Below are 72,089 nucleotides of genomic sequence, written 5' to 3'. Positions count from 1 at the left end.
GCAACAAATATCTCTGTTTTATAATACTATTCAGCGGCGTATAGCAGATATGTCCGTAAATGTAAAAGAACACATTTTGAATTAAATCAAGCTTTCACTATTGTTTGCTTTTCAAGTTGATGAATCAACAGACGTGAGTTCGTGTTCGCAGTGCTTTTTCTCTGTAAAATATATTCATTCAGATCATAGCAAAGAAGAGTTGCTATTTGGTAAAATAGCATGGAGAAAATAAATACGTTTTTTGAAACTGGATGATTAAAATGGGTTTAAACGGCTGTGGGGTATGTACGGATGGTGCGCAATCGATGTTTAGGTCAAAATCGGGCTTTCAGAAAACAATAAAAGATTTAGCTTCCTAACCAAGGGTTATTTTCTGCATTCTTCACCGGGACGTCCTCGCCAGCAAAACTCTTCCGCCCATAAAGAACTGCGCAAAGACATTAATAAAGATCACGAGGTTTTTCTTTTCTACACTGGCAGTCAAACGAAATGTATTAAATCGTGTTTTTGAATTGAAAGACAAAATCAAATTGTTCTTGTAAGTGCAAAAGATATAAGACCTTTTGATATACTTTAACGACAAAGAATGGTTGGAGGGAGCAGAGTTTCTGCCATGTTTCACTCCAACCCCCCTCCCAGAAGAAAGTCTACCGCCCCCCCCCCCCCGAAAAAATTGAATTTATATAGGAAATATATATATACTTTTAACAGAAAATTTTTGTCCGCCCCTTCACCAAAAATTTCAGGTGCCCCCCCCCCCCCCCCCCGAGAAAGAAAATCTAAAAATCTAGAAGAAACACTGGGAGAGAGTGTCATACATAAGCTTAACCTGAAGCTTCTGGGAAAATGAACCAATAGAAAATAATATTTTAGTGCTTATTTCCTTCCTAATTACGACTTTTTAATTCTATGGGGGTCGCGGGTCACTTTCTTTTTATAAAAGGGGGTCGCCACTCGAAAAAGGTTGGGAACCACTGGTTTAGACGATCTACTATAAACGTAAGAGTACTTGCATTTTTTGAATTGCTCTAATCTCCCAGGAATCCATCATTCATGGTTTTTATAGTAATGCTGAAGTAATTCATGTCAATAGTAGCATTGGTTTCATCATTTTTTTTTCAGACTTTTCGAAATTAAGTACATTGCTCTCCGTGTCTTCAACGAAAGCAAAAACATTTTTTTTTGAAACAATCTACTTCTTCAAGCAATGCATAGGCTGGGTTTTCCTTTCCTTGCAGTTTTACATTCATCTCGTTTAGTTTCTTGTTGATATCCACCGTGACGTGGAATGCTTCAATTCGGGATGGACAATTTAATAGGAAGTACATTGAAATAGGGAGTAATTACATATTCTAATAGAATAGAGGTTGTTTATTGCTTATTTTTATTATCATATCGTTCTTTACCGAGTGTTGAAGACTAATATTTTTATGAGTTATAAAAATAAAATAATTATTAATGTGTGCATGGAGCTTAAGAGCCGCATCTTGACATCAAAAGAGCCGCATGCCGCTCGCGAGCCGCAGGTATCCAACCCCTGTTCTAGAAGAAACAATGGAACAAACTGACCTGTCACGTGTGACTGTCAGCTGACCAAGCGTTAGGAGTTGGTCAGTCTAACGTGTAGGACATAGTCGCATATCAGAAAATATTTGGATATTGAATACAGTTAGGAATAATTGTATGTATGCCTATATATGAATAAACTGAAATGTTATTTGAACTTGTCATTGTGTCGTTGTGTTGTAAACTGGAGTAATATTACAGCCCCTTAACAAAGCTAAGTGAAGAAGAAAGTCGATGACCTGACACATATATAATAAAACCTTATACTTCTCCCACCACACTGTGGTTGTTGGGTATGTTTCAGCAAAAAGATAAGTTGTAACAAAACGGTTATTGTTCCCACTGTTGGTGTATGGCTTGCAGGAAAATGATCCCATGTTGCTACAAGTTCGAGTAATCCAAGGAAATAGCCATTGAGAAAAGAACACACTGGTTCATTATCTGACCTGAAAGGTAAAGTTTGCTTTTTCTTAGTAATTATAACTGTCACATTTCGTTCAAAAACACTTTCCAGTACTGTCGTATTGTATGTATGTGTTCTACTAGTATTGCAGTTAATTTGTGGACCCACATTAGGACTCAAAATCAGGGTGATGACCCTAAGTTATAGCTGGTTTAGCTCATACGTAAATCTTGCGATACATACAGTGTTATATTGAACCCAAATCAATATTTATTATTCAAAAGTCGTAATCCGTTTAAAATTGTTATCATAATAAAGAAATGTACTAATCATTGATATAGCATACGTAAGCATGTATCAATATTCAGTGCATTTTTTTAAAGTGTATAAGAAATAGGCAAAATGTTATCACGTAAATAAGTGACCAACGTGAGACACATAACCTGTCACTAGACTACCATACTCTAACAGACCAAAGTGAGAGACACATAACTGTCACTAGACTACCATACTTTAACACAATATTTTATATATGGTAAATATTTTTCGTGTTTCAGCAATATAAATTACAATTGGATAAGTAGGCCAAGACCAGGTGGTAATGCGATGTAACATAATCTGTGACACAATCAGATGCTGAGTTAATACAAAACAAATTAACAGCAAGTTGACCGACAGGATGGTGACGATGTAACTACTGTGATGATTTCACATGATGTTTGGCCATCATTTCAATGTAAAAATTCCACATACAACATCATCGGATACTACGTTCACTACACGTTCTGCTTTTAAAGTACCTTTAAGTTTTGTTGCAAGAAAAAACTGACAACATGTGATAGCGAGAACAGCAAAAGTGTAACCGAATGTTTTGCTGGTCTTTAAAATATGTATAAAGCAACATCACCGTTTTTAAACAAGTTAACAATATATTTTTTTTTCTAATTAAAACGTATAAAACTAAAATGGCATGTAGGTTTAAACAAAACAATCAACAAGATTGTTTACTCGATAGTCTGCTTTATTTAAATAGTAGTCTATAATTTATGTTCTACTTTTTAGTGCATTATTACATAAAAGATTGTTATTAAAACGTTTTTTATGATTTTTTTTTTAAAAGTTTAAGTAATTAAAAATCATATCTATATTTCAAGTTATATAAGAATATTCGAGAAAATTTAAGGGAGATCACTCCCTGTTTATTAATATCGTATAATTTGAATTCTAAATTCATAATTTTTCATTTCTTTGGTAAAATCTTTAATTTTGTAATTTCTTACTGATGTAATTTTTAGTTTTATTTATATGTATCTATCATACTTTAACAACTCAGACAACTAGGTGTTGTTAATTTACCTTGTAATTGTATTATTATACTTGAAAAAACAAGTTCATCAAATAATGTTCCAAATGTAATCACGGCGTATAAGCCTACATCAGGGGTCGGCAACCTGCGGCTCACGAGCCGCATGCGGCTCTTTTGATATCAAGATGCGGCTCTCCAGCTCCTTAAACAAATACTAATAATCTTAATAAAAAAATAAAATATTTGAAATAAAAAAATGTTAGTGGCTCTTTAAAACCAGGGAAATTTTGAAAATTGTGACTTTTGGCTCTTCCGCTTCAAAAGGTTGCCGACCCCTGGCCTACATCGTAGCAATGTTTTAAATGATTTTTCACTTTTTAATATTAATATGATTGAAAACATAAAAAACGATAAAAGATGTCTCGTTTTACTCTAACTAATACCACTGTTATTTATATTACTTTACTTTTTTTCAAAAATTTATTTCAGAAACAGTAATTAGTTCAAACTACAAAACCCAAATCCACACCATACATTGATAGGCCTGGTTCGGTTTTTACGACTATCTTAGCCCATACCCTCTCTCCACAGAATAGCAAATTACTATTCAATACATTATTTAAAATAAGGTGGCTTCAAATTAGGTGTGTTTTTATAGAATGTTTAAATAAATCATTGCCAAAATCAAATAACATTGTTTGTCACATACACTACACATGAATGACATACGGCAGACACGTAATACATTACAAGACACAACTAACATAAGGTTAAGTACTAGTAATTCATGACATGACATATATATTTAAAACGTATTATTGTTATTTTTGATTACACTATTTCCAAATTATAAGGCGCATCTCAATTGATGGTATTAAATCTAATACGAGGTCATCCAACCAGTAATGGCGATCTCAAACAATTAAAAGGTTACACCCCACCCCCCCACCCGCTCAGTCCTCACCCAGTCCACACGTGTCACGTGTCATCAACCAACACCACCCCGCACATCTGATGATAACGTCCACAAAAAAAAAAAAAAAAAAAAAAAAAAAAAAAAAAAACTTGTTTGACCACTTTAAAAAATACTCAGGATTAACTAATTCGTAACAAACTGTATTTGATGAATTATATTTTGGGTAAAATGTGTTTGATACCTGGCTATCGGGAGTGGATGCGTGAGCGATCAATCGCTGTATTTTGCATGCTTTTGGAGATCACTCACTGACTGAAAAGAATGAATGTAGGGCTATATAATCGTGGTAAATGAGATGTTCGAGAGGCCGCCTAGATCAGTGGTTCCCAACCTTTTTCGAGTAGCTACCCCCTTTCATAAAACGTAAAATTATACACACACACCACAGACACACGGACAAGATTTTAAAATTGTATTTTTCCAACACGTCGAGATTTGCAAAAATCTCGTTTTGTTTTAAATGTTGCACGATTACAAGATTTTCTCTATACTTCGCATATACGAGAAGGTAAAAAACATCATTTAAGTTGTTAAATCAGTTCCAGCTCAAAGTTATTTCCCATATTGCTATTTCTACATAACCAAGAGAGGATATTCCTTGAATCGTTCAGAAATTCTAAAACAGTAATTATATTTCACAAAAAAACATATGCTTTTTTTAATATATACAATTTTTAAAATAATTAAAATTTTATTAAAATTACTATTTTACCACTCTAAACATTGTTATTACTTATTTGAACTTTTAAATTAAATTGGGAATACAATTAAATAGCAAAACAAAAACTTTCTTTGCAGCTGTTTGTGTATACAAAAGAACTATACCATTTTGTCAGAGTTCGACCTCTTATTCATCTTCTTCTCGATTTACACGTTTTTTTAAACAATGAATGGGGAATAAAAATAACTAAACATAATTATATGTTCTATATATTCAACATATATACTGGCACTAATGCTGCTGAAGTGATACAACAAATAGATCAAATGACTGCACTGGACTATAAGAATAAACATATTGTAATAAACATAAAATCCCCTGCATTCAATATGTTAATGGCTACATAATCACACCTAGCTATATGTTAAGTGTAGACAACAAGTTATTAGTTAAACTAGTTATGTTTCTTTGAGTAGAAGTGGAAGATGCATTAATTAGTTTAAAGTTTAGGAATAGAGTTAAGATGTATAGTTGAATAGGTTTTAGAACAGTGGTATTGTACAATTAGAAACATGATATGTTCTATACGTGTGTGATAATTAACTTTCACTCATTGAACTTGAAACCCGATGTTTCCTAATATTTCACATTAAGGAAATCCTTTAAGCCCCGTACGAGTGAGTAGATCCCCCTACATAATACTGTCAAGTAGAGTTCCCTTCTAATTCCTAAAAAAACCTTTCATTTTTTCTTGACAATATCAACTGAAACACCTCAACTGTAACCTGACTTATCTCTGCTCAACTGCTTCTAACACTCGACTGACTTTCTACACGCTTGACTGCCAACTGACGCTATCTCTGACCAACTGACCGTGACTGCTCATCTCTCTTTTGATTGGTCGGCTATGTGAATAGTACTTTCTCCTACCTAGTTAGACTGCTTAAAAAAGACAATATATTCTACGTTATTCTAACTCTCTTCTTTGTTTGACATTAATATGTTTGAATATATACACGTTCACTTCATCACATACATTCGTACCTCAATATTAAATAATTCAATACATATACTATTAATTATATTGTTTTTATCAGTTGAGAAGTCCGAATATATAGTATGTCATTAAAAAACATTCTAACAAATTAATTTACATTTTTTGTTCAGTGATACTTTAAGGGAGGCAAAACGAGGAAACTTTTAAATATGTTTTCTTTAATGGCTCTCACAATTAAAATATTACATCAATAATAGTTGATACAATTATTAAAATTATAACAGCATTGTTGTAGGAAAAATTGAATATATTTTATATCAATAATAATATTGTATTTAAAAATATATGTAGTTACATATTTAGAAAACTTTAACTTGTTTGTATGCGTTTCTCTAAGACACGTGAACATTTCAGCTGAATCTATGTTTTGAATCTGCTTCTTCTCTTAAATGATTTTCCACAATTAATTCCATACCGATATTACATACAGATCTAGTTGATTAATTCAGTGGTCGGCAACCTTTTGAGACGGAAGAGCCAAACGTTACAATTTACACAAGTTCCCAGTTTTTAAAGAGCCACTAATTTATTTCTCAATATTTTGGTAAGGATTGGGTAAATATATTCGATTTTTGAATTTGAAATTAAAAGCGTCGAATATGAAATAATATCTATTCATATAAAAAAATAACAAGAGTTTCGCACACAAAGTGTTTTAGATGATACAATTGGTAATCAAATAATATTACTACAGCATTGCCCCAATCCACTTTAGAAGCCAATAACTTTTTTTTTTTCTTTACGGTCATCACTGGCTCGGGGGGGGGGGGGGGGGGGGGAGGGGGGTATCTCCCATTAGTCAGGTAGTCCTCAGTACGGCAAACTCCGACTAATTGCCTTGTGTATCGGTATGATTACTTTATCGGTCACTTCTGTCCTTTGGTTCTCACAGGGCTTGTACCCTACTCGAACCCAGCGTTCAGTACCTGGCCCAAACGTAGGAACGTGTTCTAATCTTAATGGCTATTTCACTGGATTACTAGAACTTGTTCTCTAACTAGCCTAGCATATGTCTGGCAAGGGTCTAACATAGATGTTGTCAGGATCGTGTGATATACTGGAAGGTAAACCGTCTAGTAGAGGTTCATTTAGTAAATGTTGTTGTTACATCTGTTACATCGTCACCATCAGGTCGGCCAACTTGCTGTTAATATGTTTTGTATTAACTCAACATCTGATTATGTCACACGTTATGTTACATCGCATTACCATCTGGTCTTGATCTAATTATCTAATTATAATTTATGTTCCTGAATTATAAAAAATAGTCTTTTTTCGTCTACTTATTTGATAAACGTGTGTTAATATTTAAATGTGTCTTTATAAGTATGTTAGTGTTAACAATACGATTATGTTATGGTTACTTATAAATTGAACGAGGTCTAGCCAATACGGCTATGTATAAATATATCAGTGACTTGGTTAACATTCACTGATACTGCACATCAGTGACGTTTGATGTTTAACTATAGACTTTATCACAACTAATTTGGTTTAATTGTATATTAATTTATTTCTGTCATGATCGTTGTTTCATTTTAAGATCGGAAAAAAATACAAGAAAAAAAAAAAATCATGGTGCGTCTTAACCTGAGCGAATTTTTTTCTCAATTGACTTGATCGAGCCGCAATTGCCAAAGCTTCATTTGCCGAAATAAATAGGCCCGAATGCGACAAACTCATTCTTAAGCGCTGCAGTAACAAAAAAACAACATGCGTTTAACGTTATAAATATCACATTAAATGTTTCATACTGTATTGATTAGAGTTCGCAGACAGTTTATGCACTGCCTAGTCATTTTTTTAAAGCTCAAAATACATATTACTATTGTCCTTTCTTAATGCGAAGTAAAAGTACAGGGAGATAAGTTAAAGAAACAAACAGAGCTATTTATTTTATTAAATTTAAAAATCATAAACTGAAAAAAATGAGTACAAATAAAAACAATTACAAGCTTTTTTATTCAGAAAATAGTATACTAATAAAGCACGAAATGTAATTAAAATTATAAACCGTATTATGTTATAAAATACGAAAACTGTGACTTAAATGTATACATTTTTTAAAGACAATCGATTATTTCTACTAATATGTTGTTTCTTTAATAAATGTGTATACAAAAAATGTCAACGTTAATACATGAAAAATTAAATTTGTACCCCTTTGAATATGATAATCTTTAGATCTAGTCTATCTAGATTCTAGATCTAGAGAATCTAGTCTAGACTACTAGAATAGAGATCTAGATTATGCGCTACACGAATCCATCAGATTGTCAAGATTCTAGCTATATTTTATATATAAAGGTGGCACATATGATTTCGAATGATGAAACAAATAAAAAGACTTTTTGTCACCGTGGGAACCACACAATTTGATTCACTGATCAAAGAGGTTGCATCAGTTCCTGTTCTGGATGTGCTAGCAAAACTTGGCTTCACTCATAACAATTTGCAAATAGGAAGAGGAACATATGAGCCAACGGAAATTGCAGAAACAAATATTACACCATGTATAACCTACTATCGGTTCAAAGATTCCCTTGTTGATGACATTGCTGAAGCAGACCTTGTTATTTGCCATGCTCTACGTGTTCTACATTTAACAATTTATCGAATATGTTTATTTCCTAAAAACGGTATAACTAAAAAAAAAATTAAAACAAATACTTTCTTCTTACTATTTGATGTATAACAAAAATGTGACGGAGTTGTCGAGTGGTTGTTTCCATGGTTTCTAACTCATCAAATCTTAATGTTGCGTTCACCCAGTACCAGACACAAGGTGAGATAAAAATATTGTCGACACGGTTGATTGCACACCACACAATACGTGTGGACCACACACTACATAGTTATGTTAGGGTCACGGAGTTATGATCATACAAAACAAACCCGGATAAAAGTAGTGTGTTCAGATTTTTATAAACAGCTACATCAGCTCAGATGAAGCCAGTTGATCAAATAAATCTACACTGGTCAACTTGACGGCCATGTTCTCTAGTTATTAAATAATTCTAAGCCCTTCTTTTAAGTCACACTACATTTCTCTCACTCTAAGCTAGGAATTAACTAAATGTCTTATTAGAGAAGTGATGAAAGCAATTTTTGGTAGCCGTTGTTCAGGGTAAAGTTATGAACGTGAAAAAATTAATGGAAAAAATTGAATACACGAATAAACAACCTGTAACAGTGATCATCCATCACATTGTAATTTTAAAATAGTTGACATCCCGTGTTGTTATCTAGTTTTATTATATCTGTAACTTTGTATTTCAAAACAAATTAAATGTGGGATATGACTACATGTCATTAACACAACATTAACACTTTTAGATTCAAACATTTAAATTGAAATATAATAGACACCCATTAGCGCAATACTACGTATAACAGAGTAATACCACTTTATTAAAACAAACCGGCACCACACCACATTAAGGAGGGACAGCAAACTTTAAAGCAAAAATAAGATATAGATGGACATTCAAAGATAACATATGAAATTAGGCTGAAACAACATTTTTAAGAACGGCACCATATAATAAGTTTGACCAGAGAAAAGAAAACCGTATCTATTAGTAACACGTATAGGAATCTACATAGTGAACACATCGTTTAGAAAAATAGTAGTAGATAGATAAGAGGTGACAAACCGACACTCAATAACCTAAGTGTCCCATTGTCTTTAAAATATGATTAATGTAAAGATACTTTTTTAAAGTTCATATCAACATTCAATTTGTATTAACAAACACATGGATAGCTCACAATTTCCAAGTCATTTGTTATATAACAAGAATAAGCTTTTTGTTTTATTTCTAATGTTTTTAATTGTGTCGATTCTTAAAACCACACTTTGTTGATAACCATGGATTTTATATTAGTTGTTTACCTTAGATTTTCGGAATAATTGAAATGATGAGTGACTGAAACAATATATTTAAACAACTTATATTACAACATGGTGTACGTGCTTACACCTGTTGTTATAACCAAACTTGTTTTTGTTACATGAAACTATGTTAGCATCCACTACGACATTCTTAAATCTTCTTTCGGCTTTCATATAGGTGTATTTATGGGTATATAGGTATATTTCACTTCAGTATGTCAGAATATATTAGTCTTATAGCAACATTTAGAATTGACTAATTATAGTAGTAAAATAGATGTAGACTGACTATTCTTCAGATTTCAGCAACCATAAATTATGATTATACAGGTTGATCAGGATTTGATGAAAATACAATGTATGATACTTTTGAACAATTTCGAGTAATTACTTTATTAAAAACTAAATTAAACACCAAGCTGGTCTACTTGATTGTGACAATGTAACAGATGTAACATCAACATTTACTAAATGAACCTCTACTAGACGGTTAACCTTCCAGTATATCACACGATCCTGACAACGTCTATGTTAGACCCTTGCCAGACATATGTTGGGTCTGTTAAAGACATGGGGAACATACCTCAGACAACATGGAGACCCATGCTAAATACATGCTAAATACATGTATCAATAATACGTAGCGCTACATTGTATACATATTTAAGTACCAGCGTAAATAGATATGGTTATATAGTTTACGATTCAATAGTTTAAAATTCATAAAAAATGTTTTAGATAGTGCTGCATTGTATTATTAAATATTTCAAATATAGTTACACGAGCCGACCCGCGGTGTATCATACGCCGCTATTTAGTTGTTTTTTCTACTTTTCAGTAATTCATAATTTGTGAATTCGACAGTACCAATGCTGCCACTGAAACTATTTGCTAAGTGTTGTATGTGTTTCTTGTATCTCAGCTCACACCCTGAGTGGTCTAAGTGTTGGATGTGTTTCTTGTATCTCACCTTACACCCTGAGTAGTCTAAGTGTTGGATGTGTTTCTTGTATCTCAGCTCACACCCTGAGTGGTCTAAGTGTTGGATATGTTTCTTGTATCTCAGCTTACACCCTGAGTGGTCTAAGTGTTGGATGTGTTTCTTGTATCTCAGCTCAAACCCTGAGTGGTCTAAGTGTTGGATGTGTTTCTTGTATCTCAGCTCACACCCTGAGTGGTCTAAGTGTTGGATGTGTTTCTTGTATCTCAGCTCACACCCTGAGTGGTCTAAGTGTTGGATGTGTTTTTTGTATCTCAGCTCACACCCTGAGTGGTCTAAGTGTTGCATGTGTTTCTTGTATCTCAGCTCACACCCTGAGTGGTCTAAGTGTTGGATGTGTTTTTTGTATCTCAGCTTACACCCTGAGTGGTCTAAGTGTTGGCTAGTGCACATGTCATGGTAGAATGTTTGCAAGTAAAACTAAAGACCTAGAGATTGTGTACGTCTTTTATTAAACAAGATTTCCGTTCATAATGTTACATCAGTGTAATCTCATCATGACTATGCTGACACCAGATGGTATATGAGTGGTAGGTGCGGGATGGTTGGATGGGTGATAGGTACATAAGTGGTAGGTGTGGGGTGATGGGTGTATGGGTGATAGATACATGAGTGGTGAATGATGGATGGTTACAATAATGGCCCTCACACAGACACACTTGATAAAACTAACACTGGCGACTGAAATCAATTAAGACACATGCAAGACACATGTAAAACACGTTTAAGACACATTTAAGGCACTTTAAAGACGCGCTTCCACATTTCGTATGAAAGATATATTAAACACATACATGATTTAAACGTGCGTGTTAAAAAAAAATGTTGTATTAATGCAATAACTATCAACTTTCCACGCGTCTAGCTAAGTACTGGTAGGAATTCAATTTAATTATGAAATAACAGTAGACATGACGTGGCTTACTAATGTGATAAATATCATACAGTGTTACATTCATTGAAAATATCCCAACATATATTAAGTAATTACGCAATTTGGCTAGAAAAAATGATTTTAATATACTACTGTCTTATTCAAAAACATTTCATGGGTGATAACCGAAAATATAACTTCCATAATAATTTCTATCATTGATTTTTTTTAAGATACTAAAAAAGGCCATTAGTTTAATACAATCAATTATCAATGTACAGTATTGATACATGGAAACAGAATTAGCTTTATTCTTATATGTTTCTTTAACAAATGGATTACAAAATTAATTACAAAAACAGTGGCCAAGCAATATACATATATCAAAGACGATCGATTGGGTAACTTTAAGTGACGTTTGATGCGGAGATTTGAGGATGCCTATATACTTTTTTTCTTAGAGTCAAATGTAATTTTTAGTTTCATTTTGTGGGAGTAGTGTGATGTGAGATCACACAGCACATGATTTGACGCTTGGCTTGCCTTAAACACAGACACCCTCTACACGCCTCTTAAGACACATCTACCCCCTCCCCCTCTGTCCACTTCACCCTCATACATGATAACCCCACATCCCCTTTAACTGTTCCAACGACCCCATTACCACCCCAACATCAATTTCGTGTATATATTCATTTACTTATTTAAAGTTCTAAATCTTGCTTCTTACCCCTCATCTTTCACGCAGGAACCTTTTGAAAACTCAATGCGACCAGTATATAAACTGGTCAACATATTTTGTTTCTTTACATAGAAAACGCTTCACTGTCCCATTGACCCACCCCACCCCAACCCCCCTCCCTCTTTGAACAATTTCCTTTCCACTCCCCACACGGAGTCCTGACACTTTCATTTGACCTTCACCCCTTTTACTGTTATCCCATAATTTATTTTATTAAAAAAAAATCCTATCCTTTTGTATTCTATCAAAAGTACATATAGATGTTAGTACAACTACATTTGTATCAGTATCTCTACACTTTCAAAAAAGGTTTTTCCTTATCTCATGGTGCATGTTGAAGTATTCAGCATTTAATGATAAGCGGCTTATAAACTTCCAGTAGAAGACTACCAGTTTTGATAAAGTCCATGGGCTAACGAGTCTTTTTAAAACCATTCTCATCAATATAACTTTCCATCGATACACCGATTGCTATGTGGTAATCATTAACCATCCTGTAACAATGTTAACCACTTTCGAGTTCTTTACCAGCAAAGTATCACAATCATTTATTTTATGTGCTGGATAGTAGTTGGATTTGTCATTTATTTATGTCTATGTTCTTTGTGCTATAAGAATCTGATACACGTTCACCATTGTAATGAAAAGATATCTCATGTTTATATTTTAAAAAAAAACTGTGGTCGCAAATTTTAGTGTGATTGAAATAATTTATTTTGGACGGACATTATATATATATAATATGAAACATTAACCTACCGTGCACACATCAGCCAACCCCCCCCCCCCCCCCCACCCCCATCAAAATTGCCGATGAATCTTTCTTAAAACAGTTATATTTTCTCATTTCTAGTCTGATCTCTGTCAACGTAGAGTGTTTTACTTAATTTTTGTTGCAATTTATCAAAACATTTTTTAACGAGAAATAACTAAAATTCGCTTTTTAACATTGCTTTTTACAATGCAAAACAAACCCCTCCGCCTCATCACACACCGTTGCAACATTACGGACCCCCTTTCCCCCCCCCCCCCCCCCAATTTTCGTCCGAAGATAATTTTCTTATCTACCGGGTTAAGACAAATTCAGAAAAAAAAAAAAAAAATAAATGAAAAAAAAAAAAAAAAAAAAAAAACATTGACGAATCTCCTTTGCCCGAAAGCTGTTTGTTGGAAGGCCGTTTTACCAAAACGTGTTTGCGACAAACTCCTTCTTAAGCGTTATACACATATTTTAAAGTTATACCATTACATTTTACATTTCATACTGTATTGGTTAGAGTTCTAAATCCGTTAAGATTCTGTCTGGAATAAAATGTGAGTTTTTTTTTTTTTTTTTAATTTGAATACATATCTACCAAACACCTTTGCCATTTTTATATGGAAAAAATTACAAGGGCGTCAATGCAAAGGAAATTACTGAGCTGTCGGTTTTTGTAAATTTTAGAATAAGATATTTTTTTTTAAATGGACACAGTATTAATTATCACACAAAGTTTTTACAGATTTTAGAAAATATTAAAAGTTAGTAGTCACGCTAATATGCATTAAAAATCATTCATGTTATAAAATTTGAAAAACAGTGACTTTAATGTGTACATTCTTGTAAGACAAACAATTTATTCAAATGTTAACAATGTTTTCTCAACACTGTAAAATCCAAAAAGAATTATTTTAACAGTAATACAGAATGGGAGAGAACTTAGAGCCAACACTATTAAAACAACTTAAATTGTCTTGTTTTTTTTTTTACTTTCTCGTATACACGAAGCATAGGGAAAGTCTTGTAATCGTGCAACAAAATAATTTCTAAAGCAGTCTTCCATAAAGGACGTTACACTCGTAGGGGGGAGGGGGGGCGTAAATTTTTTGAGGGTGTGTGATGAGGGGGAGGGGGGGGGGGGTTCAGATGGTGTGACTTCTAATCTCGACATTTTACATCTCACTGAGTAGGAAAAACATAATTTTGCAAACGTGTTCGTATGTCTGTGTGTGCGTGCCGGTGTGTGAGTGTGTCTGTAAGCACGATAACTTGAGTACCGTTACAGCTAGGTTGATGAAATTTCATATATGAGTATTATATCAGATTTATACATCTGTCAAATTTACAGCGATTTCCGATAACTGGAAGTGAACCTTTTTAAACTTTCAATTTTTCAAAAGCCTATAACTTGAGTACTATTTCAGATAGATAAATGAAATTTCGCATGTAAGTAAAATATTTAATTCTCTGCCTTCTGTCAAATATTGAGTACTTTTATTGTAAAAATAAAAAAAAAAGTCTATATCAGCATTATAACTTAGTTGAGTATCTTAGTGAATACTTATTATAGTTTTGATTAGTATTACTAGTACGTTTTTCGTTAACTCCATATGATCAGGCTATTCTGATTTGGGTTTGGATGAGAACAATGTTGTATTTGATGAGGTTGATATTTCAGCTTTGGCCAGATACATTTTCTGTTGCTTCACAGTGTAGTAACACGCTCTACCATTAGACCGTCCCATTATCTAGCAGTTAATTGCACTATCTCTCACACGTAAAATGTGAATAATGAATCCAACCACATATGAATGCAATGGTCACACGTAAAATGTGAATAATGAATCCAACCACATATGAATGCAATGGTCACACGTAAAATGTGAATAATGAATCCAACCACATATGAATGCAATGGTCACACGTAAAATGTGAATAATGAATCCAACCACATATGAATGCAATGGTCACACGTAAAATGTGAATAATGAATCCAACCACATATGAATGCAATGGTCACACGTAAAATGTGAATAATGAATCCAACCACATATGAATGCAATGGTCACACGTAAAATGTGAATAATGAATCCAACCACATATGAATGCAATGGTCAGTGTGTCTAGTGTTGACATACACACATTACTTATTTAGTTCACAGAAAGATAAGGGTGGAGTACTGTATATTATAATAGCTCCTAAAATAAAGTAAAAATAATAGAACTAAAAAAAACGTGACTGAAACGCCTTAAGCTATTGAGGCATACACTATCAATGGGCGGTTAATTTATAACATTTCGTCATGAAAGGTATTTTTGTTTAACCCGACTCAGTGAAAATTGCTTGAAAAAAAAATATTTAATTACATTTTAAAATATTAATAAACTTTTACACAAGTCCGTGCTTTTCGTCCATCTTTCAAGGGAAACACTTTCTTTAATAATAACAATATATAAGAACAAACGCAATACAATTAATAAAACAAAATAAAATTACTGGTTATAGTTAAGAATGCTAGTTATATTAAATAGATAAATCGTATGCTAAATAGATTTTTTAGATGTATGCCATTTTTGTTAAAATTGGAAATGTAAATATAAAATTAAACCTTTTAGAAAAAGAACATTATCTTTGAATAATAACAATAATTTCAAGTTGAATAACGGTACGATGGTGTTTTTTTGTCTTCATTTAGTTAATGCAATGACATGAAAAAAGAAACAATTTGCTTTCAATTAGTTGTTGCCAGAAAGTATATGTTTCAACCAAAATTAATTATTTAATACTATTATTTTATCCTACTTGTGAAATAAGTACAAAATGACTTACGGTTTTATTAAGGCTAGAAATGTTCAATCAAATAAATGTGCAGGGTAACTCCTTTTAGCCACGTCGAATCTAAACTTATTGATCGATTTAATTGATATATATTGAAACCATGCACAGCAATCGATTATTAGATTAACAAACATAAATGGTTAGTCTAGCTATAACAATGGTTCTCACATTTTTTTGAATGTACCCAACCCTACCAGCTTCATATGCGCATTCGCCGAAACCTTCTTAATAGTAATATCGTTAGCACTGAGAAAATCCGATCGTTAGTAGGGTGTGTGTCTTAAACCGCCCCCAACCCCAAGACTGACTCACCGAACCCCTGGTATTTCATTGAACCTAGTCTAAGAACCACTGAGCTAATATAATACTTGCTGTGAATATCTAATAGTAAGCGGGTCATGAGACCCCCGAAGAAGGTCTACCGCCCTCCCCCCCCTTAGCAAGATGGAATTTATATAGTAAACATATACTTTTACTAGTGTTCCCCCACCCAAAAATATGAAGTCCCCCCCCCCCCTCCCCGCGGAGAAAAAAAAGTCTGGAAGAAACTCTGCCGCCGTATCACTGAAAATTAGTCATATCATCGTAACCATTAAAAAAAAAACCGCCTTTTTCGCATGTTATTAAATTTGCTAAATATAATTGGTATTAAATTAAAGGTTAAATAAACGTAGTGTTTAATTGTTTCAGTCATCTTAAACAATAATGAAGTTTAACATCTTAGACGACAACCTTATGTATATTGATTAAGTCAAAACAGAATTCAACAAACTTAATATGTCTAGGAATATTGCTTATTCATAATAGTTCGTAGTTTTTTTGTTTTGTTTTTTAAACAATGATAATGTTATCTCAATGTTTTCAATAACGTTTCAAAAGATGACATTAAATCAAATACAAATATTTTGGAAATATTAAAATTAAAAACAAAAACGTTTTAAAAACGCAAAGTCTATTTTTGTCACAAACTTCATACATTGTTTAATTATTTTTATTGTTTTAAACATTCACTGATAGAGCTAGTTATACGAATCAATTTGTTAGTAAATGTTTCTTCACAAGAAATAGTAAGTGTTCGGTAAATTTTAATTTTCATTTAAAGTGAAAATAATTCGGAATATAAAGAGTATCCTTCTTGATTCCATATATTATTTAATAAAAAGATACATACATATAATTTACTATTATTCACTACAATTTTATATTCATTTTTTTTTAAAAATAAAATTGAATTTTCGATTTAATCAACCACTGTTTACTGTCCGGATGCTTTACCTCGGTTATTTTTTTTTAACTGTAAACAAGAAGCTTAAATCTACATATCTCTTTAAAAAATGGACTTGTTAATGAAAAGTCTAGTATGTTTCCTAAATGAAAGAGAGAGCAGGGGCAACATATGCGAAAATAATCAACCAAATGTCTAACAAGTCTTACATTCCACCCCCTCCCGCTAAACTTGATATAGAGAGCCTAGCTGAGTTTCCCCACATATGATATATGATATAGAGAGCCTAGCTGAGTTTCCCCACATATGATATATGATATAGCAGCATACACATTGATGGACTTCATCTCTGGAAGGTATTGTCACCGACTGTATGGTGTCAATATATCAGGGCTGGTAGGATAGTTTTATATCAGGGCTGGTAGGATAGTTTTATATCAGGGCTGGTAGGATAGTTTTATATCAGGGCTGGTAGGATAGGCTTATATCAGGGCTAGTAGGATAGTTTTATATATGGGCTGGTAGGATAGTTTTATATCAGGGCAGTTAGGATAGTTTTATATCAGGGCTGGTAGGATAGGTTTATATCAGGGCTGGTAGGATAGTTGTATATCAGGGCTGGTAGAATAGTTTTATATCAGGGCTGGTAAGATAGTTTTATATCAGGGCAGGTAGGATAGATTTATATCAGGGCTGGTGGGATAAGTTTATATCAGGGCTGGTAAGATAGTTTTATATCAGAGCTTGTATGATATGTTTATATCAGGGCGGTTAGGATAGTTTACTGAACATTTGATCACACTGTTGATAGGTTTATATCAGGCTGGTAGGATAGTTTTATATCAGGGTTGGTAGGATAGTTTTATATCAGGGCAGGTAGGATAGTTTTATATCAGGTTGGTAGGATAGTTTTATATCAGGCTGGTAGGATAGTTTTATATCAGGGTTGGTAGGATAGTTTTATATCAGGCTGGTAGGATAGTTTTATATCAGGGCTGGTAGGATAGTTTTATATCAGGTTGGTAGGATAATTTTATATCAGGGCTGGTAGGATAGTTTTATATCAGGTTGGTAGGATAGTTTTATATCAGGGCTGGTAGGATAGTTTTATATCAGGTTGGTAGGATATTTTATATCAGGGCAGGTAGGATAGTTTACTGAACATTCACTCAGAACGTTGATATGTTTATATCAGGTTGGTAGGATAGTTTACTGAACATTCACTCAGAACGTTGATATGTTTATATCAGGTTGGTAGGATAGTTTACTGAACATTCACTCAGAACGTTGATATGTTTATATCAGGTTGGTAGGATAGTTTACTGAACATTCACTCAGAACGTTGATATGTTTATATCAGACGTTAGCCATAATCAACGGCTAAACAATTACAGGTAATTTTAATTATTTTTTTATGGTTGAGTTGTTGATAAGAAGAAAATGCAGTTGCGCACATTATGAATAGAAGACAGCGTCATCATGTACATGTATTGTACATGTCTCGTACATTAATCCTAACATTTAACCTTTCCCCCTTTTTTTTTTAACGTAATGTAGTCTTTTTTGGATGCATGAGAAATGCATAGAGAGCCATTATAGTTTCACTCTCCTACTTCATTCAAAGCAAACACTTCAGGATTTTAACTTTTACAGTCTAGACATTTTAGATCTTTGACATCTGTTATTAATTATTTTGCGTCACACATATTCTACATACTGTACTTGTTCTCGATGTATACTACATTATTGATTACACTCTTTCTTACTTTTTTCTTGTTCTCTTCTTTCTTAAAACTTTGAAACATTGTAAGCATACTTGATGATTGCGTTGCAATTTTAAAAGTAAATACATAAAATAAAAATAAAAAGGACTGTGGTAGATTATAGGTGGATATGAGCAGGGTTTCAGGAAAGTCCCCCCCCCCCCCCCTTCCCACCAAAAAAAAATAAACCATGCAGAGAAAACCACAAAAGCATCAAGGAAAACTTCCTAAAGGGACATCCATAAATGACGTCACGCTTTTTAAACAATTTTTACCTCCGCCCTCCCCTTAGTCACACATCGTTACAAAAAGCCAACCCCCCTCCCCTAAAATGACGTCACACATCAGCCTACAACTCCAACCCTTAACATTGCTGTTGAATTTTCCTTAAAACAGCGATCTTTTTCCCATACCTTTTTACAATTTATTAAAACAGTTTTTTTTTAAACGCGAAATAACGGCTAAAATTCGTTTTTTTGTAATGCAAATTGGTGACGTCACACTATCTGAACATCCCCTCAGATGCGTAGCGACCCTTCCCGGCGCCCGGTACAAAGTCGTTTTACCAAAACGTATTTTGCGACAAACTAATTCTTAAGCATTGCGGTGTTAAAGTTTAAAAAAAAATAAAAATAATAACGCTATTTAAACGTTATACATAAATTTTACAGCTATACCATTACAAGTAATATTTCATACTGTATTGGTTAGAGTTCTAAATCATTAAAATCCTGTCTGGAACAAAATGTAGGTTGTTGTTTTTTTTTTTTTTTTTAAACTAAAATACATATCTGCCAAAGACCTTTGCCATTTTTTTATATGGGAAAAATTACAAGGGGGACAACGCAAGGCAAACTACTAAGCTGTTGGTTTTAGTAAATTTTAAAAATGTATATTTAAAAAAAAAATAGTCACAGAACAAATTATCAGACTTCAGAATGTAAAAATATTAGAAAATATTAGAAAATTAGTAGTCCCGCTAATATACATTAAAAATCTCCCAAGTTATAAAATTTGAAAACAGTGACTTTAATGTATACATTTTTCTAAGACAAGCAATTTATTTATATTTATCAACATGGTCCTTAAAACATATTTTAACAAAAAAAATATTTACTAGTCAACTTAAGTTGTTTCCCTACATAGAAAATGCTTCACTGTCCCATTGACCCTCTCTGAAAAATTTCCTTTCCTCTCCCCACCCAGACTTCTGACACTTTCATTTGACCTTCACCCCTTTTACTGTCATCCTTTGCAATTTTTTTATAATCAAATACATGACATCATGTAAATATTCATTATGTACATTTGCAAAACCTTTCGTTGTCATTTGGTGTTCAAAATTATGTTAAAAAATTTGATGTTGATGTACTTGTTTTAATTGCAAATAAATGTATTAAAAAAAAAAAAAAAAAAAAAAAAAAAAATATTACATTAATATAAGCCAGGGGTCGCTGCTCTTTTGATTTCAAGTGGCGGCTCTCGAGTTCCATGCACAAATGTTAAAAACGAGCCCACCCGCGGCGTATCATACGTTTTATTTTCTACTTTTCAGTAATTCATAATTTGTGAATTTGACAGTACCAATGCTGCCACTGAAAATATTTGCTTTAAAACACTAACCCCCCCCCCTTTTCCCCCAACCCCTACCCTACCCTACACCCCCCCCCCCCTCCTCGTGAAAGCAGCCTCATCTTAGTTACCTCCTGTTAGTTTAAAATCGTTTCAAACTAAATTATTTGCCCCTAATAGCCGTCACTAAACCCGGTTCTACGATTTGTAAACATTTAGCGTGAACCACAGCTCACCAGTACATGTGGGGGTGGGGTGGGGGTGGTAGTGATAGTGATAGAGAGGTAGAGAGGGGACTGTAAGGCGCGCTTGCAACTTTTTTTCTAACGTCTCCCAGAAGAGATTACATATATATATATATATATATATATATATATATATATATATATATATATATATATATATATATATATATATATATATATATATATATATATATATATAGATTATTGAATTTTTTTTTTTTTCAAAACCCATAACAAATATTATACTGTAAAGAATCAGAACTTTAAACATAATAAAAACTCTAATCAGCGAATGAGAATAGGTGGGAGTAGAGAGTATTCGGACAGCTGACAGCAGCTTGGGCACCAAGCCCAGCCACACAGCCGTGCAATGCTTGCCACTTCCCAAGTGCCAACTTTTTCCAATATCGTTAAATGGTGTATGTTATTTTATTCAGAATGCATGTCCCTATTTGTCAGTAATCATTAATTTGACCTGAGTGACGTAGTTTTTAAGTTATTAGCTTCATACTGTTGAGTCGGGTACAGGACGGTGGGGTACGAGTTTACCCTGCGTTCAGTGGGGTGGAAGATAAGCCCGGTGAGAACCGAAGGACAGAAGCGACCTATACACCGTACTCAAACCAATACTTAAGCCAGTTAGTCGGAGTTGTCCGTGTTGAGGCCTGCTTCGTTAATGACAGACACATCCTGAATAGCTGATGACGATAAAGAAAGAAAAAGAAAAGTTAACAGCTTCTAAAGTGGATTGGGATAGTCCTATAGTTATACTATTCGATTGTCCTCATATAGTTGTTGTCGTTGAGCTACCTTTTTGTGTCCCCCCCCCCCCCTCAAAAGGCTTTATTACATTATACTTCCCGTCTTTCTGTTGAATCCCGTCCATGAACCGGGCGTAAAGTTGGTTACACATGGTGGGGTAGTGCCTATCTGTTTTACAGTTGGGGCACAACATCCTTCTCTCTGAGAGGTGGATCACTGCCACCTGTGCCGCCCCTTCAGCATCTTTAAATCTTATAAAGTGAGGTATTTTTTCTTTGTCCATTTTGGGCTTAATTATGAATTTATAGTTGTTCCCTCGGTCTTTGGTCTTGATGTTTGGGGTGGTCCCCTCTTCACATAGGCCCTGAAGGGCTGTTTCCAGTTCAGCCTTACTAATGTGTGGGGTAACGCATCTCAGTGTACCTTTAACACAGTCCTTTTTGTTGACATGAGTGACGCTTACTCTAAATAACCTCTGCGTACTTTCATTAGTTAGTGTCTGTGGCTCGTAGAATTCAGTGAGCATAATACTCTCGTAAATTTTCCTTGAACTCAGCGTGGCATACCAGACATTAACTTCCCCATAATTGTAAACTCTTCTGAACTCGGTCTCTTGGCAGCCTATTATGTTGGCAAATTGAGTTAGAAACTCGACATTTGTAATTGTGGTCAGCCATCGGCCTTGAAGGATTGTAATTTCTACCGTATTTGGTTCATGGAAGAAGGCTTTGAATCCCGGTATTCAGACGTCAAAGAATAAGCCATCTTCATCCATTCTTTGTTTTTGTGTTTTGGCCCCACCAGGACCAAAATACACTCAACAAGTTTCAATTGTTTTTATTTAGTATGAAAATTTACTTACAAATGAAGTCCACAGGCAGAAATAAATACACGCAGACTAAATTAAGATAACAAGGGTATCTCGATTCAATCACTTTCATTAAAATCCAAATTTTGAAAATAAGAAAATATAAAATTGTCACAAATAATACATTAAAAATGGAAATATACGGAGCACTATTTTCAAACACATGCCATGGCGGTCATTTAGAAAAAAAAATGTTTGTTGTTTAAATTCCGTATAAAATATCACTTAATTTGCAATGTAGCTGTCATTAATAGTAATTCTTATTCCGAAGTTTTACTCTAAATATAAAATTAATTGAATATATGAATACTGCTATAAATTGTATAATACGGAGCAACATTATATTTATTTAAAGGTCCTGCAAAAGTTCTCCCGATTTATTATATAATGACGCAGTGTTTCAAACATATGCTATATATAAACAGTAGCGTATTTAGTTATTTTTGCCTATCATTGTTGTATTTATTTTTGTTTTGATAAAGGGAATTTCTTGTCAGTTACTTCCCTTAATATAGTGCATATAATTAAATGGGAAGTGATAAAAACACTTGTTTTAATAGACATACATTTTACATTATTAACAACTAAATGATTCAACGATGTAATCACAGCGTTTACATCCTAACTGTGTTTTAGGTGATTTTGCAGCTACAAAAGATTGATATGATTCACACTATAGACGACGATTTAAGGTGTATCATTTTACTCTACATTACACCCATGTTACTTTTTAAACATCTATTTTCAAATTGATTTCAGTAAAAGTAGTTAGTCCATATCACTCAACCCAAATCCACACAATACATTCATTAGCCAGTTCTATTTTTACAATAACAAATTACCAATTACTACAGTATTTAAAATATTTAGGTTTGAAATGTTGAAAACATAGTTTTGTTTAATGTTTAAATAAACAATTGCCCAAATCAAAAGTAACACACACAAAAAGACAACCCAATTTTAAAAATAGTAAACTAGTATTAGCTAAAAGAAAAAAAAAATATGTTTATTGTTTTTAAAATTGCTTAAAAAAATCCTTAACGAAAAACAAGTGAAACATAGGCTGGGCTTTTTTTTTTACTTTCTCGTATATATGACGTATAGAGAAAGTCGTGTAATCGTGCAAAAAAAAAAACCACGAGTGATCTCCCCTAAACTTTCTCGAATATTCTAATATAACACTACGGGGGATGGCAACTCGGGATATAGACTTCTAGACATGATTTTTAATCCATTTTAAATACTCAAATTTTAAAAAATAGAATATAATAGAATATAATCTCGTAGAAAAAAGAAATGCACACCAAGTGAACGCTAAATAAAGATGTGCATAATAGTGCGCAATATTATATGTACTTTATAAATTTACATGCGGTTTTGAGAAATCGGAAGTAGCGTAAATAAGTACTTCCGATAAACGGAAATTACTCAAAATTTAACAGAAGGTAGAGAATTAGATCTTTTACTTACATGTGAAATTTCATTTATCTATCTGAAATAGTACTCAAGTTATAGGCTTTTGAAAAATTCAAAATAGAAAAAGTACCACTTCCGGTTGTCGGAAATCGCTCAAAAGTTGATACGGATCTACGATTTTGATAAAATACTTATATATGAAATTCCATCAACCCAGCTGTAACGGTACTCAAGTTATCGTGTTTACACACAGACACACACACACACACACACACACAGACATACGGACAAGATTGCAAACTTATGTTTTTCCGTATCAGTGAGGTGTAAAACGTCGAGAATTTTTTTTATTTTTGCACGATTACAAGACTTTCTCTATACTTCGTATATACGAGAAAGTAAAAATGCAAATATGTAATTAAATTTAGATAAAAAATATATTTTTCACCGATCTAAATAACGATATCACTAATTCAATGATCCAAAGTTTTATTATAAGTAAAATTACTCATAAAATATTATTAATGTTACATGTTTTAAAACACAGAGCATTATTATATTTATTTAGAAGTGCTGCATTAAATGTGTGCACACTTTTTCTATAAATTTACAGTTTTAAGCATATTCTTTTAAAACAGTAGCGAATGTAGTTATTTCTGCCCATAAGTGATGTATATTAATTAATTGATTTTGACTAAGAGAATTATTTAAAGGTTATTTCCCTTACCAATCTATAAAACACAACAGGAAGTGATTTTAAAAAAAAAATGCTTTATTGACATACGTTTTACATAATTAACAACTAAGTGATGTTCAACAATGTAATCACGGCGTTTATATTGTTGCTAGTTTTTAGACGATTTTGAAGTTTCAAACATTTATATGATTGACAATTTAGAAAACGATAAAAATTGTCTCATCTTACACAATATAACACCACTGTTATTTATATTACTTTATTTTATTTCCAAATTTATTACAGAAAGAGTTATTTATTAATACTACAAAAGCCAAATCCACGCAATACATTGATTAGCCTGGTTCGGTTTTTACGACTATCTTAGCCCGTACCCTCTCTCCACAGAATAGCAAATTAGTATTTAATACATTATTTGAAATGCAGTGGCTTTACATTAGGTGTGTTTAATATACTGTTTAAATAAGTAATTGCCCAAATCAAATAACAATGTTTGTCACATACACCACACATGAATGTCATACGGCGGACACGTAATACATTACAAGACACAAGTAACACACATGTTAAATACTAGAATCTAGTAATTCTTGACACGACAGATATATTTAAAACGTATTATTGTTATATTTGAGTACGCTATTTGCAAATTATAAGACGCTTCTCAATTGATTGTATTAAATCTATTAAGAGGTAATCTAGCCAGTAATAGCGATCTCAAACAATTAACATTTTATACCCCCCCCCCTCAGTCCTCACCCAGTCCACACATGTCACGTGTCATCAACCAACACCACCCCGCACATCTGATGCTAACGTCCACAAAAAAAAAAAAAAAAAAAAAAAAAAAAAAAAAAAAAAAAAAAAACTTGTGAGACCAATTTAAAAATTACTAATGTTTAACTAATTCGTAACAGACTGTATTTGATGAATTGTATTTGGGGTAAAATGTGTGTGATACCTGGCCATCGGGAGTCAATACGTGAGCGATCAATCACTTTATTTTGTTTGCTTTTTTGAGATCACTCACTGACTGAAGGGGTGAATGTAGGGCTATATAATCGAGGTAAATGAGATGTTCGAGAGGCCACCTAGATGAATGCAGGGGGAAGCTGTGTGTTTTGACTGTTAGAACTTGAAATGTATTCAGTATTGTTCCTATGATTTTTATCTTTTGTATTCATACACTTTAAGTATAAGTAATGTATCAAACGGTGGATGTTTGATTACTGAAATGAACTGTATTCATTATGGATTTAACTACTCTAAATTAAGTTGTGAAATGAATTGTATTTATTGTGGATTTAACTACTCTAAATAAAGTTGTGAAATGAACTGTATTCATTGTGGATTTAACTTGTCTAAATAAAGTTGTGAAATGAACTGTATTTGTTGTGGATTTAACTACTCTAAATAAAGTTGTGAAATGAACTGTATTCATTGTGGATTTAACTTGTCTAAATAAAGTTGTGAAATGAACTGTATTTGTTGTGGATTTAACTACTCTAAATAAAGTTGTGAAATGAACTGTATTCATTGTGGATTTAACTTGTCTAAATAAAGTTGTGAAATGAACTGTATTTGTTGTGGATTTAACTACTCTAAATTAAGTTGTGAAATGAACTGTATTCATTGTGGATTTAACTGCTCTAAACAAAGCTGTGAAATGAGCTGCATTGATTGTGGATTTAACTACTCTAAATAAAGTTGTGAAATGAACTGTATTCATTGTGGATTTAACTACTCTAAATAAAGTTGTGAAATGAACTGTATTCATTATGGATTTAACTACTCTAAATAAAGTTGTGAAATCAACTGTATTCATTATGGATTTAACTACTCTAAATAAAGTTGTGAAACGAACTGTATTTATTGTTGATTAAACTACTCTAAACAAAGCTGTGAAATGAACCAGCAGTTTATCGTCTGTCTTTAAAGAAGGAAAAACTCACAATAACAACTAGTTGTTACTAAAACAACAAATTGTTACATAATTCAATAACACGTAGGGTGTACCTTGTAGCGTCATTAATTAATACTTTATTATAATTTCCAATTGTATATAAACATATCAAATGTGTGATATATATATATATATATATATATATATATATATATATATATATATATATATATATATAAACAACTAAGATTTAAAATTAATTTTATTTTTAACACACGCGATAATTACGGTTTAATCTGTACTACCTTTATTTTATGTATGGAGTCAACATTTTATTACCTTGAAAAAAAAAATGAAAGGGCTAAATAAAATGGTTAATGTAAAATGTCAAAGCAACAATAAACTGGTTCGATATTCCTTACATGTGGTTACGCCCATTTCTTTTAAAGTTTATGACATTAGTAGACTACTATAGTATAACAGGCCACAGTGAGAGATACACATAACCTGTCATAATGATCTACGATTTTGATATAATACTTATATAGATGGAGGGGCCCACTTATATTTTTTGAATAGGGGCCCAATAATACTAGATACGCCACTGGTTGTATACATTGCATAGTTTACGTATAAACTGTTCATGAGATAATTGTGGCAGTCATAGTTACTCAATCACATCATGGTTTACCTTTCAAATCAGATAATGAACCAATGTGTTCTAATTTTCTAAGGTCTTTTTTTAAGCTTTAAATATATATTACTATTGTCATTTCTTATTTCGAAGAAAATGTGAATGGACGTACATCAATAAAACAAACAGAGCTATTTATTTTATTAAATTTAAAAATTATAAATTAATAAAAAAAAATATTGAATTACAAATACATTTAAAAAGTTACATTGTGTTTTAGAAAATATTAAAATAATGAAGCACGAAAAGTAATTAACATTATAAAATCTATTACGGTATAAAATAAAAAACAGTGACTTGAAAGTATTCATTTTTTAAAGACAAGTGATACATTCTGATTTATTTTATTGTACATGTTATATGGTGGTCGATTATGAAATACTTGTATAACGTTAGTACATTTATTAAACACTAGTGATAAAACAATAACCCCCATTGACCTGTCACGTGTGATGATCAGCTGACCAAGCGCTAAGAGATGGTCAGTCTGATCTGAAAGATAAACATTATATAACTTAGTAATTATGACTTCCACATCTTATCAAAAGTACTTTCGTATTGTATTTATCTGACGATTTGAATAACTATTCAATAGTGGCTCTTTAAAAACTGGGAATTTTGTAAATTTAAGCTTTTGGCTCTTCCGTCGCAAGAGGTTGTCGACCCCTGCCCTAGAGTGGTTATTGGCTGAGAATTAGAATTATAGCTTATATCAGGGGTCGGCAACCTGCGGCTCGCGAGCCGCATGCGTCTCTTTTGATGTCAAGGTGCGGCTCTCGAGTTCCATGTAAAATGATTAATAATTTTATTATTTCATTTTCTAAAGTCATAAAAATATTAAACTGTAAAGAAAAACAATTTTGAATAGTATTAAAAAACTCATCAGAGAACAGTTAGAATAGGTGAGGTAGAAAGTAAATGGACAGCTGACAGCCGCTTTGGCACCAGGCTCAGTCCCACAGCCGTGCTGTAGTTAGCCCAGTGTCGACTATTCCGTTCTTGCCACTGCTGAAGTGCCGAATTGTTTCGAATATCGTTTAATGGGGAATGTTATTTTATTCAAAATGCATCCCTCTGCCGAAGTATTTTAGTTATTAGTATCCTACGGTGGAGCCAGGTACTGGATTGTGGGGAACAAGTAGGGTGGAAGATAAGCACTGTGAGAGCCGAAGGACAGAAGCGACCGATTCAGTCATCAGACCTATATCCAAGCCAGTTAGTCAGAGTTGAGGGCTGCTTGGCTATGGCAGACACCTCCTGAGACAGTAGTGTCCGTAAAGAAAGAAAAAACAAAGTTATTTGCTTCTAAAAAGGATTGGGATTGTCCTATAGTTATATTATTTGATAACTGACTTAATCATAGCAGAGCTAGCTAAAACACTTTTTTGTGCGAAACGTGTTTTTCTATGAATCAATATTAGTTCATATTTAACGGTATTTATTTCAAATAAACAATTAAATTTATCTACTTAATTCTAATCAAATACCAGAATGTTGGAAAAATAATGTTAGTGGCTCTTTAAAAACTGGGAAATTTTGTAAATTATAACTTTTGGCTCTTTCGTCTCAAAAGGTTGCCGACCCCTGGCTTATATGAATCTATTATTGTTAATATTTTTTTGTTTTCACATATAATAAGACGCAGCAGTTTTTTAAGCTGAATAAATTGCTTGTCTTAGAAAAATGTATACATTAAAGTCTATGTTTTCAAATTTTATAACCTGAAACATTTTAAATTCATATTAGCGTAACTACTAATTTGTAATATTTCTTAACACTTTAAAAGTAGCTTTGTCAGATAATCCATACTGTAGCCAATTTTTTTTTTTTAAATATATCTTTCTAAAATGTACTAAAACTGATAAGTCAGTAATTTCGTTTGTGTTGTCTCCCTTGTAATGTTTCCCATTGAAAAAATGGCTCTTTGGCAGATATATATTTAAATAAAAAACAACACATTTTGTTCCAGACAGTATCTTTAATGATTTAGAACTCTAACCAATACAGTATGAAATATTAATTGTAATATTTTAACTGTAAAATATGTGTATAATGTTTAAATTGCGTTTTTAATTTTTTTTTATTTGGTTTAACTTGTAAAACACCGAAATGCTTAAGGAGTTGTTTTTTTTTTTAATTTGTCATACGCCGATTAAGAAGACAATTATTTCAGGTCCATAAATGACGTCACACTCTTCGTAGGAAAGGGGGGGGTCCGTAATTTTGTGACGGTGTGTGATAAGGGGAAGGGGGATTATTTCGTGTTTAAAAAAATGTTTTAATACATTGTAAAAAAAAAAATAATTAATACACTCTATGTTGATAGAGATCAGTCAAGAAATGGGAAAACATCACTGTTTTAAGGAACATTCGATCGCTTATAGTAGAGTGATCGCTTGCATTATTGTGATGTTTATCATTTATTAGTTAATAGTTATTAGTCCACACTACTCAACCCAAATCAAAACAAAAAAAGTTACAAGCCAGGTGTTAATTTTACATGCATTTATAAGCCAGGCCCCTACATACATATTGTATAAGCCAGGTTACATGTGTACATACATGTATCAGTCAGGTTCTATTTGAACACCTATATTAGCGTATACCCTGTCTCCACAGAATAACCAATTACTAATTAATGCATTATTAAAAATAATCAGGCTTAAAATGTTGTAATACGAGTTGTGTTTTATTATAGTGTTTAAATAAACCATTGGCAAAACCAAATAGTATTAATTGACACATACACCACACATGTTAGACACGTAATATCTAAAACACAAGTTATGCATGACAAGACGTATGCATTTCAAACATAATATTTTCACATTCGGGTGCACTAGTTAGAAAACGCTTCAAAATTAATTGTATGAATAAGAGGTTATCTAAACATGTGGATTACTAACGCGATAAATATGATACAGCGTTACATTCAGTGAACATATCCCAATATTTAGTAAATACGCAAGTAATATTGCAACAAAGATAAATGTTTCCAAATGTCTAGTCTTTTCGAAAACATTTTAAGGGCGATAACTTAAAAATTAACTCCATGATATTTTGATATCATTCATTTTTTTTTCTTTTATAACAAAAAGGGCCAATAATTGCACGCAATTAAATTATCAATATAATATATTGATACTAGCAAACATCATTTATCATTTTATTATATATGTCTTAAAAAGCGGTGAATACATCAATTACTGAAACTGTGGCAAAGCGTTATACATCTATCAAAGACAACCGATCAGGTCGGTTTCATTGAAGTTACGAGTTTCCCATTGTATTGCTGTAAACAATATCTTCATTCTGTCAACTATGGTTTTTAGATTCATTTTATGTGGGGGGGGGGACATTTTAGTTTGATAGGAAATACATTTTTTGGACTTACACATTTTTTTTAAACTGTACTAAATGATACTTTCAGTTATGCAAGTACCAGTAAAGTTTTAACACAGTCATCAAATTTAGTCATCTGAATTATGATCAATTAAGATAGCTCCAACGTTTAGTGAAATATTGAGTTCAATATTTGCTGAGTAGGCCTACTTAATTTCATTAACATTTTTTGTTTGTTCTTACATTTTGTAATTGCTGGAAAGTATTTTTTTTTTTTTTTGCCTCGCTTACGATGTAAAAATTAATCATTACAAAATGTGATTGAGAGAAAAGTTAGACGGATCATTGATATGAACAATGATATGATTCAAAAATTTAGTGGTAAAATCTATAGTTATTCCTCAAACGTTAGAGATTTACAGTATCACTGAAAGGTAAATACGTCATACATTTATTTATGTATACTCGTAATGTCTAGGCATCGAACAAACTATAAGTAACTCTACCATAATCGTTTTGCTAACTCTATCATATATTTAGTTGTTAAAAGAGAAATTTAAAAACTAAAACTGTTGTATCAAAAAGTATATAGTGTGCATTCTATCATATCTCTAAATATCTTCCTAACATTAATAAAACGCATTACATAGAAACAAACCAAACAATATAATCAAATGTTCTATTCAAGTGCTACAAAATTATATGCACCATTAACATGTAATTTATTTTTAATGAACATATTCAAAATCAAATTCAAACTCAGTATAAAATATAACATAGGGCCACTACTGCATACATGTTCGTAACTTATGTGGGTCGGCCTAGAAATACATTGTGTGACTGTAGACTCGTGTAAGTATTTTAATTAAATACATTATACAATAAAGAATTCCAGAATGTTATTGATTTTGTAAATATTTTGTTATAGACAGGGGTGTCAGTGGGGATAAGCTACCACTGTCTATACAATCATATTTTTCGTGTTATAAGTTTTATATTATTGCCAGAAACGGTGATTTTATTTAGAGACAAAGTTTCTGTTTTACCGACGATGAGACTTCCGTCCTAGTATGTCAGCGTCGAATTTTGTCACAGAAAGAAAGAAATATCTATGGACGGTAGAAATAATAGATTTTAGAAAAATATCAATCATACCTAACGTAGCTGGTTATCTAGCAGAACAACAAAGAAAAGTACGGGTGATGTTTCCACTGAATAGGGACTCAAGAGTTATACAACAAAAAATATGGCATCAATTCTAAGGCTTCTGTAATTTGTAAGAAACCATATCTTTTGAAAAGGAGATGGAATATTACGGTTGTATGAAAATTCCCTGTCCGATTGTGAGCACTTAATCACCCCCCCCCCTAACTCTGGCTGAGCTTTGTGTTTATGTTGTCCAGCAATACCCAGATCCGAAACAAGCCATATACTTTCTTGAGAAAATGAAAGAGAAAGTTAAAACCAGTGAAGAAGTCAAATGTTTTGTGTATGACTACAATGGGTAAAATCTATCTCCGGTATAAAGAATTCCCTCCAGTGAAGTCCCTAATGGAAGAGTGAGAGAAGATTTTAAATGATATAGATGGAGTGACCACAGTACATGGACGCTTCTATGAACTAACAAGCAACTATCATAAACTACCATATTCAGTACTATCAAGAGGCCCTTAGATTCTTAGATCTAATAGACATGCCAAAAGCCGAGCAGGTACAGAGGGCTTTTAATATTGGTTTATTTAGCAGCTGTAATAGACGAGGGTGTATCCAATTTTGGTGAGCTCCTTGTCCATGATATCTTGACATCCTTGAAGGGCACAGATAAAGAATGGCTGGTTGATCTTCTGTATGCCTTTAACAGCGGAGATATTGACAACTTCATAGGTCTGAAGGATAAATGGTCTACTCAGCCGGATATGAAAGTCAATGAACTTGTAACTAGGAAACAAGATCAATCTGTTATGTTTAATGGAGATGACATTCCAAAGGCCAGCAACAGATACACAACGGACATTTGATAGTATTGTCCAGACTGTCAACATTAACACAAATCTGGTTGAACTGTTAGTCATGAAAGGACTAAAACATTTTTGCATTTTATCTCCTTTTTTTTACACTGTGCGTTATATTGCTTTATTTTTCATTAACCATAAATAATCGTAATTATATAAGGATAAATAAAGGAATGTTTCTATATTATATGTAAAGAAACAAAAGTCACTTATGATTGTAAGTGTAGATACTTTAAAGGATAAATAATTTAATTTAGTCATTTATCATTTGTTTAAATGCCCGTAAAATAAATTATAATTAAAATGACTTTTTTTTTTCTTTTTTTTCAATACAATTATTTTGACCAGTATGACTTGTTAGGATTAAAATGTATAACATTTAAATTTAAGTGTGATGGGAAATACATTTTTTTCGGACGGATACATAGCAGTTGTGTTTTATTTTCAACTGTATTAAATGACACTGTCAGTTATCAAGTGCCGGTGAAGTTTGAAGGCACGCATGCAATAGAAATGAATTTTAAACTTAGTGACATGATTTAATCTAGACCAGACACACTGTCTGACAAACAGACAACCAAACATGCACCGTATTCCCATCTTTACTTAAATCTATAGATAAGCCATTGGTTAAAAAAAAATATTGACTTTCTGAATTATGATAAATGAAAGACAGCTCCACCTTCATTTATTTGACTGAACTGAATCGATGCACCGAAATAGTTCATTATATAGTTTAAACCACAGTTGTTAGTTAATTCACGTTTTTAATCGACTAGATTTGGTATTTAATTTTATAACGGTCACATTCTAAAAACAAAGTAAATTGTCTTAAAACCATGATCCATCATGTAGAAAATAGTGGCACAGGCAGCAATATTATCCAACACTCATTAATACAACACATTATAAAGGTAGGTGTACACAACCTAAGCTATACATTCCCCCGTGTAGCTACCCATGTCTAGGGAATTTTAAAAAACGTGTAACGGGTAGCTCGTCATCTGGTGAAACATACTTAACAATCACAGTCAGCTGATCAATTTTAGTCCGTTTTTACGGTCCTTTAATCACCCATGTTTTATTCTTAATTAGTCTAACTGTGTTTAAAAACAATTTAAAAAATAAAAACATGCAGTAACATCTATTCCTGATTCTCTTGTTTGGCTGGAAAGAAAATTATTTGCTGTTTGTTATATATCTGCTCTGCTTGTTGGCAGTCTATTGTTGAGTCGTTTTGGGGCTTGTTTTTATTTTTTTTTTTCAATATCACTTGTTAATACAAATCTAAACTTGCATATCAGTTGCAATTTCTTCAACTTAAACAATAAAAGGGAGATAACATTAAGGAAAGTGCATAATAATCGCTATCTAATTTATCATAAAGAAGAATTCAAACGTTTTAGGAAAGTTACTAATTATATATAAGCAACAGTTTTTCTATTTTTAAAACCGAGACGATCATGAAGCAGCATGCTTATTTGAAATTTAAAAAGTATATAATATTATATTTTAAACTCGTGATCTGTGTGCATACATGTTTCTTATAAAATGCAAAACATGACTTTCAATGTCACTGTGAACTTTACGATTGCATCCAAACAATATTTTATGAAAATAATTATTAACCTGTACAATGCATAGATATAATTATGTCATAATCCAGGGATCGGCAACCTGCGGCTCGCGAGCCGCATGCGGCTCTTTTGATGTCGAGGTGCGGCTCTTCAGTTCTATGGACAAATATTAATAATTATTTTATTTTCTTCTTGAAACTCATAAAAATATTAGTCTGCAACACTCGGTAATGAACGATATAATAATAAATATATACAATAAAAACTCGCAATTCTATTTGCGAATTTGACATTTTATTTTTGCAAATATCCCCCCATGAGTATTGCCAACAGCTTCCTAAAGTTTCATGGCGATAGGATGAAAGGTGTAGTAATGAATAAAAGGCAGACAGTCACGCACACACTTACATATTACATACATTACTTTATATATATATATATATATATATATATATATATATATATATATATATATATATATATATATATATTGTTTAGATTAATACAATTTTTGTTTTGTCGGCCTACATTGTGTGTTTTTACTTTCTCGTATAAACGGAGTATAGAGAAAGTATTGTAATCGTGCACAAAAATCAATTGAAATTTTAACATTTTTCACCGTATTACACCTCAGTCCTTTATCACATCCGAAGTATAGAGGACTTATTCTAATCGGGCAAAAATTATCAATCCAGATTTATCAAAATTAAGAAATTTTATGCGTAATCCATTCTGAAAAACTGGGCTTTGCAATTCTGTCCGTATGTCTCTGTGTGTGTGTGTGTCTTTCTGTCTGTCTGTCCGTGTGTAAACACGATAACTTGAGTACCGTTACAGCTAGGTTGATGAAATTTCATATATAAGTATTTTAGTAGATCCGTATCAACTTTTGAGCGATTTCCGATAACCGGAAGTGGTACTTTTTCTACTTTGAATTTTTCAAAAGCCTATAACTTGAGTACTATTTCAGATAGATAAATGAAATTTCACAAGTAAGTAACAAATCTATTCTCTACCTTCTGTTAAATTTTGAGTAATTTCCGTTGACCCGGAGTAGTAATTTACGCTACTTCCGATTTCTGAAAAAACTAATGAAATTTTTTAAAGTACTAATAATATTGCGCACCATTATGCACTTTTTTATTTGGCGTTAACTTGGTGTGCAATTCTTTTGTCTACAAGATTTTATTCTATTTTTAAAACTTTAAGTATTCAAAATGGATTAAAAATCATGTCTATAGCCCGAGTTCCCACCCCCTGCTGTTTTATATAAGAATATTCAAGAAAGTTTAGGGGAGATCACTCCCGGTTTATCTCTTATTTCTTCAGTGTGCTACTTTAAATGTAATTTACATCATAGTGAAGTAATGACACACAGCTAGTAATTATATATATATATATATATATATATATATATATATATATATATATATATATATATATATATATATATATATACATATAATACACGTATATAGAACGTGTTATAAATTCGGCGCCTTTTTTTGCTCTTTTCGCTCCCCCTACAACGAAAACCTGGATACGCCTCTGGATTGAGATATGAAAAATAAGGTCACACGTTTAAACATATTTGATTGGTAAACGTTTGATGACATTTTAAAAAGCTTCCTCAGTTTTTCTCACGTAGGACTAGATCTAGACTTTAAAAGACCGTGTTTCTCACATGGACAACTGTATGTGGCCATCTCACGCGTAGGTAACATGTAAGAACATTTTTTTTATTTAAAAAAAAACTGTGAATACCGTTTATTATTATTATTAAACTAGTCTAAGGAAAACGAAGTATAATGTAAGAAGAGTGTTTTATTACAAAACTAAATTAACCTCTACTAGACGGTTTACCTTCCAGTATATCACACGATCCTGACAACGTCTATGTTAGACCCTTGACAGACATATGCTGGGCCAGTTAGAGACACAAGTTCTAGTAATCCAGTGAAATAGCCATTAAGATTAGAACACATTGGTTCACTATCTGATTTGTAAGGTAAACCATGATGTGACTGAGTAATTATGACTGTCGCAATAGTTTCAGGAACAGTTTGTACGTTAACCATGCACTGCCAACATCATTACTTTGAACCCGTTCACTAATTATTTTAAAAAAAGTGCCGCAAAGGTTTCTATCATAGCCCTAACATGGTTTAAATATTGGGGTGTCGGCGCCCCACGTACATGTGTGGTTGAGCCCCCAAAGTTTTGTATCGTAGCCCTAACATGGTTTAAATATTGGGGTGTCGGCGCCCCACGTACATGTGTGGTTGAGCGCCCAAAGTTTTCTATCATAGCCCTAACATGGTTTAAATATTGGGGTGTCGGCGCCCCACTTTCATGTGTGGTTGAGTGCCCAAAGTTTCCCAGTGCCTGTCTTAGCACACGGGGTCCGCCTATTGGATGACCTGCACAGCGGGATCAGTCGCGATACAATAGGGTTCTCCTCCGGCGCCCCGGGCTCCCATATGAGCACTATGGCCTCTACATTCTTTTAAAAGGTGTGTTCTTCTTCACCATTGATGAGGGTAGTCAGAGTAAACTGAAGGTTGGTTTACTGCACATGTTGGTGCGTCTCCAGTAACTAATAATATCAAAGAAATAAAGTGCCGACACAATTATATAAAGGGAGATCTGAGAAACAAGGTCACACATTAAAAAAAAATACATTATTGGTAAAAGTTTGATGACAACATTTTAAAAAGCTTCCTCAGTTTTTCTCACGTAGGACTAGTTCTAGACTTTAAAAGACCGTGTTTCTCACATGGACGATTCTATGTGGCCATCTCACGCGTTGTTAAAATGTAAGAATACTGTTTTTAATTTTAAAAACTGTGGATATCGTGTATTATTGTTGTTAAAGTATTCTACGGAAAACGAAGTATAACTTAAGTTAAGTGTTTTATTTTTAAACAAGTTAATTAAAAAGTCTAGTGACAATTTTAGCGCAATTTCCTTATGTTATCTAAAAATAGCTCTGTCGTAGCGTAAATCAAGAGCAGGGTTAGTAAAACCATTGGTTAGTTATTAAAACGTTTTTTATTAATTTTTTTTCAGTATTTTATATGTTTTATTTACAATAGAGTTACATGACTAAAAACAATTGCGCGCCTAGCTACTGAACGTGATGACGCAGCCATTGAACGTGATGGCGCAGCTAGTGAACGTGATGACGCGTGTGGTGTGGTTGGAAAAAATGCCTACTAATTCGGTCCAAATTTTAATTAATTCAAAAATTTTTTTGTGACCGAACGAAAAGATATTTTTGAGAACTTTCTTCGGCAATATTGTTCTAAATTATGGCAGGAATCGATTGGTACATGTTTCAAGTCGCTAAGTGGTCTGGTTGCCGAGATATGGGCCAAAAACTGCTTTTTTCGAGGTTCTTTGGCTTTTCCGGGAAATCCATGAAAGAAACCCGGAATTTTTATGGCCTATGTTCATCCTCGTAACTTGCTGAACATAATTGCTTTTGGAACTAGTCCTCGATATTGCTTCGTTGAGGAGGAGATACGACTTAAAGCTGCGGACACACATCCATCCATCCATTCATACATCCAGAAATGACGGGTTAATAAACGCAATTCTCCAGAATGGAAATTGCGCTAAAAAGCGACACGAGATCATTAAGCGAGGTAATTATGTGTTGTTAAAATATTATACGGTTACGAATTTTAAAACACTAACATGTGTGCATATATTTTATCTTAGAGATGTGACAAATAATAGTCGATGAATGTTACATTCAGCATTCTCCTAAAATATTATTTTTTTCAGCAGGAAATATTTTTAAATATCAAATCTATTCTAACCCTGCCTTGCATGTGAATCACACCTTAATTTTGGAGCGGCTATTTTAAAACTTGGTTAAAAGTTTAACTTAAAACAATGCTTGCCTTTATAGAGGTGTGTAAGTCAATATAAGGCATAGGTAATTATAAAACTCGTTATGATATTATACATGCATTTCTGGTTATTTTACACTAAGCTAGTTAATAGAACATCTTGTAGTAAACCAATGTTATTGTGTTAGACTCATTCGAATGTTTATAGAATTCCCCCATCACTAAATACATACTATTGTATTAGACTCATGCGCATGTTTATAAAATTAACATTACGATGTGAAAATTGAAAAAAAAAGCCAACATTGTGTTGAACGCCCTTGCTTTGTTATAATAAAACTTGTCGTTGTTACATGAAACGGATGATTTTAGATACTGATGTCCGATAATAAAATAGATGTTGGGTTGTTAGTAGTATTATAATCTCAACTAATTTTATAGTTAGAAATTAGGGTTAGGCGTGCGTATGGTAGGGCTAGGGTTGGTGTTAGGGTTAGTGACAGGGTTAGCATTGACATTAGCCAGCAATGTGTGTATTTAGTTAACTACCAGTAACCTAGCACCCCTTTTTAAAAGAAGATTCTATTATCGGACACTGGTATAAATATTCCCCCATGAAACTATGTTCGCATCAACTACAACATTTGTATTCGGCTTTCTATAACTCGGACGACACGCTTTGTGTAGGCCTATATTCAACTTCAGTCTGTCAGAATATATTAGTCTTATAACAACATTTAGGATTTGCTAATAATAGATGTAGACTGGCTGATCTTCAGATTTCAGCAACAGTAACGTATAATTATATAAGTAGATCAAGACCCGATAGCAATGTAATGTAAGGTCATTTTTGTATAGAATTATATGTTTACTTAATTTAAAAAAAAATAACAAAATAGCAAGCTGGCCGACTTGGTGGTGAAGATGTAACAAATGTAACATCAACATTTACTAAATGAACATCTACTGTATGGTTTACCTTCCAGTACATCACACGATCCTGACAACGTCTATGTGAGACTCTCGCTTTCCTAGATATGATTATGACATACTCATAGCTATACATTGTATAGGACAGTATAGGTCAGGGGTCGGCAACCTGCGGCTCGCGAGCCGCATGCGGCTCTTTTGATATCAAGATGCGGCTCTCCAGCTCCTTGAATAAATACTAATAATCTTAATAAAAAAATAACATATTTGAAATTTAAAAAAATGTTAGTGGCTCTTTAAAACCAGGGAAATTTTGAAAATTGTAACTTTTGGCTCTTCCGCTTCAAAAGGTTTCCGACCCTTGGTATAGGTTAATATTTTCTCTAAAAAAAAATTGTTTACAATGTAATTGTAGGAAGAACACCGTCACTGAAAGTCATGTTTTGCATTTTATAGAATCATGTATGCACACAGATCACTGTTTTAAAATATAATATTATATACTTTTTACATTTGAAATAAGCAAGCTGCTTCATGATCTTCACAGTTTAAAAAAAAAAAGTTTTTTCTTATATTTACCCCGTATTTTTCCTAAAACGCTTGAATTCTTTATTATGAAGAATTAGGTAGCGATTATTATGCACGTTCCTTAATGTTATCTCCCTTGTATAGTTTAAGTTAAAGAAATTGCAAATGATATGCAAGTTTAGATTTGTATTAAAAAGTGATATTAAAAAAAAAACAAGCCCCAAAATGACTCAACAATAGACTGCCAACAAGCAGAGCAGATAAATAACAAACAGAAAATAATTTTCTTTCCAGCCAAACAAGAGAATCAGGAATAAACGTTACTGTATGTTTTTATTTATTTTTAAATTTCTTTTTAAACACAGTTTGACTAATTAAGAATAAACCATGGGTGATTAAAGAACCGTAAAAACGGCCTAAAATTGTTTAGCTGACTGTGTTTGTGAGGTATGTTTCACCAGATGATGAGCTACCCGTTACACGTTTTTTTTTAAACTTCCCTAGACATGGGTAGCTACACGGGGGAATGTATGGCTGAGGTTGTGTACAACTACCTTTATAATGTGGAGAAAATATGTTTTAGTAAGCGTTAGATGATATTGCTGCCTGTGCCATTATTCTTTTCATTATGCGTTTTTATTTATGTTTTATTTGTTTTTTATAGTCAAAGTATTGAAATAGAAAGACTTAAAGAATGATTTTATGTACATAATTATTGGTTAATTTTCTACTTTCGAGAAATTACAACATGTAAGAACAAACACAAAAATATATATCAAATTGTGTACTCCACAAATATTGCACTCAATATTTCACTAATCGTTGGAGCTTTCTTTCATTGATTATAAATCAGAAAGCCAATATTTTGTAATCAAATATCTTATCTATAGATATAAAGATGACAATACGGTGTATATTCGGTTGTCTGTCTGTCAGTGGGTCTGATGTAGATTAAATAATGTCACTTTAAATTCATTTCAAATTTATGAATGTTTTCAAACTTCAGTGGTACATGTTAACTGACAGTAACTTTTAATACAGTTGAAAAAAAAATGATGTGACCGCCCAAAAAATGTATTTCCCATTACACTAAAATGTGCACCACAAAATGAAACTAAAATTACATTTGATAGAAATAACAAATTATGTAAGGCTATAAACCTAAAATGGGTAACCAACAGACAATTAAATCTACCAAATCGCTTATATTTGATAAATGTATAACGCGTTGCCACTGTTTTCGTAATTAATTTAGTTACCTAATATTATAAGACACATATAAAAACAAGGCAAAACCTTTTTGCTAGTATACATATATTATTCCATCACCCCGCACCTACCATTCATGTATCTATCACCCATCCACCCATCACCCCGCACCTACCACTCATATACCATCTGATGAGATTACACTGATGTAACATTATAAACGGAAATCTTGTTTAATAAGAGACGTACACAATATCTAGGTCTCTACTTTTACTTGCAAACATTCTACCGTGACATGCGCACTAGCCAACACTTAGACCACTCAGGGTGTGAGCTGAGATACAAGAAACACATCCAACACTTAGACCACTCAGGGTGTGAGCTAAGATACAAGAAACACATCCAACACTTAGACCGCTCAGGGTGTGAGCTGAGATACAAGAAACACATCCAACCTTTAGACCACTCAGGGTGTGAGCTGAGATACAAGAAACACATCCAACACTTAGACCACTCAGGGTGTGAGCTGAGATACAAGAAACACATCCAACACTTAGACCACTCAGGGTGTGAGCTGAGATACAAGAAACACATCCAACACTTAGACCACTCAGGGTGTGAGTTGAGATACAAGAAACACATCCAACACTTAGACCACTCAGTGTGTGAGCTGAGATACAAGAAACACATCCAACACTTAGACCACTCAGGATGTGAGCTGAGATACAAGAAACACATCCAACACTTAGACCACTCAGGGTGTGAGCTGAGATACAAGAAACATATCCAACAGTTAGACCACTCAGGGTGTGAGCTGAGATACAAGAAACACACCCAACACTTAGACCACTCAGGGTGTGAGGTGAGATACAAGAAACACATCCAACACTTAGACCACTCAGGGTGTGAGCTGAGAAACAAGAAACACATCCAACACTTAGACCACTCAGGGTGGGGATGTAAGCGGAGATACAAGAAACACATCCAACACTTAGACCACTCAGGGTGTGAGGTGAGATACAAGAAACACATCCAACACTTAGACCACTCAGGGTGTGAGCTGAGATACAAAAAACACATCCAACACTTAGACCACTCAGGGTGTGAGCTGAGATACAAGAAACACATCCAACACTTAGACCACTCAGGGTGTGAGCTGAGACACAAGAAACACATCCAACACTTAGACCACTCAGGGTGTGAGCTGAGACACAAGAAACACATCCAACACTAAGACCACTCAAGGTGTGAGCTGAGATACAAGAAACACATCCAACACTTAGACCACTCAAAGTGTGAGCTGAGATACAAGAAACACATCCAACACTTAGACCACTCAGGGTGTGAGCTGAGATACAAGAAACACATCCAACACTTAGACCACTCAGGGTGTGATCTGAGATACAAGAAACACATCCAACACTTAGACCACTCAGGGTGTGAGCTGAGATACAAGAAACACACCCAACCCTTACAGTGACAGTAGCAGGACAATTTGATCATCAGAAGTTTTGGCATTAATCTATACGATTTTTTAGCGCAATTTCCATTCTGGAGAATTGCCTTTATTAACTCGTCATTTCTGGGAATGGATGGATGAATGAATGAATGTATGGATGAATGTGTGTCCGCAGCTTTAAGTCGTATCTCCTCTTCAACGAAGCAATATCGAGGACTAGTTCCAAAAGCAATTTTGTTAAGCAAGTTACGGGGATGAACGTAGGCCATAAAAATTCCGGGTTTCTTTCATGCATTTCCCGGAAAAGCCAAAAAACCTCGAAAAAATGACGTTTTTGGCCCATATCTCGGCAACCAGACCACTTAGCGACTTGAAACATGTACCAATTGATTCCTGCCATAATTTAGAACAATAATGCTGAAGAAAGTTTTGAAAAATATCCTTTCGTTCGGTCACAAATTTTTTTTTATTGAAATTAAAATTTGGACCGAATTAGTAGGCATGTAATTCAACCACACCACACGCGTCATCACGTTCAATAGCTGCGCCATCACGTTCAATGGCTGCGACATCACGTTCGGTAGCTAGGCGCGCAATGGTTTTTAGTCATGTTACTCTATTGTAAATAAAACATGTAAAATACTCAAAAAAAAAATTAATAAAAAACGTTTTAATAACTAACCAATGGTTTTACTAACCCTGCTCTAGATTTACGCTACAACAGAGCTTTTTTTAGATAACATAAGGAAATTGCGCTAAAATTGTCACTAGACTTTTTTAATTACTTGTTTCAATAAAGAGAAGAATAAAATTAGACATGTTGTCGAAATGTTTAACCTTTATTGTTGTATTGTTTAACCCTTTCAGGACCACAAGGATTACAGGCATACTTTCAAATATCTGTGCACACATTTAGTAGAAAAATGACACGAAAATTTCAAAAATGTTAACGGTTTTCCGATATCTTAAATAGTTTTTGAGATACAGCATGGGACATATGTGTCCCTACGGTCCTCAAAGGAAAGTTATCGAAAATAGGTTATGTTGTGAGTTATGTCAATATGTTTATATCTAACGTGTGTTAGTTGTTCTGGTACATAAGAAATTGAAAATATAAGTATTGAGAACACATGTATGTCCTTTATGAGTGTATAGTCATCTATGAATGGAGCTTATGGAAGCACTTACGTGATGTTATATAACATACACGAACATGGTAGATATAATACATATTGTCCGCTCTGTTCTCAATCTTCTCTGTTGCACATTGTGCATAACTCCTGCGTTTTTCTTTCTTTGATTTATCAACTTCTGGTGGGGTTGAAGTGAAATTCTTGCCTCTACGAACAGGTCTTGAGGTGATATCTCTTTGATGTAATCCCTAAATGTGAGCTCTTGCTATCATTTGCCTATATTCAAGCTTGGTTTTGCATTGTAGCCAGCGTTGAATTCTTGTCAAATATAGGTATAAAAGGCTTTTTGACTCCAAATCATTATCTTGGCAACAAATTATCAATGTATGAAACATGGATTTAATTGCCTAAAATCATTAGAATGTTCATTTCAATCAACATCTATTGCCAATTTCCTATAACCATAGTCAATAACTTTTATTGGAAACTGTTTTCAGAAGCCTCTAGTTGAAAACCATATCTTGCTCCATTCTCCTTTTTCAATTATCACAAAAACGTTTGGTTGTTCATGTTTTGGCAAGTCTAGTTCTATTGATGATAATGATGTGTGTCAGCTTCGGGTCTAGGACATTACCACCCCGTTCAAATTCCCCTTCCCCCCCCCCCCCCCACCGATGCTGAAGACCCCTGATCTTAGCCCCAAACTCCAAGCCTATAGCTAACCCTAACAAAACCCATAACTCCAACTCTAAATCTACATTTAACCCTAAAACTAGCCCTAACCCTAAACTTAGCCTAGCCCTAACTTATCCATAACTGGACGAGGGGTAATTGCTCGGTAATATCGGGTTGGGGGATGTCGGATGGGTAATTGTAACTATTAACGCTCCCTTTGAGGGGAAAACTCTAGTGTACATCGTATATTTTTTGTGCGCAGTGTTCTAAAAATCTCATACAAGGTAACATGTATTTTACGAAATGACAGCGCGGCATGTTCACAAATACTGCGCGGACCATGCAGATTTGAGGGAATATTAGTCACTATAGCATGTTACATTGACGATGTATGCAATGTATGCAAAACAGAATGACTAGAATAAGGTGTAGGCCTTATCGTAGTAGTGACAATCTGCTCTGAGACTTGAACAAGTCGTTTGATTATAGCTTGTACACTTACTTTGTCGGCATATTTCTACAGAAAATTCACATCTTTTTCATAAAGAAGCAAGTTGTTTTCATCGTTTTTATTGTAAATAAACAGTATTTGCTCAGCATTTTGTTCAGTTATAGTAAATAAAAGCTTTGCAACTATTTGTATTCTAATGCCTAAACTCATGCTTAGCAACATTGTAAAAAAAGTTAGCTCCCTTCCGGACCGTAGGGACATATATGTCCCAAGCAAAAAAAATTACTTTAAAAAAAACCAAGCAAAGCTATTAGGAAAAACAAATGTAAATATAATACCTAAATAGTAAACCTTTGAAAAACCGCCAGTAATTTTTTTCTGTTACAGTTAGTATTTTTTATATAAAAATGTAAACTGTAGCTTTGCGAGTGGTCTAAAAATGCAAAATTCCCATAATTATGACAACAAAACTATCTCATATATACTGAAAGCAACTGTATTTATATTAAGTGTATCATGTAATAAATGTTTTAAAGCAAATTCAACAACTCTATGTTATTCCAATTTCATTTGGTAATAATTTGAAAATTTGGGACACCGGTGTCCCTTGGTCCTGAAAGGGATAAAGGCTGACTATGATAGTGGCAGGCTTTACATAGTAGTGGATCACCCTCATCAGAGCAGTAGCCTATTTGTGGTAAAAATAATAGTTGCGTTAATGTTGATGATACTAATTTGGATGATGATGAAAACATAGTTAAATCTATTTTTGCAATGTCGAGTTTAGATCGTTTACATTGTCTCTGTCTATACCTAACACTCCAGTAAATTCACCGTTAATATACATACGTGTGTTTGTCGGGCAGTTCCACCATATCTAACCGTCCAACAAGTTCACCTTTGGCACACATCTCTTTGTATTTTGACCAGTGTTAAAGTATGTGAGACATTAAACAAAATGAGTGGCCATGAACCCGATGTGGCCTTACGACCTTTGATTGTTATGATCGTTAATAACACATCGAACGAGTACAGCGAATGATACATTTAAAAGGAAGACAAAAAAACAAAAATAAAAAATTAATCATATATTTTTTATATTTATACTTTGAAGTTTAAAATAGTGTATTTATTGTTGTTTTTTTCAAGTCTATGTTTTACTTCCAGTTTGTAGTGCTAAAAATAAACATGACATACAATTAGCCACCCTATTAAAAGGTTAATTAAAGGCGCTGAAAGGTACACAATACATGTTATTGAATGCGTTAATTAGGTGTAATGTTTAAGTGGTCTATTAAGTTTTTGTGGACCTTAGCTTCAGAGGTGGGAGGTTGATTTGGTTGTTGACATGTGACACGTGTGGACTGGGTGAGGACTGAGGGGGGTGGGAGGAGGGGTGTAATATTTAAAATATTTTCGTTCGCTATACATGGTTGGATAACCTTTTATTCGTTATAATACAAGTAATTTTGAAGCGTCTAATAACTAGCGTACCCGAATGTAACAATATTATGTTTTAAATGCATACTTTTTGTCATGCATAACTTGTGTTTTAAATATTACGTGTCTACCATGTGTGGTGTATGTGTCAGAGAATATTATTTGATTTGGCCAATGGTTAATTTAAACATTATAATAAAACACAACTCGTATTACAACATTTTAAGCCCGATTATTTAAACGAATGTATTAAAATTAACACCTGGCTTATAGCTTTTTTTTTTTTTTTTGGGTTGAGTGATGAGGACTAATAACTATTACTCAAATACATTTGAAAATTTTAAAAAAAATATAAGTAACTAATTAAGTTTTTGTAGCTACACAATTACCTAAAACACAGCTACGATGTAAATGCTGTGATTACATTGGTGAATCCTTTTATTGTGTTAATAATGTATTAAAAATGTGCATGTATTTAAACATATTGTTTTTTTATCACTTCCCATTTTTCTTTAAAAAATTTGTTAAGGGAAATAATTTCTAAGAATTCTTTAGTCAAAGAAAAATAACAAAAAAAAACAGTATAACAGTCATAGATATTTAACAACATTTGCTATTATTTCTATATATTAAATAGTTATTTTTTTTGTTATAAAAGAATATTAATATTTCTTTCAAGATATCTAAAAAATATAAAATTGACTTATAATTTAAAATGTTTAACGCTTTTAATATGTTTTAAAATTTAGTACTTGAAGGAAATCTTCAGTTCAAATAATGTTCAGCTATTTGTTTCTTTTGTAGCGAGATATTTCTACAATAAAAAAAATACACTAAAAATTGAAATTACCTCTTCTACCTTTCGAAGTAACAAACCTGCATTTGATGTGGCAGATGAAGTAGAGATCAACTGTTTCTTGAGATAACACATTATCAGATGCCCTGACATAAACCAGATTAAGGTGTCATCATACCATCTATGTCTAAATCAATCTATCTAAAACGTAAAAATGAATTATATATGTAAACGTAGTATGTTGTTTGTAATAAAATAAAGCTTAATATGCATTAACCAATCAGTAATTAAAATGCCTTTAATATAACCAATCAGCAAATCAGAAAGTTGGGCACTAAATAAAAGGACTGTTTCTAGAAATAATATAAAGCTTATTAACACGAAAAAATATGATTGTATGGACAGTGGGAGCTTATCCCCACTGATAGCCCGGGCTAAAACAACATATTTACCAAAAAAATGAAAAAATTAATTTAAAAGTCATTTAGTTAAAGTGAATATGTTTCCTAAAAAAACTGCTGATAAGATTACATAAATTCAATATGGACTTAAAACATACGCGACACAATTGCTTTAGACAACTGTGTACACTTGTAAAACAAAATCGCTAAAAATTTGTTTTACAGTAAATAATAAAAACAGGGTTAATGTATGTTTGACAGATTTTTATATGATTTCATTAAGTTTCATTTAATGTGTATATATGATCCATGTAACAAACTGTAGTCTTCAAGTAAATTTTCTTGACTTGTGTTTTTATAATTTTTTTTTATATTTTTATTTTGTCACTCTATAACACAAGCTGATGCACGCATGTTAATACAGTTTTGTTGAGTCTGGTAAGTGATTTTCTCTTGCGTTATTGTTTACACAATGTTTGACAGACTATGAAAATATATGATTTCATTTAGTTGCATTTAATGTGTATAGATGTATCAAACTGATCATTTTATCACTTATAAATCGGTGTATAATATTGACCGACACACTTACATAATTTTAAAATGGTGACATTTATTTTACAGATCCATTATAGTGACACTGTCATACTTCAATCAACACAAAAACCCAAGTCTTCTAATTCACCAGACTACGTCATATCTTTAACGGTACCAAAGTCTCCAAAATGTTCACCTTCGGTATACAGCTGTAGTCTGTAGAATAGTTTGACAATCAAATAGAAGAAGAGAGAACATATTATACACACACCATTGTACAAATAGCTTTTGAATAGGTATACAAATCACTCATATATGATACTTTTAACATATTTATTAGCAAATTGAGCCCTTTATAAAAAAAAACAATAGTTATCTTACATTTTAGTCTATTATAGTAAAATAAATGTTTATTTATGATTATAATTACAACTTTAAATCAAGATAAATACATTAATATTTACTTATCTTTTACCATTTTTATGTTTAGATACAATTACAGGGAGGTAACAAACTGATTTGTATAAAACCAAATTTTTTTAATACTGCTCAAAAAATGTAAAATATAAGCTAAGTACTAAAAGAGTTATAGAATATATATTTAATTTCATGTAATGAATTTGTATTTTTATTTTACAAGATATATGTAATTGGAATAACAAGATTATTAATAATGCTAAAAAAACAGTGCATTTATTTTATACTTGTTTTTAAGAGACACGAGAAATTCAAATTATCCAGCGCTTAGTAGGGTTTTCAAATCATTCCCAAAAATGATACGGATAGGACAAAAATTATAAATTACAGACCTAGGGCTCCCGGTCAAAAACCCCCTGGACATAAACCCCCTGGACAAAAACCCCCCGACATAAACCCCCTGGACAAAAACCCCCCGCGACAAAAGCCCCCTGGACAAAAACCCCCCGCGACATAAACCCCCTGGACCAAAACCCCCCGCGACATAAACCCCCCGGATAATAACCCCCGAACTGAGGTTTATATAAAGAAATAATAACGATGATGTGAACCAAAAAAATTTAAAAATACATTAAATTAATTTAATTTTTTACGACTAAGAAAATAGTTTCTACCTAAAAATAATGCTATTCGAAATCAAGGAGTGACCTTAGTTGTATTTGATCAAAGATCGGGCACAAAGGACAACCTTAGGTTATTGGATGATAATCAGCACTGGTTTTTGGATGGTACAAATATAGGACTCTGGCATTCAACAACTCTACCAAGTTAATAGTGAATTTGCTCTCAAGCTCAGAATGCTACCTGCGTTGGTTTTTGTTCCCATTGAACACATAAGTTATGCCTTTGAAAAATTATTGGAAATTTTCCCCCAAGAAGCAATGGCAATTGCAGACTACTTTGAGGACTACTATATTGGCAGACCACAACGTCGAGGTCGGAGACAGCCTATGTTTCTACTTGATATGTGAAGCATGCACACACGTGCAGAAGACCATATGCCAAAAATAACCAACTCAGTTGAAGGCTAGCACAGAAGTTTCCAGTCGAATATGGGATGCTGCCTCCCAAATATTTGGAAATTTATTGACTTTATTAAAAAGGAACAATCTCTCCAAGAGGGTTATTGTACACAGATTAATTCAGGTCACTGTTTACTAAAACAATAAAAAAAATATTGATAGCAGCTCTCGAATTTTAACTGTTGTTAAAAATTTTAATGAGTCCACCATTATTGAGTATTTGCGAGGCATCGCTCACAATCTGTCTTTTAAAAGTTATAATAAAAATAAAACAGTTTTTTTGTAATGTTTTTTTAATTTATATATTAATTTTGGTTCTCATCATCTTTGGTTTTTCCTTATATAAACCTCAATTGGGGGGGGGGGGGGGGTTGTCCAGGGGGTTTATATCGCGGGGGGTTTTTGTCCAGGGGGTTCATGTCGCGGGGGGTTTATGTCCAGGGGGTTTATGTCGGGGGGTTTTTGTCCAGGGGGTTTTTGTCCAGGGGGTTTTTGACCGGACACCCAGACCTAGATCTATATCTTTACTTAACAGTGATAATAACATATTGACAAAAACTTTAGTTAAGAAACTCGAGCCTTTCATATCTAAATTAATACACCCCGATAAGCAGTATAGCATACCAGGTAGAAACATACACAACCACACGCACTTAATCAGAGACATCATACATTATAGCACGCAGAAAGACACACAACTAGCGATTCTTAGCATCGGCCAACAGAAAGCGTTCGACAGAGTAGATCATACATGGTTAATAAAAACAATAGATGCTTACAACCTAGGACACTATTTTAAAACATGGATAAAAATAATATATAACAATGCACATAGTCATTTATTAATAAACAACAGTGTTACAAGCGCTTTTCACATACAGAAATCAGTTAGACAAGGTTGTCCTTTATCTCCCCTACTATACATCCTAAGCTTAGAACCCCTACTAGAAAACATTAGACAGGACAACTCGATTAAAGGACTGTACATTCCAAACACGGTAGGCAAGAAAATACTTGCATACGCAGACGACACTACTTTCTTAGTACAAACAGAAAAAGCAATACAGACTGTAATAGAAAAATTCAACAACTTTGGGAAAGGGAGCGGGGGAAAAATAAACGCAGAAAAATCAAAAGTAATGGGTATAGGTAAATGGAAAGGTTAAGATAACTATCACATAGACATAACAATAACTGACAAACTCAAAATTTATGGAATAACCTATACTAGCGATCCCACAATAAACGACCAAGAAACTTGGACCACACTGAAAAATAAAATAAATCACAATCTGGAAAAATACCAATACTGCAATACAACCATTTTTGCCAGAGCTGCATTAGTAAACAGATATATCATTCCAAAAATAATTTTCGTAGCGACGAACTCTACAATACCCAACTCATTTATTAAAAAAAAAAACATGCACATTAGAGAGTTCATTTTCAAAAATACGATTAGAAACATTAGCCACAAAACCTTAATACAAAATAAATTAAATGGAGGTATAGGGTTACACGACATTCAAACTAAAATAAACACCTTCCGATTAAAACACCTGGATAGAATAAGGATAGAACCACATTATCATCCATTAGCACAATACTACATTGGGTTAAACATAAAGAGCATTTTAAAATTAAACATCATAACACCACACTATGGGGGAAATGACATAGGCAGCTTTTATAAAGAAACGCTAGCAACATTCCAAGGAAACAAAAGCATTATTGGGGAAGACGCAAAAAAAATATACGACATCCTAATCAAACAACAAGCGACACCCTTATACACGAGAATTAGTTGGGCCAGGGAACACAATATAATAGACATTAAAGATACATTTAGAAACCTACATAATCAACGCATTACACCAAAAGAAAGGGAAGTAGCATACAGACTGATTTTTAACACAACTCCAGTTTCACGGAATACAAAGTCAAATCAAAATGTTAAAATAACATGTCAAACGTGTACACAAAATATACAAGAAACTGAGAAACACTTTTATTTAGATTGTATATTAGTACAGAAAACAAAGCAAACACTTGCGAAAATATTAAACACCACCAATCAAACAGCCACAACAAATAAAGCAATCACACTTAATTTAATTAACACGACAAGACAAAGAACAGAAGACGAAAACAGACTAGTAGCAACGGCTATTTATAGATCGACTATATGGCAAATTAGGAATAAAGTCAGATATTTTTTTCACAAAATACACGGACATCGAGTTAAAAGAAATATTTCAAGCAAAGCTAAGACATAGACTGGGAACTCTCACTTAACTGAGAAAAAAAGAAATATACAGGAAAGAAATAAATAAAGTATTAATTTTAATTTAGACAGTCTCAAGCCAAACATCACTCGATCAGCCCCCAAGTAAATTAACATTAGAACAGTCTTCTGTTTCCCGGGTTTTAAAATGCACAACCTGAATGGTAGCTAGAGATACCCAACTCAACGCCCCCAACACACACACACACTTACCCCCCCCCCCCCCAACTCAACCGGACTGGCGGACATTTCAAGGTAGCGTGCCCTCATTGCCAAGGGTCAATTTTATGTCATGGAAAGTTTTGGAAAGATAGATCAGTACGTGATTACAGAGACACTTATCCCACAGTCGTTTCTATTTCTGTCCATGGGTGGCTACAGTGTGAACTTTTGACTCCGCAGCTCACTAAACTAAGCAGTGAAGAGAAACCTAGTTTGCACACATTTTTTTAATCTAGTTCTTATGCCATTTTATTTTTTCCCTTTGATTATTATATATGCAATTGATGTTCATTGTTCATGTCTTTGATGCTATGTAAAATATATCAAATATATTATTATTACTGATTTAAATGTTTAAAACAATTGAATTAATAAAAATAAAAATAAAAAAAATCTACCCCCTCCTCTCTCCCCCTCTATCCACTTTACCCTCAGACATGATAACCCCACAATCCCTTTAACTGTTCCAACGACCCCACCACCCACCGCAACGTCAATATCCAGAACTTATTTAAAGTTCTAAATCTTGTCTATTTCCCCTCATCTTTCACACTGCAACCCTTTGAAAACTCAATGCGACCACTACAACACCCTTTCAACTAGTCAAGTTAAGTTGTTTCCCTACATAGAAAATGCTTCACTGTCCCATTGACCATCTCTGAAAAATTTCCTTTCCTCTCCCCACCCAGACTTCTGACACTTTCATTTGACCTTCACCCCTTTTACTGTCATCCTTTGCAATTTTTTTTATAATCAAATACATGACATCATGTAAATATTCATTATGTACATTTGCAAAACCTTTCGTTTTCATTTGGTGTTCAAAATTATGTTAACAAATTTGATGTTGATGTACTTGTTTTAATTGCAAATAAAAGTATTAAAAAAAAAAAAAAAAAAAAATGAAAAATTTATAAATTATAAAAAAAAAAAAAAAAAAAAAAAAATTTGATTCGAAGAAATTGTTGGATTATTTAGAGAAGATCTTATAGAAAAAAAATCTAGATCAAGTCTTTTACAGTTTTATCTCAACGAATTTTTAGCTACTTATTTAAACTTGTGTGTATTTCCATTAGGAACCCTGTGTGTGTGTGTGGTTTTTTTTTCCACATTTTATACATTGTAAGTACTTTTTTTCTTTTTTTATTTCTTGTGTGTGTGTTGCCTGGCCCGGGTGGGCCTCACGCACAACTATGTCGGAAAAACACATCAAACGGCTATTCCTGCCTAAGTTTGGCATGGCAGGACATGCGCCAAAAACTCTAGAGATTTTCATAGAAGAGGGTTTTTCTTTAGCTACCCTCACAGCTGACGAACTAAAAAGAGAGCTATGTATGTTATGTAGCCTATCACCAGCTGAATTTGAGGGTCTGTATAACTACGGGGCACTGCGTAAATGGTATGTCACCATAAGATCAAAGGAACTATATGAGAAAATGCACCTAAAAGAATTTCACAGAGATTTGCCACCTGGGGTAACATCCAGATACAGAGTGCAGAGAATATCAATAACCCACGCCGATAAATCTGGGTAAAGGGGCATGCTGAAATGGCTGCCTTCCAAGACAAGCGACGATGATATAATGGCGATTCTGAAATCTATAAGCAGTCAGGACTCAACACCAACATTTAAGAGAATAGACCAATCAAATGTGGTCCAATTCACCATCTCTCTGGAGAAAGAAGATGTGGAGAGTGTGCTACACTATATTATACTTACAAATGAGGCCAACAAGGAGAGCAGGGTCCTTATAATCCTCAATGGGAGGAGGGTGCAATGTTGCCACTGCAACACAGACAGGCACCTGCCTAAAATGTGTGAGCATTTGAGAACTCGCGCTCTTGACGGCGTCCAGCTAGTAGATGGACAGTACAGGGCAATTGAGCCTTGGGATGCAAATGATAAAGAAGAAGTTAGGGAGCATCTAAGTAACAATAGAAATTTCTTAAAGCATTGGGACAGTTATGATGTTGACGGAGAAAGACACAATGAAATGCTTAGAGAAGCAAGGCTTAGAGAGGTAGAAGATGCCTTTGAAGTAGATGGCCAAACTGAAACACATCATACTACTGCAGCATCACAGCAAGTTAACGAAAGCGTAACAGAAACCAGCATAGAGGCCGAAGCTATGGAGACAATAGCGACCAGAAATTCCATAGTAACAAGGTCTCAAAAAGATGGGGATCAAGAAAATTTGGAGGCAGTCGACGAAGCAATAAATGATATTCTTCAAGATAACACGAGTTCAGAAAACATAACTAAACCGCTAAAGGAAATTAAAAGCTCATAAAGTATATCAGCAACAAAGGTATCAGGTCAACTGTCATATAGTCAAGCAATCAGTTTAAGTAAAAAACAATTACCCACAGTAAAGCCATCTCAAAGGGTCGTGACCAGGGCCCAACTGGATAGAAAACCATCGGCTGGAAAGTTTGGCGTTAAAAGACCACCACCATCCAGCCCTCCAGAAACAGATGTTCGAAAGAAAACCCCAAACAATTCATGCTAACTCTGGCAACATTGAACATCAGGGGGGCTAGTGACAAAACATATTATATAAACAACGTAATAAATAAACACAATATTGACATCCTACGTTTACAGGAAACTAACATTGGAACTACAGAAGAAGCAATTAAACTAGATGCATACATCGGCATCAAAAACTCACTGCACAGTACTGGTTTCAACTGCAGAGGAACCAGTTTACTTTGTACATCAGACAAGCACAAAATTAAAAGTACATACACGGATAAACAGCGCAGGATAGCTTGCATCACATTGAATATTGATAATACAGAAATAACAATCATCAATGAATACGCTCCAACACAAAGACAAGAACAAAAACATTTCTACCACACGCTTAATGAACTTATAAATACCGAATACAAAAACAAGACGATACTTTTAGCAGAAATATTTCAAGCAAAGCTAAGACATAGACTGGGAACTCTCACTTAACTGAGGAAAAAATGTACAGGAAAGCAATCAATAAAGTATTAATTTTAATTTAGACAGTCTCAAGCCAAACATCACTCGATAAGCCCTCAAGTAAATTAGCATTAGAACAGTTTTCTGTTTCCCAGGTTTTTAAAAATGTACAACCTGAATGGTAGAAAGAGATACACACCTCTACCCCCCCCCCCCCCCACACACATACATTCCTCCCTTCCCCCCCCCCCCCCCCACACTCAACCGGACAGGCGGATATTTCAAAGTAGCATGCCTTCATCGCCAAGGGTCAATTTAATGTCATGAAAATTTTATGGAGTGATAGATCAGTATGTGATTACAGAGACACTTCTCCCACGGTCGTTTCTATTTCTGTCCATGGGTGTCTACAATGTGAACTTTTGACTCCACACCTAAGGACTGAGCACATTAAACTAAGCAGTCAAGAGAAACCGAGTTTGCACACCTTATTTTAGTCTAGTCTTATGCCATTTTATTTTCTCTCTTTAATTATTATATATGCAATTGATGTTCATATCTTTGATGCTGTGTAAAAATATCAAACAAATTATTATTACTGATTTAAATGTTTAAAACAATTGATTAAAAAAAACAAAAAAAAAATAATAGAGGACTGTATAGATATAGATGTTTGAAAGGGAAGAATGTGTTTGCTTTGATGTGTCTTGTTGTAATAACATAACTTTTCCGATTGCTTAAAATTTGTATCACTTTAATTCTCTGTAATCACAAATTTATTTCAGCACTACTTAAAAACCCAAATTACACCCCGTCCCCCCCCCCCCCTCACCCACCACGCCGAGGAAAAAAAAAATCCCTTGAATCATCATTTAATTACACATTTGCATTTTCAGGTTGTTTTTTTATTTTTTTTTAATATTTTTGTTTTAATATATTTAGACGTTTTGTATTAGATCTATGTATAAGTAAACCATCTTAAATGAATAAAAGTAGGCTACAAGTAAGAAAGAAATATTACTATTGTAAATCTATATCAGTCCTCACAAGCCGATGATGGAAACTGTAATACTTAAGCGAACACACAACTGACGCTGTAAATTACATGTCTGAGGCAAAAATAAAAAAAAAAAAAAAAAAAAAAGAAGTAAGTTTTGGATTCATTTTGTGGGGGAACATTTTAGTTTGATTGGAAATACATTGTTGGACTTACACATTTTTTTTTAACTGTACTGAATGATACTGTCAGTTATGCAAGTACCAGTAAAGTTTGAATACAGTCATCAAACAGACAACCAAAAATACACTGTACTCCCTTCTTTGTATATATCTAAAGATACGATTTTTGTTTTAAAAATATTGACTTTCTAAATTATGATCAATTAAGATAGCTCCAAAGTTTAGTGAAATATTGAGTTCAATATTTGTTAAGTAGGCCTACTTAATTTCATATACATATTTTGTTTGTTCTTACATTTTGTAATTGCTGGAAAGTATTTTTTTTTTGCCTCGCTTACGATGGAAAAATTAATCATTACAACATGTTACTGAGAGAAAATTTGGACGGATCATTGATGTGAACGATGATATGATTCAAAAATTTAGTGGTAAAATCTATAGTTATTCCTCAAACGTTAGAGATTTACAGTATCACTGAAAGTAAATACGTCATACATTTATTTATGTATACACGTAATGTCTAGGCCTCGTACAAAGTATAAGTAACCATAACATAATCGTTTTGCTAACTCTATCATATATTTTTGTGTAAAAAGAGAAATTTAAAAACTAAAACGGTTGTATCAAAAAGTAATAAAGTGTGCATATCATATCTCTAAATATCTTCCTAACATTAATACAACGCATTACATAGAAACAAACCAGACAATATAATCAAATTTTCTATTCAAGTGCTACAACATTCTATGCACCATTAAAAATGTAAACATATTAATTTATTTTTAATGAACATTTTTAAAATTAAATTCAAACTCAGTACAAAATATATCATTGGGACACTACTATATACATTTTCGTAACATATTATGTGGGTCGGCATAGAAAAACATTGCGTGACTGTAAACGTGTATGCCCTTTAATTAAGTACATTATACAAAAAATAACTTCCAGAATGTTATTGATTTTGTAAACATTTTGTTATAGACAGGGGTGTCAGTGGGAATAAGCTCCCAGAAACAGTGATTTTATTTAGAGACAATGTTCCTGTTTTACTGGTCTAATTCAAGGCATTTTAATTTCTAATTGGTTAATTAATATTGAACTTTATAAATACAACATATAGTTTACATATATAATTCAATGTCACGTTTCATAGGACTTGTTTTTGTTTAAGGATTGCTTGATGACATAATATGGCATATGTCAGTTCACTTAAATTTTTTTTATTTTAAGCAGTTGACATGGAACATTACTATAAGTATTTTATGCCAACTCGGTTTTATATATGTGGAGAGCCGAGCCCAGGACAGAGGAAATCTCTTGCCAGGAGGGGCGACAGGAAAACCTAACCTAACCTAATATAATAATCATTAAAAAAGTTTTTAAAAACCCACGTTTTCTGATTGAACTAAAAAGTAGAAAATAAATGCTATAGGCCCTACATCACAATAATGCAAGCGATCACTCTACTATAAGCGATCAAAAACGTGGGGCGCCGAAGTAAAAGTTATATTACTATTGATTAGATAATACTATTGACTTTTATTAGGGAGCTTGTAGAGAGTCAACAGTATTAGAAACTGTAAGAAAATCACGGCGCCCCACGTTTTTGCTCGCTTATAGTAGAGTGATCGCTTGCATTATTGTGATGTAGGGCCTATAGCATTTATTTTCTACTTTTTAGTTCAATCAGAAAACGTGGGTTTTTAAAAACTTTTTTAATGATTATTATTTTCTACTTTTTAGTCTTTGTCTGTTTGTTTGCATTAAAATCTTGCTATCGATTTTATCTTTTCACTTTTTTTGGGTAAACGAAGACAACTCGTAAAAAGACAACTCGTAAAAAGACAACTCGTAAAAAGACAACTCGTAAAAAGACAACTCGTAAAAAACACGTTGTTTGAATACGTTACTGACTAGAACACATAGATTTGAACCCGTGTCGAGTGGGATAGCAATCGTGTGCCCAACCACTCGACCATATCGTCTCCCCCAAACTGGCCTACCTCCTGTAAGTTTAAACTCGGTTCAAGCTAAATTCTCTGCCCCTAAGCCTGTGGCGACATGTGATCGTTCGCTTCACTGCGCGCGAGGTACGCGTCGCTGGTTTTTTTTGTAATGGCTAGCAGAGGAGAATTATATATATAGATTATATAGCGGTCTAAAATGCTCAATAAAATGTTTCCATTGATCAATTTAGTAATAATAACAATTGAATATTCAATGGTCATCCAAAAGAAAGCTTCCCTGAAAATTTCAGCGCGCTAGCTAACTGGGAAGTGCCAGAAATTTCGATCGCAAGATTGGATTGGAAAGACAAACAAATAAATAAATAAATAAACACACAGAGAAAGCAAGTTAAAGAAAACGTGGTAAAAAATGAATGTTTCCAATATACGACCGTCTTATTCCATAACATTTCAAAGGCGATAAATTAAAAGTTATTTCAACTGCACTTGATGCCATTGAATTTTATTTTTACATACTGCAAAAGGCCGATATTTGCATACTTTTAAATTATCAAGAAAATATATTGATACACGGAAACAGGTTTATCTTTATTCATATATGTGTCTTAAAATAAGTGGTGACTAAATTAATCACAAAAACAGATGCCAAGAGTTAAACATTTATCAAAGACAACAGATTAGGTCAGTTCAATGTACGATGAGAGTTACGTCTTAGTATGATAAACGTCAAATTTTGCTACAGAAAGAAAGAAATATATGTGGTCGATATAAATAAAAGATTTTAGAAAAAAATATCAATCATACCTCACGTAGCTGGTTATCTAGCAGAACGACAAAGAAAAGTACGGGTGATGTTTCCACTGAAGAGTTATACTCGAGAGTTATACAACAAAAATTATGACATCAATTAATTCTAAGGCTTCTGCAGAAAATGAAAGAGAAAGTTAAAGCCAGTGAAGAAGTCAAATGTTTTGTGTATAACTACAATGGGTAAAATATATCTCCGGAATAAAGAATTCCCTCCAGTGAAGGCCCTAATGGAAGAGTGAGAGAAGACTTTAAATGATATAAATGGAGTGACCCAAGTACATGGACGCTTCTATGAACTAACGAGCAACTACCATAAACTAATGGGCAACCATGCTCAGTACTATCAAGTGGCCCTTAGATTGTTAGGCTGCATACATCTGATAGACATGCCACAAGCTGAGCAGGTAGAGAGAGCTTTTAATATTGGTTTAGAAGCTGTAATAGACGAGGATGTATCCAATTTTGGTGAGTTCCTTGACCATGATATCTTGACATCCTTGAAGGGCACAGATAAAGAATGGCTGGTTAATCTACTGTATTCCTTTAACAGCGGAGATATTGACAAGTTCATAGAACTGAAGGATAAATGGTCTACTCAGCCGGATCTGAAAGTCAATGAACTTGTAACTAGGAAACAAGATCAATCTGTTATGTTTGATGGAGATGACATTCCAAAGGCCAGCAACAGATACACAACGGACATTTGATAGTATTGCCCAGACTGTCAAAATTAACACAAATCTGGTTGAGCTGTGAGGCTTGGGTTAGTGAGAGCATCTATTGATGAAATAGAACAGAAATGTCACGTGACATGGGTACAGCCTAAAGATCGCAAACAGATTTCCGGCATACAGACTCGCCTTGAGTTGTTTGTAAAAGATATTGGCTTGATGGAACACCTGGTACACACAACTACTTATGATATTCTCAAATAATTATTGAGGCAGTATTGCATTTTTTCTTCTTTTTTTAACTCTTTGTTTAGTTTTAGATCGATTTTTTTTTCATTAACCATAAACAACTGCAAGTATATAAGTATAAATAAAGCTAGGTTGCTTTATTATATGTAAAGAAATAATAGTTATGATTTTAAGTTTATATACCTTGTTGGGGAAATATATAATTTGGTCACTTCTCATTTGTTTAAATGCCCGTGAAATACATTATAATTGAATTGATTTTTAAAAAAAGTTCATTTTAACAAAAGAACAATTAACATAAGGGACAGTCGTAATGGTCAATACAATTGTGTTCACCAATGTGACTTGTTGGGATTAAAATGCATAACATGTTGTCTTTAATCGATACATGGCTTGTTGTCTACACTCGACACATAACAGGTTTTCTACATTACACACAAGGTGAAACAGGTTGATGTTAAGGGATATGTTTCATTGTACTTTGTCAAATGCAATTTATTTTATTGTGTGTGTGTGGGGGGGGGGGGGTGGACACATATAAGTGTGATGCGAAATACATTTTTTTCGGACGGATACATAGCAGTTGTGTTTTACTTCAAAACTGTATTAAATGAAACGGACAATTATCAAGCACCAGTGAAGTTTGAAGACATTCATTAAATTTAAATGAATTAAAACTTAGTGACATGATTTAATCTACACCAGACACACTGACAGACAAACAAACAACCAAGCATGCACCGTATTCCCATCTTTACTTAAATCTATAGATAAGCCATTAGTTAAAAGAATATTGACTTTCTGAATTATAATACATGAAAGATAGCTCCAACGTTTAGTGAAATATTGAGTGCAATATTTGTAGTGTACACAATTTCATATATATTGTTTTGTTTTTTCTTACATTTTGTAATTTATCGAAAGTAGAAAATTAACCACACGTACATGAAAATAAAAACATTTAAAAACAGTTTTTTTAACTTCAAACTTTGACTTTCAGTTAAATAAAACGTAAATGAAAACACATAATTAAGTTGCGTCTCTTCATTTATTTGACTGAACTGAATCGATGCACCGAAATGGTTCATTATATTGTTTAAACCACAGTTGTTGGTTAATTCACGTTTTTAATCGACACGTTTTGATCTTTGAGTTTATGACTGTCATATTCTGATAATAAAGTAAATTGTATTAAATCATTAGCCATCATGTAGAGAATAGTGGCACTGACAGCAATATCATCCAACACTCACTAAAACATTTTCTCCACATTATAAAGTTAGGTGTACACTACCTCAGCCATACATTCCCCCGTGTAGCTACCCATGTCTAGGGAAGTTAAAAAAAAGTGAAACAGGTAGCTCATCATCTGGTGAAACATACCTCACAATCACAGTCAGCTGACCAATTTTAGGCCGTCAATTATTGAGTCATGTTTGGGCCCCAAAGAAAGTTGGAAACTAACCTAATGCCTGTTAAGCTGATACTGATACATAAAGCCTACAGTGTAGGCCTATATAGTGTTGTATTTAAACTAAACGATTAAATAATTTTCAATTAAAATTGTCAATCAGTTTAGAATTGCCGTAGTTATGTACTTTTTTGTATCAATTTTTAAAACAAAACATGAGTTGCCTTTGCTTGAATTTCAACTATTGAAGGGAGACAACACTAACAAACGTGCATACTTATCGATATCAAGTTCATGGACAAAAATCTACGTTTAACGTAATAGGAACAAAACGCAGTAAATGTAAGAAAAGTGTTTTTGAATTTTAAAAAGTTTCGATATTATTAAGCAAACTGCTTTCTTTTTAAAAAAATTATGATTGTCTATAGTTATATAATGTGAAACAGTAGCGTACCTGCAGATAATTTTCTTCAAGATCCGAAACATACCTTTTAAAACCGTTCCATAGTACATTCTTTGTTATACTAATTTATTTATTGCAGAAAATATTTCCCATACTAAATCTTGTCTAGCCGTGCTCTGGTACCCAGGAATCAATGTGTAGTCTGTAATGATTGCGATCAGTTTCTGTGCGAAGAATATACCAAGCAAGTACGCTCTAAATGCCAGCAATAACATTTTCTGACAGGGGTTGAAGTAACTTAAAGCTCACTCATGAAATTGTGCAATATTTATTTGGACCAGGTAACATATTGTCCTATCGTATTCTGTTAAGGTAAACCACATACAACTATAAAGAAGTGTTATTCTGGTCTTTCACCCTGGACCACACTGACCCCATGGTACCAAACACGTATGTGCCCGCCTCTCACTATTCGACAGAGATAGAATTTTTTTCATAAACATTTTAAAATATGATTCATTTGTTACAGTTTTGATTTTTTTTTTTACTGCCAAGGTTTATTAAATATGTTCGATAGTTGTCCCAACTTGTCTAGCGGCGAGCCAGACTGCACTATTTACGCTAGCCTGGAACGGCTAGTGCCATTTGCACATCACATCTTGTACACGCATAAAACCCGAAGTGAACGAATATAACGAACGCCACGAAATGATCCGATAAACGCCGAAGGCGCCAAATCACAAGGCACATAACTCTGATTGCTTCGGCTATCATCGGCTCACTTCTGGTTTTCCGCGTGTACATGGAGTGATGTGCAAAAAGCATTCCCCGCCTGGAACCGAGTTGTCATTGTGATTGCTGCCCTGTTCGGGTCGCGGCAGTTAGATAAGAGATAGGTTCGTCAGACGTCACACAAATTAGGAGTTTTCTATAAAAAAAACTGAACCGACTAAAAGCTTATAATTTTAACACTGACTGGTAGGAATCATATTGTTTCGTTAATTTGAAAAATAAATGCGTTTGTTGGTTGTGTGGTAGTAGCATTGCAGTGCCGAAAAAACATAACGTTGAACGACACTTTCAGACAAATTATGGCACTTTTAATGTGAATTATCCTCTTAAATCTGAAGTAAGAAAGAAAAAAAATGTGTAATCTAAAATCAAGTCTAACAGCACAACAGACTGTTTTCACTAGACATGTGGAAAATTCTAAAAATGCTACTATTGCTTCTTTCAAAATATCTTACATGCTCGCAAAAAAAAAAAAAAAAAAAAAAAAAATTCATTGATGGTGAGTTTAAGGAACTATTTTTGACTGGTGCCGATTAATTAAATGTTTTCTTTGTATTTATGTGTTTTGTTTACTTTTCATTACGTTTTCTAAATACATATCTCTGTGTATATGCAATTTGAAAAAAAAATGCCAAATAATTTTATTATTTTGAAACATTTTTGTGTATTATTTATTAATACATTATGACTATAAGGAAAGAAGAATAGGAATATAAATTATGGGAAAATGAGAAGTAATGGAAAGAGTTTGTCGAATTAAAATAGGTGGTGCCCTCCACCCTACCGATATTTTAGAATGTGCTCTAGAGTAAAACAAGTAATTAAAAAAAACCTAGTGACAATTTTAGCGCAATTTCCTTGTGTTATCTAAAAATAGCTCTGTCGTAGCGTAAATCAAGAGCAGGGTTAGTAAAACCATTAGTTAGTTATTAAAACGTTTTTTATTATTTTTTTTTCAGTATTTTACATGTTTTATTTACAATAGAGTAACATGACTAAAAACCATTGCGCGCCCAGCTACCGAACGTGACGTCGCAGCCATTGAACGTGATGGCGCAGCTATTGAACGTGATGACGCGTGTGGTGTGGTTGCATAAAATGCCTAATAATTCGGTCCAAATTTTAATTAATTAAAAAAAAAAATTGTGACCAAACGAAAGGATATTTTTGAAAACTTTCTTCGGCAATATTGTTCTAAATTATGGCAGGAATCGATTGGTAAATGTTTCAAGTCGCTAAGTGGTCTGGTTGCCGAGATATGGGCCAAAAACTGCATTTTTTCGAGGTTTTTTGGCTTTTCCGGGAAATCCATGAAAGAAACCCTGAATTTTGTTAATGCCTATGTTCATCCTCGTAACTTGCTTAACATAATTGCTTTTGGAACTAGTCCTCGATATTGCTTCGTTGAGGAGGAGATACGACTTAAAGCTGCGGACACACATCCATCCATCCATTCATCCATCCATTCCCAGAAAAGACGAGTTAATAAACGCAATTCTCCAGAATGGAAATCGCGCTAAAAAGGTTGGAACCCCTGATCTAGGTGGTCAACTTGATGTCTAGACATTGGCACCATACAGATGGTGAGCTTGATGTCTAGACATTGAGGAAATAAATGTTGGTCCTGCTAAATATCATACTAGTTTAGATACATCAGATCAGCTGAGTCTCGAGTAACAACAGTGGCACGTGAAAGCTTTGGGTGGTTAGAGAGTTTGTTAATCACATTCTCCATCTGTTGTAACTGTTCTCCCAATAGTGCATTAATATGAAGCGCAAAGAGGTGGCTTTAAGTTAGCGTCAGCTGCTTATTTTAAAATCGCGTTCATGTGTCTCTCTCATTTTGGCCTGTTCGATTAAACCGTTACCATCACATGACTTATAAATAATTTCAAGGTTTAGTTGATATGCTTATATAGAATGAGTCTATGTATTGAAGTATTATTAGTATTGCTAGCCGGTCAATGGCTGTGGTGGTAACCTAGCCGTCTAGATCTACAAATCTAATATTCAAACCACTGGTAATCCGAAATCACATAGATCTACATCTAGTCATGGGCTGGAGTAGATTGATAGATTATAGAGTCTCTAGATATCTAGATTTAATAAATTAATAAGAGATCTAGATCTGTGATTGTGGTAAAAAGAAAAAAAAAGCTGCTCCAAAAGAAACTGAATCAAATAACCAAATGCAGACAACATGTTATGTGTCGAGTGTAGACATCAGGTTATGTGTCGAGTGTAGACAACAGGTTATGTTTCGAGTGTAGACAACAGGTTATGTGTGTAGTGTAGATAACATGTTATGTGTCGAGTGTAGACAACAGGTTATGTTTCGAGTGTAGACAGACAACAGGTTATGTTTCGAGTGTAGACAACATGTTATGTGTCGAGTGTAGACAACAGGTTATGTGTGGAGTGTAGACAACAGGTTATGTTTCGAGTGTAGACAACAGGTTATGTGTTGAGTGTAGACAACAGGTTATGTGTCGAGTGTAGACAACAGGTTATGTGTCGAGTGTAGACAACAGGTTATGTGTCGAGTGTAGACAACAGGTTATGTGTCGAGTGTAGACAACAGGTTATGTGTCGAGTGTAGACAACAGGTTATGTGTCGAGTGTAGACAACAGGTTATGTGTCGAGTGTAGACAACAGGTTATGTTTCGAGTGTAGACAACAGGTTATGTGTCGAGTGTAGACAATGGTTAGTTTTATCGTTCTCTCTCAGCAGCCTTGACGGTGTAATCTAAAGTACATTAAGCTGCTACATGGACATTTGAGTAAGTAATTTGTGAACATTAAAATACAATTCAGCCCGATTGAAAAGTATCATTTCTTATATCGAACTGTTGGGATACCTTATATAAGTATGCTTATAAGGTATCCCATTTATAAGGTATATTGTGGATTATAAGGTATAAAATATATGGGCGTAACAACATGTAAAGAATATCGAAACAGTTTATTGTTTCTTTGACATTTTACATTAACCATTTTATTTTGCCCTTTCATTTTTAACGTAATAAAATGTTGACTCCATACATAAAATAAAGGTAGTACAGATTAAACCGAAATTATCGCGTGTGTTAAAAATAAAATTGATTTTAAGTCTTATATATATATATATATATATATATATATATATATATATATATATATATATATATATATATATATATATATATATATATATATAATATATATATATATATATATATATATATATATATATATATATATATATATATATATATATATATATATCACACATTTGATATATTTATATACAATTGGTCATTATATTAAAGTATTAATTATTAATTAATGACGCTACAAGGTGCACCATACGTGTTATTGAATTATGTTACAATACAGTTCATTTCACAACTTTATTTAGAGTAGTTAAATCCATATTGAATACAGTTCATTTCAGTAATCAACATCCACCGTTTGATACAATACTTATAGGCGTACTTAAAGTGTATGAATACAAAAGATAAAAATCATAGGAATAATACTGTATACATTTCAAGTTCTAACAGTCAAAACACATAGTTTTCCCCAGCATTCATATAGGTGGCCTCTCGAACACCTCATTTACCCCGATTATATAGCCCTACATTCACCCCTTCAGTCAGTGAGTGATCTCAAAAAAGCAAACAAAATACAGTGATTGATCGCTCACGCATTCACTCCTGATGGCCAGGTATTCAACTATCACACACATTTTACCCCAAATACAATTCATCAAATACAGGTTGTTACGAATTAGTTAATCATAAGCATTTGTTTTAAGTGGTCTAACACGTTTTTTTTTTTTTTTTTTTTTTTTTTTTTTTGTGTGGAGGTTATCATCAGATGTGCGGGGTGGTGTTGGTTGATGACACGTGACACGTGTGGACTGGGTGAGGACTGAGCGGGGGGGGGGGGGGGGGGTTAAAAATTTTAATTGTTTGCGATCGCCATTCCTGATTGGATTATCTCTTAGTAGATTTAATACAATTTATCGAGAAGCGTCTTATACTTTGCAAATAGCGTATTAAGTTTTAAATGTATCTCTCGTGTCATGAATTACTAGTACTTAACATTATGTCACTTGTAATGTATTAGGTGCCTGTCGTGTGTTATTGATGTGTGGTGTATATGACAAACAATGTTATTTGATTTGGACATTGATTTATTTAAACATTATATTAATCACACCTAATTTAAATCCACTGTATTTTAATATTAATATTTTTAATAGTTTAAATAACATATTAACTCGTAATTTGCTATTCTATGGGCTAAAAATCGAACCAGGCTTATCAATGTATTTTGTGGATTTGGCTTTAGTAGTATGAACTTATATCTGTTTCTAAAATGAATTTGGAAATAAAATAAAGTAATATAAATAACAGTGGTGTTATATAGTGTAAACTGAGACCATTTTTATCGTTTTCTAAATTGTCAATCATATTAATTTTTGCAACTTTAAAATCATCTAAAAATCAGCTACAATGTAAACGCCGTGATTACATTGTTGAACATCACTTAGTTGTTAATAAAGTAAAATGTATGTCCATTAAAACATTTTTTTTAAAATCACATTCGGTTTTGTTTTATAGTTTGGTAAGGGCAATAACTTTTAAAGAAGTCTCTTAGTCAAAATCGGTTAAACAATTTACTACACTTATAGGCAGAAACAACTAAATTCGTTACTGTTTTAAAATGATTATGCTTAAAGCTATAATTTTATAGAAAAAAAGTGTATTTATGTTTGCAGAATTTTTCTAAATCATGACCTTTACAATAATCATCCGTAGTAAAGTGTCCAGTTTTTCTAGACTTTGATGTGGCTGGATTTGGGTTGAGTGATATGGACAAATAATTATTATTCAATAACATTTGGGAATAAAAAATAGGCTAAAATTTTTAAAAAATCGCTACCGTTTTTTTTATTATACAAAGTATGTTTAAAAACAATAAAACGTAAAAAAAAGTCGAAGTTCTTTAAAATAAATATAATGTTTCTTCGTATTTTAACAAAAGTAGCCTACTATTTTACACTAAATTTGTAGTGACGATACATCTTTAAATAAATATCCGAGTCTTCATTGTCTTGATCATGTAGATAAAGTGATATTTTTATAACTAAAACAAATTAGATGACCTGATTACTAATTTCAAAGTAACAAATGTGCATGGTCTAACACTACCCACATTTCAACTCTCCTACATGCTTTACTGACCAACTCTACTGACAAACTCTAACACTACCCACATTTCAACTGTCCTACATACTCTACTGACCAACTCTAACACTACCAACATCTCAACTGTACAACATGCTCTACTGACAAACTGTGACTGAACTAAAACGTATGACCGCTGCACCCTCTACTGACCAACTCTACAGCTGGCCGCTACACACTCTATTGACCAACTCTACAACTGACCGCTACACCCTCAACTGACCAATTCTACAACTGACCGCTACAGCCTCAACTGACCAATTCTACAACTGACCGCTACACCATCTATTGACCAACCCTACAACTGACCGCTACACCCTCTATTGACAAACTCTACAACTGACGGCTACGCCCTCTATTGACCAACTCTACAACTGACCGCTACACCCTCAACTGACCAATTCTACAACTGACCGCTACACCATCTATTGACCAACTCTACAACTGACCGCTACACCCTCTATTGACCAACTCTACAACTGACCGCTACACCATCTATTGACCAACTCTACAACTGACCGCTACACCCTCTATTGACCAACTCTACAACTGACCGCTACACCCTCTATTGACCAACTCTACAACTGACCGCTACGCCCTCTATTGACCAACTCTACAACTGACCGCTACACCCTCTACTGACCAACTCTACAACTGACCACTACACGCTCTACTGACTAACTTTACAACTGACCGCTACACCCTCTACTGACCAACTGTACAACTGACCGCTACACCCTCTACTGACCAACTCTACATCTGACCGCTACACCCTCTACTGACCAACTCTACAACTTACCACTACGCCATCGATATCCAACTGCTAACAGTACCACACGCTTCAGTGGTCATCTGGGGTCGGCGTGGTCGAGTCGGTAAAGCTCATGGTTGCTAAACCGAAAAGTCTCGAGTTCGAACCCTCGGGAAGATGTGGCTCGCTAGCTGGGGACAGCCACTCTTCTAGGAGAGACAACTCCAAAATTAAACAACTGCTGCCTTGTAGTTTGTTCTTGGTTGGACAAAGGCTATTGAAGCAATGTATACATATATATAATTAGGTATGGTTATAGTGTTATAGACCTATAACATATCATATATAGTGCTATATTTTATTATTTATCCTTTTTATATATTGCAAATGTGGTTACATCGTATTATATGACCATTTAAATGTATCAAATATTGTCTTATATGGACATTTACATATTTAATATCTCACTGTTTTATTTTGTAAGTAAAAACATAGTTTAACTTTCAAATTAGACTGACGAACTCTTGGTCAGCTGAGCGTCCCACGTGACAGGTCAGTTCGTTGTACTGTTATTATATTGTTTCTGTCTGAACAATGAGAGTTTAATACATTTTATTGTATGAAAGTTAAAAATTACTCACAATCAGATGGTGCAGGGGTCGGCAACCTTTTGAGCGGGAAGAGCCAAAAACTACAATTTACATAAGTTTCCTGTTTGTAAAGAGCCACTAACATTTTGTTTCAATATTTTGGCATTCGATTAGGATTAGATACATACATTTTTTTTTTATATTTGAAATAAATAGCTTTAAATATGAAATAATATTTATACTTAAAAAACATACTAATATTTCGCACAAATCAATTTAAAGTATTTTAGTTAGCTCTGCTATGATAAAATTAGTAATCAAATAATATAATTATATGACTATCCCAATCCACTTTACAAGCCTATAACCTTTTTCTTTCTTTACGAACACCACTGGCTCTAGAGGTGTCTCCCATAGCCAGGTATGCCTCAACACGACAAACACCGACTAACTGGCTTGGGTATCGGTTTGATTACTGTGTATTGGTCACTTCTGTCCTTTGGTTCTCACATGGCTTATGTTCCACCTCACTAACCTGTCCATTGCATTTTTTACCTTACCTACTCTCATTGTTCTCTGATGAGTGTTTTGATCCTGTTTAAAGTTATTTTTCTTTATAATATTTTAATGAGTTTTTAAAGTAATATAACATAATCATTACAATTTGGGCATGTAGCTGGAGAGCCGCATCTTGACATCAAAAGAGCCGCATGCGGCTCGCGAGCCGCAGGTTGCCGACCCCTGAGATGGTGCATTCGGGGTAATACTAATTTAACGGGTTGGATCTTAATTCTTTTAAAAACGATATACATTCAAGTCACGGTTTTTAATTGTAAAACCTAATGCGTTTATATATAAAATTTAGCATTCTTGCTTAATTTTTTAAATATTTTCTAAAACGTGTTAATTTTACATATGCATTTTATTAGCAATATGCTTATTTCTTAAGTATATGTTTTTAAAGTTTTTTATAATATATAGCTCTGTTAGTTTAATTGATTGGTCTCCCTTTAACTTTTCTATGTAATAAGAAATGGCTATAGTAATATGCATTTTAAGTTTAAAAAAAAGACATTTAGTTCAAGACATTATCTAAACTGTTTGAGAACTCTCATCAATACAGAATAAAACTTTAAATTTCCAGATAAAACAGTATGTGATATGTATAACGTTAAAAGTTTTAATTTTTTTTGTTTGTTTTTGTTTTACTGTGAAACACACTGCAACGCTAAAGAAGGAGTTTGTCGTATTCAGGCACATGTCCTACGACACAACGAACACGGGATTCGATCAAGTCCATTGAGAAGAAAATTAGCTCAGGTTAAGCTGCAACCTTTTTTTTTTTTGAACTCAAAAAGGGAACAACGATTATGACAGAAGTAAATTAAGAGACACTTAAACTAAATATGGTGTGGTAAAGTCTATGGTTAAACATCAAACGTCATATATTTACAGGATATGTGATTGTTATTAACAAGTGATATATTTATACATAGCCGTATTGGCTAGACCTCGTTCAAACTATAAATAACCATAACATAAGCGTATTGTTAACTTTAACATATAAGTTTATACAGACACATTTAAATATAAAAACACTTTTATCAAAATAGTAGAAGAATAAATATAGGCTAAAAATGTTTCATATTTCAGCAATATACATTATAATTGGATAAGTAAGTCTAGACCAGATGGTAATGTGATGTAACATAATCTGTGACACAATCAGATGTTGAGTTAATGCAAAACAAATTAGCAGCAAGTTGACCGACATGTTGGTGACGATTAACTACTGTGATGATTTCACATGATGTTTTGCTATCATTTTAATGTGATAATTCCACATGGTGTTTGGCTATCATTTAAATGTAAACATTCCACAAGCACCATAATCGGATACTACGTTAAATATAAGTTCTGCTTTTAAATTACCTTTTAATTTTGTTGCAAGAAAACATAATGACAACATGTGATATCGAGAACGGCAATACATTTAACCGAATGTTTTGCTGGTCTTTAAAATATATATAAAGCAACATCACCGTTTTTTTTTTAAAATGTAACAATATTTTTTTTTCTAATTGAAACGTATACAAAAAATAGCGTGTTGGTTTAAACAAAACAATCAACAATATTGTTAGTCGATAGTCTGCATTTTGTTAGTAAATAATGTGCGTACATTTAAAAAAAGATCCCTATGAGTGTCAAGTTTCGATTGCCTCTCTTTTGTTATATTTAAACAATGGGAAACAATTTGTGAACTACTTATATGTGTACATCGTATACAACGCACATAGTAAATTCCAGTTTGAAATAAAAAGCTACATATATAACAAAACATGATGACTACTCAATATATGGATGTATATATATATATATATATATATATATATATATATATATATATATATATATATATATATATATATATATATATATATATATATATATATATATATATATATATATATATATATATATATATATATATATATATATATATATATATATATATATATATATATATATATATATATATATATATTGTTAGTCTGAACAAAGGCGACTATGTATTGTTGTCCCAGCTCCCTTTATAAAACCTCTAGTTCATTAGTATTTTTTTTTAAATAACTGTTGAATAGTGTCGCCAAAACTACCATAGAAGTTATCCTTTATCAACACTAGCATCATCTAAGCTGAGGTTGTAGTTTATGAACGTTTAAACACATTAATTTTACCTGGGTATGTTTTGTAAGATCAGAACTCCGTGACCCTAACATAACTATGTAGTTTGTGGTCAGCACATTTTATCTATACACTCAAGCAAATGTAAACGTTTATAAAAGGTTATACATATACTTTTTTTAGTTTACCATACAGAGAAGTTGAGCCTATGTTTCACTTGTTTTTCGTTCAGGATTTGTGAGCGCTAGTTAAAGTTACATTCCTTAAACAATTTTAAGCATAATGTACAGATAAAAAAAAAAAGTGTTAGCTAATACTAGTTTACTATTTTACAATTGCGGTATTTTTAGAACGATGCTATTTGATGTGGGCACTAGTTTTTTTTTTTAAACATTAGACAAATACAAATCCCTCATTTCAACATTTTAAACCTATTTATTTTAAAGAATGTGTTAATTATTAATTTGCTGTTCCGTGGATAGAGGTTATGGGTCACAAACGTTGTAATAATAGAAACTGGTTTATACATGTATTGTGTGGCTTTTGGTTAAGTGGTATCGAATAATAACTCTTGCTGAAAAAAATTTGGTAATACAATTTTTAAAAAGTAACATGGGTGTTATGTAGAGTAAAATGAGACACCTTAAATCGTCGTCTATAATGTGACTCATATAAATCTTTAATAGCTGCAAAATCACATAAAACACAGCTTCGATTCAGTTGTTAATGTACAATTTATATCTATTAAAACAAGTATTTTTATCACTTCCCATTTTGTTATATGATAGATGTTAAGGGAAGTAACTAAAAAATATATTTCCTGAGTAAAAAA

General features: G+C 33.2%; 2 pseudogenes; both read left to right on the top strand.

Annotated features, from left to right (window-relative positions):
* Positions 1-31,636: 31,636 nt before the first annotated feature.
* On the top strand, positions 31,637-32,723 carry LOC131939078 (26S proteasome non-ATPase regulatory subunit 13-like; annotated as a pseudogene).
* A 14,914-nt stretch (positions 32,724-47,637) lies between these two features.
* Positions 47,638-59,405, top strand: LOC131939077 (26S proteasome non-ATPase regulatory subunit 13-like; annotated as a pseudogene).
* The last annotated feature ends 12,684 nt before the right edge of the window (positions 59,406-72,089 follow it).

The sequence above is a fragment of the Physella acuta genome, unplaced genomic scaffold, assembly GCF_028476545.2.
Source record: "Physella acuta isolate Inbredline_101_S28 unplaced genomic scaffold, ASM2847654v3 ptg000264l, whole genome shotgun sequence".
Classification (NCBI taxonomy): domain Eukaryota; kingdom Metazoa; phylum Mollusca; class Gastropoda; family Physidae; genus Physella; species Physella acuta.
This window is presented reverse-complemented; position numbering and strand designations above follow the sequence as displayed.